This window comes from Salvelinus fontinalis, chromosome 2, assembly GCF_029448725.1.
Source record: "Salvelinus fontinalis isolate EN_2023a chromosome 2, ASM2944872v1, whole genome shotgun sequence".
In the NCBI taxonomy this organism is placed as follows: domain Eukaryota; kingdom Metazoa; phylum Chordata; class Actinopteri; order Salmoniformes; family Salmonidae; genus Salvelinus; species Salvelinus fontinalis.
The window spans coordinates 10,609,087-10,681,175 of NC_074666.1; the positions used below are offsets into that span (position 1 = coordinate 10,609,087).

Consider the following 72,089-nt stretch of genomic DNA (forward strand, 5'->3'; position numbering starts at 1 on the left):
CAGCCATTACAATGAGCCTGTCCTCCTATAGCTCCTCCCACCAGCCTCCACTGGTAGAAAGAGTTTTCTGCAGCCTACAGGCTGGACATCAAGTGTATGAAAATGTAAGGAGTTGTACACACATGCAGGTTTCTCCCATCAAATAGCCTAACCTAAATGGCGCCCAATCAAGTAAAAAATGCCCTGACATGTTAACAAAGAACATACCCGAGCTGACAATGTAAAAATCTGTCGTTCTGCCTCTGAACAAGGCGGTTAACACACTGTCCCCCAGGCGTCGTTGACGTGGATGCCGATTAAGGCAGCCACTCGCACCTCTCTGATTCAGACACATTTCAGTTGAATACATTCAGTTGTACAACTGACTAGGTATCCCCCTTTCCCTTTCCTAAAAACAGGACAGGTCAAAGTAAAATGGACAATATGGAATGGGCAATCAGGCTACTCACAACTGCTGTCCAGGAATTTCCCACCATGGGCTAAATTGTCATTATCAGTGATTTCAAGTTTGCATCCGTCAATTTTTGACTCCTGATAAAGTTGGGTAGCTGAAAGACACATGCATTAGTCACAGGAATCAGGACTAATAAAGCCAATGCAACTGCGTGTTTTACAAACGGACGGCCTACCATTAATCAAATTCCATCCGAGGGTCTACACTGTAGGCTACACCACAGTTAGCACGGATCGACGCCCACGTCTTTTGGACAAATGTTTTTGGTACAGTCTGGACTTGATTTCCACGGACTTTAATTTTTGGTCAGGTTCGGACCAAATAGGAACCAATCATAGACGTCTATGTTTGGTTCAGATTTGGTCCGGTCTGGATCAGCCTTGATATGGCAAAAATATAGACGTCTATAAATGGCACACGTTCACAATCCATGTCTCAATTGTCTCAAGGCTTAAAAATCCTTCTATAATCTGTCTTTTCTCCATCATCTACACTGATTGAAGTGGATTTAACAGGTGACATCAATAAGGGATCATAGCTTTCACCTGGATTCACCTGGTCAGTCTATGTAATGGAAAGAACTGGTGTTGCTAATATTTTGTACACTCATAGTATAGAATCACGTTACATAGCCATGTAGTTCAAAAAAGACATCTTAGAAAATGGTGTATTCTTTTCACGTACAGTATGTGTCAGTCCTCAGCATACTGGTTATTAATGCACTAACAGTTACTGAAAACTAGAGCCACAGCAAGCCCGGACCCAGTACATATATGATGGGTTACACTACACCTGTGTTACTTAACATGCTTTTCATCTTCTCAGAAATCCAGCTTATTTTTATTTGTTTACCATTATTTCAAATCAAATCAAATTGTATTTGTCACATACACATGGTTAGCAGATGTTAATGTGAGTGTAGCGAAATGCTTGTGCTTCTAGTTCCGACAATGCAGTAATAACCAACGAGTAATCTAACCTAACAATTCCACAACTACTACCTTATACACACGAGTGTAAAGGGATAAAGAATATGTACATAAAGATATATGAATGAGTGATGGTACAGAACGGCATAGGCAAGATGCAGTAGATGGTATAGAGTACAGTATATACATATGAGATGAGTAATGTAGGGTATATAAACATAAAGTGGCATAGTTTAAAGTGGCTAGTGATACATGTATTACATAAAGATGGCAAGATGCAGTAGATGATATAGAGTACAGTATATACATATACATATGAGATGAGTAATGTAGGGTATGTAAACATTATATTAAGTGGCATTGTTTAAAGTGGCTAGTGATACATTTTTACATAAATGTCCATCAATTCCCATTATTAAAGTGGCTGGAGTTGAGTCAGTATGTTGGCAGCGGCCACTAAATGTTATTGGTGGCTGTTTAACAGTCTGATGGCCTTGAGATAGAAGCTGTTTTTCAGTCTCTGGGTCCCTGCTTTGATGCACCTGTACTGACCTCGCCTTCTGGATGATAGCGGGGTGAACAGGCAGTGGCTCGGGTGGTTGTTGTCCTTGATGATCTTTATGGCCTTCCTGTGACATCGGGTGGTGTAGGTGTCCTGGAGGGCAGGTAGTTTGCCCCCGGTGATGCGTTGGGCAGACCTCACTACCCTCTGGAGAGCCTTACGGTTGTGGGCGGAGCAGTTGCCGTACCAGGTGGTGATACAGCCCGACAGGATGCTCTCGATTGTGCATCTGTAGAAGTTTGTGAGTGCTTTTGGTGACAAGCCGATTTTCTTCAGCCTCCTTAGGTTGAAGAGGCGCTGCTGCGCCTTCTTCACAACGCTGTCTGTGTGTGTGGACCAATTCAGTTTGTCCGTGATGTGTACACCGAGGAACTTAAAACTTACTACCCTCTCCACTACTGTCCCGTCGATGTGGACAGGGGGGTGCTCCCTCTGCTGTTTCCTGAAGTCCACAATCATCTCCTTTGTTTTGTTGACGTTGACGTATTTAACTAGGCAAGTCAGTTAAGAACAAATTCTTATTTACAATTTACAATGAGATGCAGTGCAAAAGACCGCTGCACCACTCGGGAGCCCTTGTATCTTTCACTCATTTATGGAATAGTAAATTAACACAAATTTGACCAACTGGGGAAATTTAGCCAGTCTCCACAAGGAAAAGGGTTATTTCTAAGGGGGTTAAGGTTAGTGTTAGGGGTTAAAAGTTAAGTTTAGGGTTACAGTTAGGAGTTAAGGTTAGGTTAGGGTTAAGAGTTAGGTTTAGGTTAAGAGTTAGGGTTTAGGGAAAATAGGATTTTGAATGGGAATCAATTGTGTGTCCCCACAAGGTTAGTAAAACTAGACTGTGTGTGTGTGTCTTTCATCCTAAACCACCTGTTATTTCATAATAAACAATGAAACATAGAAATAAAGTTATGTAAAGTATTTCATGTTCAGTTTGTGTCAGCTAAACCCAGTCCATGCATCTCTGAGGGTTATTCACACCTGAGCAGACTGGATGAATGCTTGTTAAATATCCCCATCTACAGGCTGTTAGGAAGTACAACACTTAACAGGTGCCTAAACCGTGTGTGTGTGTGTGTGTGTGTGTGTGTGTTAGAGAGAGCGAGAGAGAGCGAGAGCGAGAGAGAGAGAACAAGAAAGATGTGGATAGTGGATGCGTTTGAGCGGATGAGTTTTGTCATTTCGGTGACCATGTTGGTCAAAAACTGTGTTGCATTATGGGGATAAAAATTGTTCCGACTTGAACATTCATGTCAACTGTGTGAACTGGCTTCTCACAACTTCATCCTGCAGCCATCGCCTGCATTGTGGGAGGCTCTATCGTCAACTAATCATTAGGCTGTTTTTGTTTGACCCGCGACTGAAACAGGAACAAACTTGTCCATGATTCATATATACTGTGTATACAGTAAACTGTATGCAAATGAATGTCATATTTGAGACCTCTCACCAATTATAATTTAAAAAAGGCAAATTGATAATTAGAAAACCCTTTTGCAATTATGTTAGCACAGCTGAAAACTGTTCTTCTGATTAAAGAAGCAATAAAACTGGCCTTTAGACTAGTTTAGTATCTGGAGCATCAGCATTTGTGGGTTCGATTACAGGCTCAAAATGGCTAGAAACAAATAACTTTCTTCTGAAACTCGTCAGTCTATTCTTGTTCTGAGAAATGAAGGCTATTCCATGCGAGAAATTGCCAAGAAACTGAAGATCTCGTACAACGCTGTGTACTACTCCCTTCACAGAGGAGAGCAAACTGGCTCTAACCAAAATAGAAAGAGGAGTGGGAGGTCCCGTTGCACAACTGTGCAAGAGGACAAGCACATTAGAGTGTCTAGTTTGAGAAACAGATGCCTCACAAGTCCTCAACTGGCAGCTTCATTAAATAGTACACGCAAAACACCAGTCTCAACATCAACAGTGAAGAGGTGACTCCCGGATGCTGGCCTTCTAGACAGAGTTGCAAAGAAAAAGCCATATCTCAGACTGACCAATAAACATTTAAGATTAAGATAGGCAAAAGAACACAGACACTGGACAGAGGAATGCCCCCAATGCAAAAAAAGATATACCTCTAGTTTAAAGTGACAGATAATATGGGGACTTTTTTATTTTGATAATTAAGTTTCCGGGGGGCGCGGACATCGACTCTAGTGTTTTTTTTATTTGAATTGCTCTTTGCTAAGAAGCATTTGTTTATTTCATTTTAATTGAAAACAATTACAAAACTGTATTTCATTGTTACCAATAAATTATTTGATATTGATATAAAAACGTCTGCATTGGATCTCTATCACGTTAGTAAAATAATTTACTAAAATGATATCATTAACTATTTTGCTCAATGTTATTTCCTTTATTTAAATTGAGTAACACCACGTGACACTTTTTATTTGAAGACACCAAATTATCAATGGAATCCTCAAATTAATGGGATACTAAAAGGTTGTCATTAGCTAATAATTTCCTTTAAAATAGACTCCTCCCCGATAAAAGCTGGTCACTGGAGAGAATGCTCAAGGTCCTTGTAAATCTTTGTAATGACTGATTTTTCCACGCAGTAACACCAATAACAAACCTAAGGACACACATTATACTAGTAGAAAATATGTATTTTAATAGCCTTTGTTTTTATTGATCAATAGAATACATTAAATACTTTTGTTCACTTTTTAGCATTCAAAATAATAGATATCTCTCAATACTGGGACAAGCCAATTTGCTTACCGTAAGTACTTTAAGAAAATGCTTAAACATAAAGTTATGCCGTATAAAGGACTTGCATTATGTTTTATCATTGATAAACAGTTCAATATAAACAAAAACATGTATGATGTGTAACTATTTGTCATTTTAAAATGTTTTTCATGGTTGCAAAGGCAAATTCCACCGCAATTCAAGAATGACCCAGCAATTCAGTCTGGGAACTGAACCAGCAACCAACCAATAACAGTGAAAGCGCACTACACCTGGGCTACCTGTACCATATTGGCAGAGTTGGGTAGGTTACAGTTACTCGTTACCTGTCCAAAATTGTTATTAGTAATGTAACTTTGGAAATAAAATAATATACCAACGAACATTATTGGACAAACCTTTTCAGGAACTTCAGTATCCCTTGGCGTTGGGTAGCAGCAGATTATTTCATCTTCTTTATCCTGTGCCCAAACTCAGTAACAATCTGATTACTTTTAGTTACTTTTGGATTACTTTCCCCAAAAGAGGCGTTAGAAGAAGACAAAAAGGATCCATCGAACACATTTGGTGTAACATCACAGTGGTCTCTGACTCGGGTGAAACAAACTTAAACTTCTGCCTTTTTTCAATGCTGAATTGAATGTAATTGAGAAAACAGAAAATGTATTTTTTAGGAAACATCCTTTCAGAATTTAAAAGTAATCCAAGAAGTAATCTAGTTTTTCAAAAGTATCTGTAATCTGATTACAATATTTTGCTGGTAAAGTAACTGATTACAGTTTTTTTGTATTCAGATTATTTCACTTTAATCATGTTTACATACTCTTTTACCCACTTTATATGTATATACTGTATTCTAGTCAAGGCTCATCCTATATACTGTAACTACTGCTGTACACAAGTGTTCTATTCATATACTGGCCGTTATGTCTATACACACCATCATATACATATATATATATATATATTTATATTCCGCATTGTTCATTCTAATATTTTGTATATTTCTTAATTTTGGGATTTGCGTGTATTGTTTTGTATTGTTAGGTATTACTGCACAGCTGGAGCTGGAACATAAGCATTTCGCTAGACTCGGGATAACAACTGCAAAATATGTGTATGCAACCATTTACTGTACTCCTTAACCCTATGTGGGGCACAGGACAGACTACTTTGATGTAAGGCTCCATACCTTGTAGCCTAGCCTAAAGGCTACTTTTGTTGCTCGTCTGAAAACGAAAGAGAAGATGTTTCTTACTGCTTTGACTCCATATAACACACACACACACATGTATGTGAATAGACGATATGTAGGATACATTTACATTTACATTTAAGTCATTTAGCAGACGCTCTTATCCAGAGCGACTTACAAATTGGTGCATTCACCTTATGACATCCAGTGGAACAGCCACTTTAGCCTAGGATTACTTCAAATAAATGTTTTGAGGATATCAGAGTGATTGCAAATCAAGTTATATATTTGAAAAACAGAGATATAAGCCACTATAAATAACTATAATCATGTACTTTGCTCTCATAATGTTCTAAATTAATATTTGAGTAGGCCTGTCTTACTGTGGTCCCTGGTTGGTTGTTGGTAGAACGTTTGCCTTGCGCGATCTTGCAAATTCTCTCTGTCCCAGCAGGCAATGCACACACTACGGAGAGCGTACGTAGTGATAACAGGCTAGGACAAGCTAGCAACGGAGGCTTTTGTGGTTTTCAAAACATTCCAGAAATAAAACCTATTGTTTATGCAAAAGAAGTCAAAGAAACAGCCTACGTGTCATCAGCAGGATTAGGTGAGTTTCCTATCGTTTCACGTGCACAGCGTATTTTATATGATAGGTTGCCGGAGTGCTTGGAGCTTTGAAACACGCTGCGTGGGATGGGATGGTCGGTGCGGGCGCTGGATCGGCCCTGCTGATGAGTAAGCATCACTTTGGACAGTATTACAGGATGGCTCGCTAAGAACTGCTTACATTCTCTTTCATATACATGTATGTGTTGTTTATGTTAAACATTTGTTTGGTCAAATATGTTTGGATAGGGCCTGTGTTTTCACTAGCGGCGGCATCCAAGAGCACGGTCAGGAATTTGGGAATGGAATCTTGAGTATTGGGGTGAGGTGTGCTGTGGGGAATGAGGATTCTCTTAACATTTTATACAAAGTTATTGTTAACTTCACCTGGGTTACAAGGCAATATTGCATTTCGCGTAGTGTTTGCTTGATGAACTTCGAGATATGTAGCGGCAAGTTTTTGCCTATAGTATGCCCTATACCGCTGCGCCCCCTCCTACTCTTGCACATGCTTTGTAACCTACTTTATTAGAGATCGTAAAGTTGATGTGTTTGTGCATTATTAGGTTCGACTTTTTAAAACATTTATTTAACCTTTATTTAACAAGGACTTCGACAAGACCATCTTATTTCTTGACATGAATATCTTGTTTACTTCGTGGCACTGTTTGCGGTAGTTCACAGTAGGTTACAGGGGTGTAGCAATATGCCCCCCTCCCTCGTCGCCTGATGTACTCTTGACTTTCGTTAAGGCTATAGCAGATAAGTCCCCCTTCTAACCTTTAACAATATTGCCCCCAGATAGGGAAAGGCTACCTGGAAACTTGAACACAGAGAACCTGCATAGCAGTTACATAATGGGGTCAGCTCCATGCTGAAATTCGTTATGTATAGGCAACTAGGCATTAGTGTGCTGTGAAATATAATTCTAGTGTAAACGTTTTATTGAAATACTGCTAATCTTAGAGGAGGAGCAATGAAGCCTCCCACTTCTTCCCAATCACCTCCGGTGTCATTAACACACAACACTGGGTCACCCCTCTGATCACCACCCCTCTAAACAGGAATAACACAAAGCCATGACATCACCCATCCTCTGTTCTGTAGAGGTCACGGAGGAATATTTTAATTTGTATATTTTGTTTAATGGGTTACAGGTAGTATTGTCTGGTTACTTGTCAGTGAAGACAGAGAGAGACGGAAAGTGGACAGACTGAATGTTTTTGTGGGTTTCCAAAAGCGATGTACCTTCCACATCGCTGGTGATGTGCCTTCCACATCACTGGTGATGCTGTCTGATGGGTAGTGTTTGGGTTTGTGAGGGCAGATGGGGCCATCATGCTTCTCTGACGTGAGGTAGACATTGAATGTCCTGTTTAAATCAAACCTATCTACTGGCGGTCAGAACAGACAAACACATTAGTATGTTGCTTATATCTGTGCAATCCTTTCTATGGGTGGGAGGGAAGACCCATAGGGTTGAGCTGGCCCTACCACTACCCAGCCAGAGGAGGCTGTATGTGGGGTAGAGGGGAGACCAGCAGGGGAGTAGAGGGTAAAGGTTTGGATGAAGAATATTATGCTTTGTCAGACATGAGTGATTGAAAACACACACGGTTATCAGTTATCTATCTCCCAGAGAAGGGTTGTGTGAGAATATGTATGGAAAGCAATCTATTATGTTACAGCAAGCAAAAAAGCTGTGTTTTGCATATTTTATTCTATAACTCTGTATGTGTGTGTATATTGAAACAAGCTAAATTGCTCCTTGCTTTTGCACCTCCACATTTGCCTGTCTGAGTGCACACACACACTATTTACTGTTTGTGCATGGTGGGTAATCCTACATCTGCTATGTGATATCACACATTGTAACGTACCTAGGAGCCAGCTCTGAGGCGCCGATTGGGTGTCTGTTTCCTGCACTACACCTATAGACCAGCATTAGGTAATGTACAGTTGAAGTCGGAAGTTTACATACACTTTGGTTGGAGTATTTAAAACTCGTTTTTCAACCACTCCATAAATTTCTTGTTAACAAACTATAGCTTTGGCAAGTCGGTTAGGACATCTATTTTGTGCATGACACAAGTCATTTTTCCAACAATTGTTTAGTCAGATTGTTTCACTTATAATTCACTGTATCACAATTCATGTGGGTCAGAAGTTTACATACACTAAGTTGAGTGTGCCTTTAAACAGCTTGGGAAATGCCAAAAAATGATGTCATGGCTTTAGAAGCTTCTGATAGGCTAATTCACATAATTTGAGTCAATTGGAGGTGTACCTGTGGATGTATTTCAAGGCCTATTTCCAAACGCCTGAAGGTACCACATTCATCTGTACAAACAATAGTATGCAATTATAAACACCATAGGACCACACAGCCGTCATACCGCTCAGGAAGGAGATGCGTTCTGTCTCCTAGAAATTAACGTACTTTGGTGCGAAAAGTGCAAATCAATCCCAGAACAACAGCAAAGGACCTTGTGAAGATGCTGGAGGAAACAGGTACAGAAGTATCTACACTGCTCAAAAAAATAAAGGGAACACTTAAACAACACAATGTAACTCCAAGTCAATCACACTTCTGTGAAATCAAACTGTCCACTTAGGAAGCAACACTGATTGACAATAAATTTCACATGCTGTTGTGCAAATGGAATAGACAAAAGGTGGAAATTATAGGCAATTAGCAAGACACCCCCCAAAACAGGAGTGATTCTGCAGGTGGTGACCACAGACCACTTCTCAGTTCCTATGCTTCCTGGCTGATGTTTTGGTCACTTTTGAATGCTGGCGGTGCTCTCACTCTAGTGGTAGCATGAGACGGAGTCTACAACCCACACAAGTGGCTCAGGTAGTGCAGTTCATCCAGGGTGGCACATCAATGCGAACTGTGGCAAAAAGGTTTGCTGTGTCTGTCAGCGTAGTGTCCAGAGCATGCAGGCGCTACCAGGAGACAGGCCAGTACATCAGGAGACGTGGAGGAGGCCGTAGGAGGGAAACAACCAAGCAGCAGGACCGGTACCTCCGCCTTTGTGCAAGGAGGTGCACTGCCAGAGCCCTGCAAAATGACCTCAATTTGGATGTTCCTGATGGCCAATTTAGATTGGCTGTTTTAGTGTCATTAGTGTGGTGTTATTTTGGTCTCTGCTGATATGAAGATGAAAGTCTCATATGAGTTCACATACTACTAGTTCAGCATACCACCCTGCATACCACTACTGGCTTGCTTCTGAAGCTAAGCAGGGTTGGTCCTGGTCAGGCCCTGGATGGGAGACCAGATGCTGCTGGAAGTGGTGTTGGAGGGCCAGTAGGAGGCACTCTTTCCTCTGGTCTAAAAAAAATATCCCAATGCCCCAGGGCAGTGATTGGGGACACTGCCCTGTGTAGGGTGCTGTCTTTCGGATGGGACGTTAAACGGGTGTCCTGACTCTCTGAGGTCATTAAAGATCCCATGGCACTTATTGTAAGAGTAGGGGTGTTAACCCCGGTGTCCTGGCTAAATTCCCAATCTGGCCCTCAAACCATCATGGTCACCTAATAATCCCCAGTTTACAATTGGCTCATTCATCCCCCTCCTCTCCCCTGTAACTATTCCCCAGGTCGTTGCTGCAAATGAGAACGTGTTCTCAGTCAACTTACCTGGTAAAATAACGGTAAAATAAATAAAATAAATAAAACTACACTGCATACAATCACTTACACACAGACTTCCCCATTTTGGCCTCCAGTTCCATACAAGAACAACGGTAGGTTTTCCTCAAACTATTGAGAAAAGAAGAACCTACTATAGTTAACAAGAAGGATATAAACTCAGCCGAACTCCCATTTCGCTGGTGTGACGGTAGTGTGTAACATGGGAGAAACCAGGAGCAACAGAAAATGTCGGCCGGGCAGGTGTAAACACCACACCGCCACCCTGGCCTAAAGGCTTCTGCATGTTTCGGTTCGGCTGGCGCCTAGCCCAACTCTGTCAGCTGAACCAAACGTATACTCCCTTAAAAGACCTTAGCTTGAAAAAAAAACAGTGGTACGGTTTGTCCGTCTTGAGATGTTGTAGCCTGTATATACTTCCTCAAAATAGTTGAAATGAATCTAAGATAATTCATGGCTGATTTCTTGAGTTTTGACATTTTTGCAATTTTAAACCGAACTAAGATGTTTGGTGCAGTATTTCTCAAGTGAAAACATTTGCATAAAAATTTGTAATCTATCGTTGAATGACGACAAACACTACTTAATGGAAGTACTGTTGAACGATGAAGAGGATTAGACTTCAGGTTAAAAAAAATTGTGTGCATGAACAGCTGAAGAAAAATTACAAATCCTCACCGGAGATCAAAATGAACAAAAATGTCAGTGGCGTCATAATATATGCACAAACTGTTTCAGATGTGAAGCATGGGGACACCTAAAGGAACACAGGGCAGGTTTTAACACCCCGACCTAACTGAACATACAGCAAAGGTCTGGAATTTCCAGGCTGGGATGCCATGGTAAAGTTCTGTGGGTGGGGCGCTGTTCAGAGAGAGTGAGTGTGGGGTTGTTTGGTGTTTCTGATGTGGGTGTTGGGTTGTGTGCGTGTGCAAGATCTACATGTTTACACTGAACTTGGATCATATAGGCGAAGCGCTGAGCCCCCCAAGGCAATAGGCAGTAGTGACATGTGCCAGCTCAAACCGGTTGCAACCAAATCATTCTGATCAACGGAGCAATGAACGGAGCAAAGTACAGAGCGATCCTTAATGAAGACCTGCTCAGGACCTCAGACTGGGGCAAAGGTTCACCTTCCAACAGGACACCGAACCTAAACACACATCCAAGACAATCCAGGAGTGGCTTCGGGACAAGTCTCTGAATGTCCTTGTGGCCCAGCCAGAGCCCAGACTTGAACCCAATCTAACATCTCTGGAGAGACCTGAAAATAGCTGTGCAGCAACGCTCCCCATCCAACCTGACAGAGCTTGAGAGGATCTGCAGAGAAGAATGGGAGAAACTCCCCAAATACAGGTTTGCCAAGCTTGTAGCCTCATACCCAAGAAGACTGGCGGCTGTAATTGCTGCCAAAGGTGCTTCAATAAAGTACTGAGTAAAGGTTCTGAATACTTATAAAATGTGATATCAGTTTATTTTTAATACATTTGCAAAACCTGTTTTTGCCTTTTCATTACGGGGTATTGTGTGTAGATTGAGGGGGGGTGGGGAACAATTGTAATACATTTTAGAAGAAAAATGTGGATAAAATCAAGGTCTGAATAGTTTCCGAATACACTGCATATGACATTTAGCAGACGCTTTTATCCAAAGCGACTTACTTACAATCATGCGTGCATACATTTTACATATGGGTGGTCCCGGGTATCGAACCCACAAGTGCCGTGCTCTACCAACTGAGCTACGGAGGACCACGGATGGAATTGGCATGTCCTATTGTAGTCCATGTTGATGGTTTTATACGTAGGGTGCGTTTGTAAAGTCATTCTGGCTATGTACTCTGATTTTCAGAGCACTCTCATCTGAGTATGCCAGAGCTCAGAATAGATTCATTATCAAATGTGCAATACCCTTTGAATATGACCGCTGTCAGTAAACGTCGCCAAAACGTCGGCCAGCAGCACAGTTAGTCATCAATGCTCTAAATAACATTAAAAACCTCCCGTCTAGCTCTGCTAGGGAGAGTAAAATGGTCAGAGTGAGGTGTTCTCTCATTTATGTCTGGAAGTAGCTAGTAAGCTAACCAACTTTCAGCCAGTTAGCTTGGGTGCTTGACTGTCATTGTGAGGTCAGAATGCTCAGATAAACCCAACGCTCCAAGAGCTGCTCTGAATTTAAAAACGGGACAATCTAACCAAGCTCTGGGCACACTGGCACAGTGTGAATTTAAGACACCCATAGGTGTTCTATATGTCACTTTGTTTCTTCCAGGGAGGGCAGCATTGGAAGTGTCACTGAAGTGTTGATTTCATAGTAACATCAGAATAGCATGGTTTTTATTGTGCAGTCCTTGTCTGATGACTGAGTCAGTCAGTATACCAAGTTACTTTGGACATTGTGACTCCATTTGGATTGATTGGGTTTATTTTGGGTATGATGAGGACAAGGCATTGGGCCTAGAGGAAAACAGAATACAGGTACCAAATTTTTCTTGGGTAAAGGAATCATTCCCAGTGTGTTAGTGATAGACATGTGATAGACGTGCGTATTTTGTTTGGCATGTTGAGTGACCCTGACCACTGACATGTGACCCCTGCCCTGTAGGGATGGAGTTCCCTGTGGACGTGTTGGGATCAGTGAGACATGAGGAGGAGGAGCAGGAGGCAGAGGGCTACATGACCCAGCTACGATACGTCAGCCCCGACAAGGCCGAGCGCTTTACCCTGCCCAGCCACAGAATGGTAGTCACACAAACACACCTACAGTACTACATACATGGTTTGTTTAGTTGACTCTAACCCCATGTCTCTCTGGCTCTCCCTCAGATCTGTATCAGTCTGTGTAACGTTGGTTTTGTTCCCATCTATGGAGGAGACCTGAAGCATAAGATTCTGGCCCTGTTCTCCCCAGAGGACCAGCTCACAGGTACATCCCTCCCTCAGCGCAGAACTAGTCTCTAGCCTCTTGTCTGTCCGTTGATACAGTCACAGTGTAAGCTGGTCGTTTCCACCACATAGATGGATGTAAGCTATTTTATTTAAAGCTACAAGCTTACACACATCAGATCAAAAAGTTTCGTTATAATGTCTTGGGGTTTATATTTTACAGAGACACGTTTGGAGTCTAACTAGATGTCATACTCATCTAACTCTAATTCTCAATGTCTCTCTCTCTCTCTCTCCAGCGGTAGCTTTGTTTCTGGCGGGTCAGTGGTGGTCTGTCGAGGACATCCTCAGAACCTCCGACCCCTCCAGAACTGGCCTCCTCAAGGTTCACAAACTGCAACACATACAACATGAGATGATTGTTGAGTTGACACATCGCGAAACATAAAGCTAGCACATTGAAACACACAAACACAAGGTGTCACAAACCGACTCTGTAGAGGTAGGATATTGGGTTTGTCTGTCTGGTGTGAGGAGAGGCTCAGTCTGACAGGATATGAGGGAGGACACACAGGATCCTACAACAACATGACTGAGAGCACACACACACACACTAACCTGGCATGTTTATCAACCCAATGAAATGCATAATGACATTGTTTTGAACAGAATCCCAAACTCTGCATGTGTGTGTTTCTGTCAGTTTGCCCAGCAAATGCTTCTGATTAGCATCGAACAATAGAGAAACACACAGCGTGCACATGTACAGACAGACACACACACAAATACATACTGGTAGGAAGTGTGTTATGGTGGTATAAAACTAGGAGCAGTGTTCAGGGCCATGATCCAAACCCACAGTTAAATGTCAGTTCTATTCTGTTTGACAGAGCTACAGAGCTGTAAAAACAGTCACTTCCAACATTTACGTGGGAGGTGAAAGACTACTTATGCCATGTACTGAGCCAAGGTACTTCTGATTCACATGTGTCCTACTAGAGTGCATGTCAATTGAGCAGAGAGGAAAGTGTGTTATGTGTGTTTCATGTAAAAACTTCAGAGGTGTGTGTTATCTTAACATTTCATTAAGTGACACTCTGTATCTGTGTGTGTGTCCCAGGTGAGGAGTCTTGGTGAGCGGATCGTCCTGTACATTCTGAACCGTATCGTGTACCGTGTGGGTGAGATGGACAAACCTGAGGTGCCCTTCCTGTGCCACGGACAGAACCACTTCGCCAAGCTCCTTTGGAAGGATGGACACGCCGTCGGCTTCTACTCTGTCAAACCCAAAGGTGAGCCGTCTTTGTCTGGTCAAACGGTCACTGTGAGCGGTCATCTTTGGTTTCAATCCATACTGCTCTTATTTGATAGGTGAAGTTAGCTGGAGATTTGGCACTGGGCAGTACCTTAACTTACACGTGACCCTTAACCTCCTCAAGATGATTACTATAATGACAGACTTTATACGTAGCATTAGTCAATCATGTCTCAATCAATTATAGCATACTTTTAAGACCTGAACTAACAGAAAATCTCTTCCTCTCTCCCCAGACAGCTTGTGTAATAGCTTTGTGACCCAACGCTACCAGCTGCCTGTCATGGACTCCATCTTTGTCAGGAAGTGTCATCGTGGAAACAGTCATGGTCTGCAGATGTTGGAGGATTTTGTGGACTCTTTCAAAGATGACCAGCTCGGCCTGAAGTACCCTCTCTCTCTAACCATGTATAAAGGTTAGTAGTAGTAGTCTCTATCTCTATCTATTCAATTCAAGGGGTTTTATTGGCATGGGAAACGTGTTAACATTGCCAAAGCAAGTGAAGTAGATAATATACAAAAGTGAAATGAACAGTAAACATTACACTCATAGAAGTTCCAAAAGAATAAAGACATTACAAATGTCATTTGTGTATGTATACAGTGTTGTAACGATGTACAACTGATTAAAGTACAAAATGGAAAATAAACAAACATAAATATGGGTTGTATTTACAATGGTGTTTGTTCTTCACTGGTTGCCCTTTTCTTGTCGCAACAGGTCACATCTTGCTGCTGTGATGGCACACTGTGGTATTTCACCCAGTAGATATGGGAGTTTATCAAAATCGGGTTTGTTTTCAAATTCTTTGTGGATCAGTTTCCACCTCATTTTGTGGGCAGTGTGCACATAGCCTGTCTTCTCTTGAGAGCCAGGTCTACCTACTGCGGCCTTTCTCAATAGCAAGGCTATGCTCATGTAACTGGTCTGAAATGGCTAGCTAGTTAGCAGGGTACGCGCTAATAGGGTTTCAAATGGTGATGTCACTCGCTCTGAGACCTTGAAAAAGTTTTTTATTTTGCTCTGCAAGGGCCGTGGCTTTTGTGGAGCGATGTGTAACGATGCTTCAAGGGTGACTGTTGTCTGTGTGCAGAGGGTCCCTGGTTCGAGCCCAGGTAGGGGCAAGGAGAGGGACGGAAGCTATACTGTTATATTCACCCATCCTGAATGCATATCAAACAAGATATGGAACACAAGGGACAACAAACTCTACTGAGTCACTACTGGCACAAGTGAACACCAGGATCTCATATTTTGTCTTTGCTATACAAGCCATCTGCAGGCAGATTCAGAGGATTCTAAGGTTGATCAGGCCTGAGAACCTCCTGGACAAATACGATGCCAAGTACATCATACAACACTCGTCCTCACATCACATTATCCCTTGACACCATTCTACACATCACTTAGATGGCTTTACATATCCATGAATATTCCCCAGAACAACAGAAGAAATAAAGAAAAACCTTTTTAAAACCGAGTTAGAAGAGACTGGGACTTCTTTCCTAGTTTGGTGGCTAAGCCCTCCATAGTGAATGGTCTCTGAGCCATTGTCTCAATAAGACGACTTCTAGATTTCACTACCCTGCCAGTGTGTGTTTTGACCACATCTTGCGAATCACGTGAACCTGGTTTTTGTAAGTCTTGGTCACTTGCTAAATCAGCTGGGGCAACTGAGTCAGGAATACCTGAAGGTTCTGTGTCAGGGACTACAGCTACACTGTCATAGTCAGGAATGCTAATGGAAGTCTCATTATCGAGAGATGCCTGAGCTTGACGTTTTTTGTTTGAATTGTCCCTGCAGCTGTACGCTGACTGTTCATGCTCCATCTCATCTCTGACTGTCTCCTGTCTCTCAGAAGATTCCTGACTTGCGGGGTCATCTACTCAACTGAGTATCCATGAACTGGTCATATCTCCAGAGCTTTCCTCTTCATCAAAGTCTGAAAGGTCCATTGACTGACCCTCACACTCTGGATCTACAGCTCCATCTGATTTGAGATTCACATGAATCATCCTTAGGTGTTTCTACCGGCAGAAAGCTGATGTCTAGAAGAAGGTTCCAATGTACCACCTTGGTGTTTCCTTTATCATCCACCAGCTTATGTATGTAGGTTTCTGTCAATGACCTTAGCTTCCCACTTGTCTGCAAGTTTTCTTTTTCTCCTTTTTTAGTGAGAAGCACCCTGTCTCCTTTTTTCAGGTGAGTGCCTCTGACATTTCTGTCATAATGTTTGGCCTGTTTCTGTTGTTCGTTAACTGTATGCTGTAGAGCGATGCTCGCTGCTTCATGGAGATGGACATCAGGGTTTTAACATAGCTACTATAGTCAACAACCACAGGATCCCTCAAAACTTGCTTGAACATTACATCAGCAGGGAGTCTCGGAACGCAACCAAACATGAGCTGGAATGGAGCATAGCCAGTGATCTCGTGTACAGTAGCATTGTAGGCAAAGGTTAGAGTTTGTATCTGCTGCGGCCATTTCTCTTTAGCTTTTAGAGGGACTGAGCGAAGCATATTTCCCAGAGTTTGATTGAACCTTTCTGTTCCCCCATTCCCCATGGGATGGTACGCAGTTGTGTGTGACTTGGTGACAGCAGAGAGCGTGAGAAGTTCTGTGATTAGCTCAATCTCAAAATTGGCCCCTTGATCCGTGTGAATCCGCTCAGCAAATCCATAAACACAAAATACGTTGTCCAATATCTTTCTGGCAACTTGCTTTGCCGTTTGATTTGAGCATGGAAAGGCGTGAGCTAACTTGGTGAAGTGATATGTCAGAACCAATACATCCACTGAGCGTTGCTTGTTGTACTCGGCACTCAAAATCGAGACGTACTAACTCCATAGGCGCGGAGGTTCTAATGCTTTCGAGGGGAGGTCGAGCAGACGGCTCAGGAGACTTAGCCAGGATGCATCTCCGACAGCACTTGACATACTCCTTCACATCATGCTCCATCTTGGGCCAGAAGAAACGCTGCCTTGCCAAATGAAGAGTTCTAGCTTGCACTTGGTGGCCAGCAAGGTCATGCACACCACTCAATGCTTTCTCCTTCATATTTTTGGTCAGCACATACTGATGTCTCTTTTGTTTGCTCAGGGGGTCCTTTGTCACCCTGTTGACCCGGATCACTGGATGTCGTCGAGCGATCACTGGATGTCGTCGAGCGATCACTGGATGTCGTCGAGCGATCACTGGATGTCGTCGAGCCCAGTGGCAAGATGAGGGACGGAAGCTATACTGTTACACTCACGGAGTCTATACATATGCAAAGCTTTCCTTAAGTTTGGGTCAGTCACGGGGGTCTGGTATTCTGCCACTGTGTACTCTCTGTTTAGGGCCAAATAGCATTCTAGTTTGCTCAGTTGTTTTGTAAATTCTTTACAATGTGTCAAGTAATTATCTTTTTGTTTTCTCATGATTTGGTGCGGTCTAATTGTGTTGCTGACCTGGGGCTCTGTGGGGTCTGTTTGTGTTTGTGAACAGAGCCCCAGGACCAGCTTGCTTAGCTTCTTATGGATAGGGGGCAGCATTTTCACGTTTGGATGAAAAGCGTGCCCATAGTAAACTGCCTCCTACTCAGTCCGATGCTAATAGTCCCAGATGTCGTATATGCATATTATTATTGGATAGAAAACACTGAAGTTTCTAAAACTGTTTGAATCATGTCTGTGACTATAACAGAACTTATTTGTCAGGCAAAACCCAGAGGACAAACCATCCATACTGTTTGTTAGAGGCGCGTGACCAGAAAGCATGCTACACATTGTATATATATACATATATCGACGGAATTAATCGAACAAAAGGACCATTTGTGATGTTTATGGGACATATTGGAGTGCCAACAGAAGAAGCTCATCAAAGGTAAGGCATGAATTATATCTTTATTTCTGTGTTTTGTGTCGCACCGGGAGGGTAGAAATATCATGGTCTGTGATTATTTGCTGGGGTGCTATCCTCAGATAATATTATTGTTTTCTTTCGCCGTAAAGCATTTTTTAAATCTGACATGTTGGCTGGATTCACAACAAGTGTAGCTTTAATTTGGTATATTGAATGTGTGACTTCCATGATTTCATGGAAGTTAAATGTTTATAGTAATTTATTTGAATTTGGCGCTCTGCATTTTCACTGGATGTTGGCCGGGTGGGACGCTACCGTCTCACATATCCCAGAGAGGTTAAGAGACTCTTCTCCAGGTTCATCTCTCTGTAGGTGATGGCTTTGTTATGGAAGGTTTGGGAATTGCTTCCTTTCAGGTGATTGTAGAACTGAACGGCTTTTTTCGGGATTTTGATCATTAGTGGGTATCGGCCTAATTCTGCTCTGCTTGCATTATTTGCTGTTTTACGTTGTACACAGAGGATAGTTTTGCAGAATTCTGCATGCAGAGTCTCAATTTGGTGTTTGTCCCATTTTGTGAATTCTTGGTTGGTGAGCGGACCCCAGACCTCACAACCATAAAGGGCAATGGGTTCTATAACTGATTCAGTATTTTTAGACCGATCCATATTGGTATGTCAAATGTTATGTGCCTATTGATGGCATAGAATGCCCTTCTTGCCTTGTCTCTCAGATCGTTCACAGCTTTGTGGAAGTTACCTGTACCGCTGATGTTTAGGCCAAGGTATGTACAGTGGGGCAAAAAAAGTATTTAGTCAGCCACAGTTGCAAAGAAATTCATTAAAAATCCTACAATGTGATTTTCTGGATTTTTTTTTTTTTTCATTTTGTCTGTCATAGTTGAAGTGTACCTAATGATGAAAATTACAGGCCTCTCATCTTTTTAAGTGGGAGAACTTGCACAATTGGTGGCTGACTAAATACTTTTTTTGCCCCACTGTATTTGGCTGCAAGAGGAGCCATTGCTCCTTCGCCCATGAGTATTTTTAGTTTTTCCTCTGGGTTTAATAAGTACAATTTGGAATAAATGTAGCAATTTCTGTGAATAAGGAATCTCTTGGTGAGGAATATTTATCACAGTAAAGGAGAAAGTGCATCTCTGTTTCTGTCTCCCCTGTTGTGCAGTGACCACATACACGCTCTTCTTTGGGTAGCCATGTCGTCTTATTTCTGCTGGTTTCTATTGCCAATTAGGGGTCACTCAGCCTGTACTTGGTAAGGGTCTGTCTCAGCTTCGTATCTCTGACAGAGTAGAGATAATCAGCCAATTCATATTCTCTGTTTTAGGGCCAGATAGCAATTTAGTCTGCTTTGGGATTTTTTCATTTTTCCAGTGTTGTAAATATGAGACCTTTGATTGGTTCATGATTTTGTTTCCTGGAATTCTTTATTTTGAAGCAGTGCTGGTGTCAGCTTGGTTGGTTAGGTCCAACACCAGCTGACTGAGAGGGCTCGTTTCTGGGCTCAGCTCTTGGGTTTGAAGTGCTTTTAAATTTTGACTTGAATTTAGATGTAGCCAAAATTATGATATTTTCTGTATTTTCATTATTACTGGAAAGCGGCCCAATTCTGCCCTACATGCATTAGTTGGTGTATTTCTCTGGACTTGTAGAATTTCAGACAGAATTCTGCATGTAGGGCTTCAATTGGATGTTCAAATTCTAATTGGGATGTTGATTTTGAATTATGTCATTTTTATTGCGTACAATGCTCTGCGGGCTTTTTCTTTTGAGTGCATTCACTGCCATATTAAAGTCTCCCGATGCAGATATGGTCAGACCAAGGTACGAGTACTTTTTAGTGTGTTCAATTATTGTGTTGTTCAGGGCAAATTTCTGTTTCTGACATCTGGGGTTTTTCTGGATTTTTTTATTTATTTTGTTTTTATTTACTGCCAGGGCCCAATTATGGCAATATTGCTCTAGAATGTTAAGGTTCTGTTGAAGACCTTCTTTGGTTGGTGATAGAAGTACCAAATCATCAGCAAATCGCAGGTATTTTACCTCTGTATCAAATAGTTAGTCCTGGGGCTGGAGAATGGTCCAACATGTCTGCTAAATCATTGATATACATTTTGGAAAGATTTGGACTCAAACTCCATCCTTGTCTCACACCTCGACGTTGTGAAAATAATTCTGTTCTTTGGTTTTTGATTTTTATTGCACACTTGTTTTCTGTGTACATACATTTTATTAAGTCATACACCTTACCACCAAGCCCACTTTGGAGAATTTTGTAGAATAGCCCTTCGTGCCAAATAGAATCAAATGCTTTTTTAAAGTCAATAAAGCAAGCAAAGACTTTGCCATATTTTTATTTTGGTGGACGTGTTTATTAATTTCTTTGTGTGTAAGGTGTGTATATATGTTCAGTAGTGCGGTGGTTGGGGAGAAAGCCAATTTGACATTTACTTATTACACTTTTTTTTCTTAACGGAAGGTTTAAATTCTTGAGTTCAAAATGCTACAGAAATCCTTTCCCAAGTTGCTGTTTACACGAATTTCCCTGTATTGGGGTCTGATTTGATTCCACTTTTGTGGATAGGGGAGATGAGCCCCTGGTTCCAGACATCAGGAAAGCAGCCAGAAGTTAGTACCATGTTGAACAATTTAAGCACAGTATTTTGCAACTCAGTTGTGCTGTTCTTCCATTTCATTTCTGCTATTATCTAGACCACAAGCCTTCTTTGATTTTATAGATTTGAGTTATTCATTTAGTTCTTGTTGGGTTATTGGGTAATCTAATGGATTTTGGTTGTTTTTAATGACTGATTGAAGGATGTTACATTTTTTTGAATTTCTAATTGGTTCTGTTAAGTCTTTTTGTGTGATGTTTTTGTATGGATTATCAAAATAAGTTTTCCAAATTCCTTCATCTTGTATGTTTAATTCTTGTGGCTTTGTCGTGCTTAAAATGTTCCACACGTCCCAGAACAGATTTTGGTCAATTGTGTTTTCAATTTGTGTCTTGTTGGTATAATGAAATTTATTGCGTTTCAGTGTAAATATTCATAGCGTAGCTCTGGGTTGTTTTTCTGCTTATGTTTTACATTTGTCTCAGGTGTTTTCTAATTGTTTTGCATTTGTTATCAAACCATTTTTCAGAAACATTTAGTTTTTTGTTTCTGATGTTGCATTTCTTTGGTTCTCTCAAAATTGCTTTTGATGCTGCTTTTTGGAATATGCAACTGATGTTTTGAGTAGTCGAATTGACACCGTCTTTATTGTGTTTTGGTATTGTGAGTTATTGGAGAACTGTATAGTCTCTCGTGCTCGCTCTGTGTGTGTGTGTGTGTAAAGGTTAGTAGTAGTTTGCTCTCTCTCTCTCTGCTCCTCTCTACTGTACTCTATAACTGTACAACTTTGCAGCTCCTAAATAAATAAATCGGTCAATCAAAGTGTACCATCTCTCCCTGACCTGCAGTGTGTGGCCAGTATCTGTGTCGGTACCCGGCTGACCAGGACCTGCTGTGGGTGGTAGAGGGAGTGGGAGGACCCTACCAGAGGGAGAGAGTGGCCAACAAGATCAAAACACTGAAAGGTACAGACACAGTAGCAGGAGATCTAACACCCAAGGGCCTGTCAAGGAGGATGTGATGTTTACAGTACCTTCAGATAGAAATGTGTTAAGTAGAACCAATATGATTGTCTGTCATGAAGAATAGGGAATCGCGATGGCAGCTCTATTCATTACATTCTGTGACCTAACTGATCCATCAGGACCTTAGCAGGATGATAGCAGTCCCGATTAGCTGTCCTGTGGGGACTTGGTGATGTCAGACACAGTGGCCAGACTCTCACATGACTGGTAGCTAATTGCCTTCTGATTGTTGTGCTGATTCCCATAAAGTGGTGCTCCCCGTGGTGACGGCTAATGGAGATCACCAAGCAGCCTCTCTGGACAGCGCAGACGTCAACATGGAAGAGGGCTCAGACAACTGTCTGGACATCACCGTACGTCTATGTCTTTCTCTCTCTCTGTATCTGCCCTCTCTCTCTCTCTCTCTCTCTCATCTATCCAACTTTGTTCTTGTTTGTCTTTCCATTTTTTTCTCTCGCCTTTGCATTCTGTTGGGTTTCCTCAGTCTCTCGCCTCCTGAACAGCTATGTGGATGTATTTGTTGTTTATAGTTTAATATCCTCAAACGTCCGATTTACGTTGTGTAGGGACAATATAATCAGGTAATGAGGATTTAAAATGGTCTTGTTTTCTAGGAGGATGTTTTGGTGCTGAATAAGCCCCTCAAGTTAATAGAAGGTAAGTAGCTCAGAAGTCTTGAGTCCTGAAATCAATAACTATGAGAAAGATGTTGGTGTTGCTGAGTACATAAAATGCTATCTTTTGTGTGAATACACATTGGAATGAAAATGGCTACTGTCTAGCCCTGGAGGGCACACCAGTGTCAACACATACCTGGAGTAGTGGACATAAAAAGCGTGGCAGAGAAGAGATGGAAGACTCTGAGGAGGAGAGCCAGCCTCTGAAGATGAACAGGTTAGACAAGGAGTCTCAGTGAAATAGAAACATCCATCAAAGTATTAATGAAATGTATGTATGAAAGCTTCCCATTGGCTGAAAATCATAACACCTCTGGTTTACTGTGTGTTCAGATTGGAGGAGGCAAAGCCCACCACCACAGCTGTAGAGGGAGAGGAGGAAGGAAGCGGGGGGGATGAGACAGAGTCTGGAGAAGCAGAGGCTGCTCTGTCCCCTATAGAGGAGGCCAAAGCTCAGGTGAGAGGATGACGGACGTGATTAGGATGAATACATCATTAGGAAACAACATTTAATTTAATTTAACAACAAGTTAATTTGGCTGTTCTGGGTTGCTTGCCTTCGTTGTTTTATGTTACTATGGTTGTTGTTAGCGAATAACCAGTCACTATCATAGCGTATTTCGCACTTGTTGGGCCAGGAATTGCACCCTATTCCTTATGGGCCCTGTCAAAAGTAGTGCACTTCCTAGTTAGTAGAGTGTCATTACATACAGAATGTGTGGTTAATCAGGAAAAGGAGGCGTTGACCATTGGTTGTGGCTTTTCTATCCTCAGGAGGCTGAGGTCAAAGGAGAACTGACTGATGACCAGGGAGAGGAGGAAGAGGTTGCCACACAGGAGCCTGATGCTGTGCTGGAGAACAGAACGACAGAGGAAGATGTGGAAATGGAGGAGGAGGATACGAAGGAGGAAGACTCCATTGAGGCTAAAGTATGTGTTTCAATGCCTCAGTTGGAATGTGTGAGATGGGGCCATTATTGGAGAAATGGGTTCACAGATGAGACAATAGGATCCTTTCATTGTTGGAAAGTTCCTGTTTGTACTGTGGACATGTTTCTACAGTATGTGTTAGAAAGGGAATTGAGGAATACGTTTTTCGCCGCTACTTTTTTCTCTCTTTGTCCTCTGCAGGACATCGTAGATGCAGCTCCTGTGGCACCAGAGGAATCAGCTGAGACGGAAGCTGTGGTGAAGGAGGCTCCTCTCCTGTTAGAAGAACCAGACTCTGCTACAGAGAAGGCCCCTTCGCCTGCAGAGCCCTCCCTCTCTGGGGAGGTGATTGAGGAGGCAGGGGGCGAACCTCCAGAGGAAGCCGCAGCTACACCCATGGAAGGAGCGTTAGAGGGAGAAAAGGAGGTGGCGGAGAAAGCGGTGAAGGAAGAGGAGAAATCCATGGAGGCGGCCATCACAGTGGACAGCAGTAGCCAGGAAACAGTGGTCCAGGTGGGGGTAGCAGACCTGTCCTACCAGCCTCCGGAGGAAGGAGAGAACCAGCCTCTCACAGAGGAAGAAGGAGAGGAGGCGGCAAGAGAAGAGGTCAAAGAGGACAAAAAGAAAGAGGTAGAAGAGATGGAGAACGTTACAACCACAGAGGATGAGAAAGAGGAGGGAGAGAGTGAGAGCTCAGACGAGGGTGGCGACGGTAAGGTCCTTTGGAGGAGAGGCAGTGGCCAAGCGGCGGCGCCTAAACATAAATCTAAGAGACTGAGCAGAGTGGTCATGGAGCCCGAGGAGCAGGGCACAGAGCAGCCGGAGGTCATGGAGGAAGAGGAGGAGAAAGCTAGAATGACAGAGGAAGAGGGGACTGTAGAGAAGAGCTTGGCTGAGGAAGAGGTGGAGGAAGAAGAGCACCCACCAGTGATTGACCAGAGAGCATTGAGGAAGAAGAGCCGACAGGTCCAGGCTCCAAAGAAAGCCAAAGGGAAACGACGCAGCAAGATCTAAACAAAGCAGCCGTTGCATATATAAAAACACACACAAAACACATGTTTAGAGGTGTGCAGTAAGGGATGTTTTCTACTTGGTTTTAGGGTTTGTAAGGCATCTAAAGTTAACATGTATTATCTCTGTACGATGTTTACTTTAGGTCGTTTTATGAAAGGTTTAAGTACATGAATACTCAATACTCGCTGTTGCAATAAGTCAATGTGAAGTCTTTTTAATGTTCAGATGGGATTTTATTCTTGTTTTTATTTCCTTGTTCTTTCAGTACTGACTGAGATTGTGTTTCACAGGTCTGATGTGGTAGTTTGAAGATGATTTTCATTCTCTAGCTCAGTTAAATGTTTTCCTATAGCCTGGTCCTACACTGAGTCTGTGGTTTTTACATTCATACTATTTACAGTATTGAAATAGTTTGGGTTGAAATGCATCTCTTAGTTTGGAGTGGTTGCAGGAGTCATAGAAGTTCTGTTCCAATGAAAGCCTAGTGGACCCAGTTGCTCTTGAAGACCAGGTTTTGCTACACCCCCTGTTTTATGACCAGTCACTTGTATTAAGGAATGAAATGTTCCAAAAATACCTGGGGTTTTCTCTGTGTTGTCTTGTCTCTTCAGATGCACTGAAATACTTTTTATTTAGGAAAAAGCTGTGCATGAACGTCAATTATAATATGTAAGTTGCACGGCACAGACGCACACATGCACATTGATATATAAACGTGTATACACACAAATATAGTATTTTGTGAATATACCCAGTAACTAATTTGAATAGGAAAAATAGATTTGGTTATTATTGTTCTTGCCCAAGTATAATTCAAGATTATAATTTAGACTTTATCTTATATCTAATAGCATGTTTAATTGCAAGTGTATTGATTTAAGGCTAAAATATGTATATTACAGTAAGTAGATGATAGCAGAATTGAAGTGAATGTGACTCTATATACCAGCGATATTTTTGTTATATACACTGTTGTATAATGGCACAACATTCAGTATTTAGAAACAAAAATTTGCTGCACAAGTTGAGCTATTTCCTCAACTAATTTGATGCGTCATTGACCGTGTCGCTTCACTGGTAAAGGGTACATTGAGCCAAAGATGTGAAGCAGAATCTGTCAGTGGGCTATTTATGTTCCATGGATATGGGTTAATATATAGACCCTACACCTGGGTCGTATTCATTAAGCACCAAACGAAAGAAGAAAACCTTAAACAGGGACGGACTACCTGAAACTGATTTGAGTTTTTCTTTGCAAAACGTTTTGCTGCGGTGGGTAGTAATGAATATGACCTGTGTTGAGGGATTGGATGGCATTCCCCAGTGTTTGAGATGGTTCTAGACAGTTGCATTGACAGTAAAGGTGCTTTCCTCTGTATGGAAGGAAACCTGTTATAGATTTGGCAGATCGTGTCAATGCAACTGTTGGATGTTATCCATAGAAATAGAACTACTCATTTACTTTAATGGGGATTCCCCTTTCTAAAAGGTATGTTTCTATGATGTAAACCTCCTTGATGTCAGAAGGACACTCTTTCCCAGATGGTGGATGAGTTGGGTGTCTACTACCCAATATCAGTAAAGCTGACACTATTTATCCATTGTTAGTCTATTGCATATATACCATATTTTTTAAAGGCAAAGTATTTCTCTGTTAGTATGACTGCTGTTTGTTAGCATTAGCTGTGTCCAGACAGGTCATGTAAAAGACTAAAAAGAAGCTACATCGTAAAACACCTGGTGGATCTCAATAGTCTACAGGGTTTTTGTCTCCTTAGCTCTCCTTCACCTGCACTGATCTGAAAACAACTAGAGAGAAGCTAAAGCAATATGGCAGAAACCTACCTGGGGATTTTCCACTTCCAGATCAGTGAAGGAGACAAGGACAGGATGCCACTGTATGCACCCCAATTGTTGATTGTGTAAAACCAGTTTCAACCACCACTACACTTGTGGCTTGATTCCTTTACGTATGTTGCTATCATCCACCTGTTAATACTCTGACCCCGGTCCCCCAAAATGTGAATAAAGGCTTAGTCTTAACTCAGATGTACGGAATGTTACACAGCCATGTTAGTTCTGGTTGTTTTCAGTTTGAATGTGTTCTGGATATAAGGCAACAGTGGAGGGAGCCAGAGGAGGAGTCATTGAGCTGCGTTTAGTTTAGTATGGCCTGTACTACTGTTTCAGATTCAGCTTGATCATAGAAGTCACCTCTTGGTGGTGCTCATATTCTGCCTTACTTGGCTGCTGTGGTTCCCACTGTCTTTTGTGTCTAGGGTGGTTTTATACAGACTGCCTAGATATCTCCATCATTGGGTTTGTGCTGACTTACCCCAGGGCTGTGTTTAGTGAGGTGCGATGTTACCGAAGGTTAAGATGGAAAGAGATTCTGTTAGCTGGGTACAAGACACTCCTGTCTGCAATGTTCAGAATGTGGCACCTTCCTGAACGTACCCTAATACTCTAAATCTTATTGACCTCATTCACAACCAATAGCCAGAATATGGCAGGCTTTAGTCTGTCTGTTCCAAATGGCAAATGATTCCCTGTATAGTTCACTATAACCTTTATTTAACGAGGCAAGTCAGTTAAGAACAAATCTTATTTAGAATTACGGCCTACCCCGGGCTTACCCTAACCCGGACGACACTGGGCTAATTGTGCACTGCCATATGGAACTCCCAATCACAGCTGGTTGTGATACAGCGTGGAATTGATCCAGGGTCTATAGTGATGCCTCTAGCACTGATATGCATTTCCTTAGACCGCTGCGCCAATAAAATAAATAAATAGTGCACTATAAAGGGAACTGGGTGCCATCTAGGATACACTTATGTTCGTTCTGTTTAATCTTTTTAGTGATCAGTTTGTGGTTGGAGAGATGGACAGTTTGTGTTGACACCAATGTAAGTCACATCTGCTATGGGAGTGGATTCATTTCAAGGACTGTTTCGGTTTAAAATCAATCAATTCAGGAGAAGAATCCTAAACTTTCCTATGATTTCAAAAGAAAGAAAAATGTGTGCCTTTTTTTTAATGATCCCTGCCTGAGTTAGGGACCTTGTTCTCCGTGTTGAGCTTTATCTTTAATAAGTAGGATTTCAAATCCCCTGAATTCACTGAGTTATAGTAGATTTAAACTAATTCCTGCATCTTGTCACTTCGACAATCTGCCTCTTGTGATGTTACTGGACATTTACTATTGGTTTGTTAGCTGTTTTAGTATGGACTACTTTTTCTTATTAATATCTTACTCAACGTCTTTCAACCTATGAATTCCTTGTAGTTAATAACCCATTTTTTTCTGGAATTACACTTTATTTATTTGGTGTGTATCTAGCAGCCTGAGAGGACTGACAGTAAACCCTCAGCTTACCTTTCCCCCTCCTTTTTATCCCTTTTTATTAGATCATTGGGACGGAATTAACAGAACGGAGTCAAACGTGGTTTTGATGTTTGACCCCGTCCCATTAATGCCATCTCAGCCATTACACTGAGCCCGTCCTCCTATAGCTCCTCCCACCACCGGCCATTGATTTGGTTATATCTGTATATCACGTAAACCTTGTAGAAAGGCACGTGCTCCAGATCTGCGGTGTGCCGCCGACGCTACAGGGACATCTCTCTAGGTGATCTCGACTCTTGCCTCTCCACACAGCCTGTCATATTCCCCGCTGGAGCACAGCCTTCTATCTGTCTGTGTGTGCTTGCCGTCAGATAAGCCCAGCAGAGCCTTATCGTCAGCTGTCTAGAGTGCAGCAACGAGAGGGATGTGTGTGTGTGTGTGTGTGCGAACCAGGCTGGAGGTCTTTTATGTAGCCGTTTGTCCTGTTTATGTGTTCCTGCCTCTCCTCTCCCTCTCTCCATTGATGGTGTGGCGTGTATAATTGATGGCACCATATTGCTGTGGTGTAGCTGGTTTAATGGGGCTTGACACAGAAAGGGAAAGCTGCATGCAGCCAGGGAGGGGACTTAACCCTTTCACCTACCGCTCTATACACACACACACACAGGCACCCATGATGGTAGTAACATCAATGTGTTAATTACTCATACTGTTATCAGTGGACAGATAAATAGAATATATTAGCTGTGTGATTCAACCACTGAGGCCCCCACTCTTTCTGACTCGAAGGGAACACCGATGGTTTTAGCAAGCCAGCGTTAGCTATTGCCCACCGTTTTGCTCGACTGAGTCGAAGTGTCTGACAAAGGTAAGTGACTGGCAGTGTTTCCCAACCAGCTGTGATGGTCTCAGCTGTAGTGCATGCTCTGACCAGAAGGGGCCAGTATGGTTCCAAGGTCCCACATCACAGCCAGTGGTTAGTTAGCTTGGCTTCCCTGAGGCATCCACTCTGGCATTCAATGTGTTTGTTTTGTGTGGATTTCTCTGGCCTAGGAGACAATATCAATGGATAGGAAGGGTTATCCCACCCCTCACGTGCGCACACACACAAGTGCATGCACCATTAATCAATTGAGGCAATACAATTATGCTATTGTGTGAGACAAGAAAACAGCATTGGAGAATGAGCGAGTCAACTGTAGGATCATTCATGTCTGTGTGCACATACTCCCTCTCTCTCTCCTAACTGTTCCCAGGTGACAGAGACCGGGGAGAGGCACTATTTTAAGAGCTGATATCACACCACTCTTTTTTTTCCCTCTGTCTCTTTCTGTGTGAGAGTTTTGGGGGGATGGGGGTGGATGTGAGGTTGGTGGAAAGATCATTTTTGCCTTCTCTCTCTACCAGCCTCGCTTGCTCTCTCCCTTTCCCTGGTACTGTTCTTGTTCTCTCACTCCTCCACTGTGCTGTTTATTCTTTGTCCACATCTTCTCTGTAGATTTATTGCCCATTTCTCTCTCGCTGTCTGCTCTCTCTCTCCTTCCATTCTCTAACGCCCTCCTTGCCAGGCAGCCAGTAGATTGGCTGTTTCCTGCACGCCCCAGTAGAGCTCTTATCAGCGAGTGAGTGCTGATTGTTGCGCCGTCTCTCATTGTGACTGGCAGTTCAGGCTTGCACGCTGAAATGGCTGATTTGGTCAATGTTTGTCAGCAGGACCTTATCTCCAAACCTTACATTAACTGTCTTGACAGTGTGTGCAGGCAGTCTCTCTCCATCTCCTGACCTCCTCTCCTTCCTACCCCCCACCCCCCACCTCTGTGTCTCTATCTTCATTTTTACTCTTTTTCTCTCTTTCTCTTTCCTACCCTCTCTGGCCCGCTCTCATCCAAACCCATCCCTCATCCTTCTCTCTGTTGTTTCTCTGGCCTTACGGAACGTCTTCGCCTCTACCCCCCCCCGCCCCAATATCTAAACAGTGACGCATACATGCTCTGAGAAAATGCTTTATAGAGTCTGTAGACTTACTGATAACTATCAATGATTTATGGGTAATATAGTAATGAATAAACTAATGCTAATCCGAAAGCCTTGGGCTAATGCAGTACTGAGCCTCGAATGACCCTTGTGTGATTTTGGGGTGACTCACTATGTATCCTAGTCAGCGAAATTGGAGCTCATTTGCAGCTTTCGATCGGTGAGCGTGGATACACGGCGGCTGGCGTGGTAAACACGCCATTTTAGACATTATTTATTTATTCTGTTTATTAGCAGGAAGCTGTTCGTTCCGTCTGCTGTCGGCAGCTGTGATGTAAACAGAGTTCATATGTACTGAGACCCCTGCTGCGTGGTGGGCTGTCAGGTTGCACACAGAGACCTCACTGAAGGTTTATTAACGTTTTGTTGTGGATTATTCTTTGTGTGGAAGGTAAAATAGTGAGTAGAATTTAAGCATCTGCCAATTAAAATATATTTCAAAAGATGTGTGCATGTTTGCTCCATGTTTCTCTTCAATTACCTGAGTGAGATTTGATCAATTCACCTTTTTCAGAAAACAGGCCTTGTGTGGGCTTTAATGACTTTCAGCTACACCCACAGACACACACATACACCCACAGACACACTTTCAGTTATGTTACTTTAATTACTACACCTGCAGTAGAGGGTAAACTTGTGGACCCTTTAAATTCCTGGGTTTCATGGTTCATTTCTATAATCCACTTCTTTATGACACACAAATTAACTACCACTAAAGTGTTCTGTCAGGATCTTATCCTCTTGCAGAATGCAGTGTACGGTATGGTTAGGAGCTGGTTTCACAGGCTCCTAACCAATTGTGCTATTGTGTGTTTTTTTTGCATTATTTGTAATTAATTAATTATTTTATATATAAGGTTTCTCCCACCATCTCTTATGACTGGAAAGAGAGTCTCAATATCAGAAGAGCGATTACTCACCTCATACTGGACAAAGATTTTTTTCTTTAACAAGTCTGACGTGAAGGATTTACTTCAGACACCCGTCAAGGCCCAAATCCCCATCATTCACGTGAAGAAGAGACAGAGATATAGGGGTCGTAGGTCGGGTGCCTTGTAAGAATCCGACGGTGAGTGGGTAACACGCTTCTACCTTCTGTCCTATTAGCCAACGTACAATGACTGGATAATAAACTGGATGAGCTCAGATCTAGACTATCCTACCAACAGAACATTAACTGTAATATCTTATGTTTCACCGAGTCGTGGCTGAATGACGACATGGATAACATACAGCTGGCTGGGTTTTCAGTGCGTCAGAAAGATAGAACAGCTGCCTCCAGTAAGTGGCGGTCTGTGTCTATTTGTCAATAACAGCTGGTGCACGGAATCTAATATTGAGGAAGTCTAAGGTTTTGATCGCCTGAGTATCTCATGATAAGCTGTAGACCACAGTATTTACCAAGAGAGTTCTCATCTATATTTTTCGTAGCTGTCTATTTACCACCACAAACCGAGGCTGGCACTAAGACCGTACTCAACGAGCTGTATAAGGCCATAAGCAAACAAGAAAATGTTCACCCAGAGGCTGCGCTCCTAATGGCCGAGGACTTTAATGCAGGATAACTTAAATCTGTTTTACTTAATTTATACATTACATGAGAACCAGAGAGAAAATACAAACTCTACACCACCGTTACTCCACACACAGAGACACGTACAAAGCTCTCCCTCGCCCTCCTTTTGGAAAATCTGACCATAATTCTATCCTCCTGATTCCGGATAACAAGCAAAAACTAAAACTGGAAGTACCAGTGACTCGCTCAATACGGAAGTGGTCAGTTACTGTTATTTTAATGTTGCTCTTTAATCAAGTTTTTTTTTATTTTTACTTCCATTTATTTTAGTAAATACTTTCTTGAAACTTATTTTTTTTAACTGCATTATTGGTTAGGGGCTTGTAAGTAAGCATTTCACTGTTGTGTTCGGTGCATGTGACAATTTGATTACGTACATGAGGAGGGTTATGTTCCTGTTCTGAGCTCCTGTCAGTGTGTAGGACAGTACATGAGGGTTATGTTCCTGTTCTGAGCTCCTGTCAGTGTGTAGGACAGTACATGAGGGTTATGTTCCTGTTCTGAGCTCCTGTCAGTGTGTAGGACAGTACATGAGGAGGGTAATGTTCCTGTTCTGAGCTCCTGTCAGTGTGTAGGACAGTACCTGAGGAGGGTAATGTTCCTGTTCTGAGCTCCTGTCAGTGTGTAGGACAGTACATGAAGAGGGTTATGTGTCAGCGCGCTGTGTGTGTCGGCTCAGTGCTCTACACACGGGGCAGCTCTTCTTACCCATTGTCTGGACTCATGTCCCTACACACACACACACATACACACACACACACATACACACACACACTGCTTGCTGGAGATATGCCAACAGAGCTCCCCATTGTGCCCACTCTGAATAGGACAGAGGGGACATATACACACAAGCCTGCCTGTCAGTCCAACCAGGCTGATCTACCAAATAGACATGCAGAAACACACCCAACACAGAGCCTCTGCTTTGGGAATCAATATGCAGTATCTTTTGATTATTTCATAAAACTTGTTTTCAGCATTTCACCTAAAAACATTTTTTTTTAAAGACAGACAGTAGATCAGGTAACTATTTTCCTCACAAACACAGAATAATAAACTGAAACTGTTGTGTTGGTCAACCCCTCAGCCTCTTTCCATGCTGCATCACTCTGGGGCAACAGGTGGTACTGTAGTACTAAGACCCATGCTACATCACTATGGGGCAACAGGTGGTACTATAGTACTAAGACCCATGCTACATCACTCTGGGGCAACAGGTGGTACTGTAGTACTAAGACCCATGCTACATCACTCTGGGGCAACAGGTGGTACTGTAGTACTAAGACCCATGCTGCATCACTATGGGGCAACAGGTGGTACTGTAGTACTAAGACCCATGCTACATCACTCTGGGGCAACAGGTGGTACTGTAGTACTAAGACCCATGCTGCATCACTATGGGGCAACAGGTGGTACTGTAGTACTAAGACCCATGCTACATCACTCTGGGGCAACAGGTGGTACTGTAGTACTAAGACCCATGCTGCATCACTATGGCGCAACAGGTGGTACTGTAGCACTAAGACCCATGCCTCATCAATGGCTTGCTATTTTCTATATAGTGCACTACTTTGGATGAGATCCTATGGGGGTATATAGTGCACTTTGTAGGTGTAACGGATGTGAAATGGCTAGCTAGTTAGCGGTGGTGCGCGCTAATAGACTTTCAATCGGTGACGTCACTTGCTCTGAGACCTTGAAGTAGTGGCCGCGGCTTTTGTGGAGCGATGGGTAACTGTTGTTTAATGTGTGCAGAGGGTCCCTGGTTTGCGCCCGGGTCGGGGCGAGGACTAAAGTTAAACTGTTACATAGGAGTGCCATTATAATCTACACTGGATAGGTGAAATGTGTTGTTTTACAGGTCAGCTGTAGTAGTACAGTACCCCTGAAGCAAATTTGGATTAAGTGCCTTGCTTAATGGCACAAATATAGATTTGTCACTTTGTCAGCTCAGGTATTTGAACCAGCAACCTCTCAATTACTGGCCCAACACTTTAACCACTAGGCTACCTGCCACCCTTAATTACAGACTCAGCCCCAGACCACACGCCTCAGATACAGGTTCTACAATCTACACTCTATGTGGATACTGTATAGCCCATAGACTCAGACTGTTTGCACATTCCTGCTGACTTTTTTCACATAACAGTCTAATTTGTATTTAGTATTTTATTAGGATCCCCAATTAGCCTCTGCCAAGGCAGCAGCAGCTACTCTTCCTGGGTTCCAAACAGGAAACAAAACATAACTAAAGTAATATACAGAATGTTGATATATACAAAACGTTTAGAACACCTGCTCTTTCCATGACACAGACTGACCAGGCGAATCCAGGTGAAAGCTTTGATCCCTTATTGATGTCCCCTGTTAAATCCACTTCAATCAGTGTAGATGAAGGGGAGGAGACATGTTAAAGAAGGTTTCTTAAGCCTTGAGACAATTGAGACATGGATTGTGTATGTGTGCCATTCAGAGGGTGAATGGGCAAGACAAAATATTTAAGTGCCTTTGAATGGGGTATGGTAGTAGGTGCCAGGTGCACCAGTTTCCATGCGTCAAGAACTGCAATGCTGCTGGGTTTTTAACGCTCAACAGTTTCCCATGTGTATCAAGAATGGTCCACCACCAAAAGGACATCCAGCCAACTTGACACAACTTTGGGGAGCATTGGAGTCAACATGGGCCAGCATCCCTGTGGAACGCTTTTGACATCTTGTAGAGTCCATGACCAGATGAATTAAGGCTGTTCTGAGGGCAAAGTGGGGTGCAACTCAATATTAGTTAGGTGTTCCTAATGTTTTGTACACTGTTTTCACATTCCTACATAACACTTCATAATACTACATCTCCTGCCTCTGCATCACACTTCAGAAACAGGAAATGGCTCCTGCTGTATGAGCCGTTCCAGCTTGCACAGGCCAAGGCTCGTGCAAGGCCACTTATCTACAACATACATCAAATATCTGTGTCTCTTCACAGTCCCTGTTGTACCATAAAGTGTTCTTTTATCTGTTTTTTTAATCTGGTTTTATTGCTATCTTGAGTTACCTGGTGTGGCAGAGAGTTCCATGTACTCATGGCTTTAATTAATACTGTCGTTTCCCAGCCTCTGTTCTGGACCTGGGGACTGTTCTGATTACATGTCTTGTGTGGTACTGATGAATGTCCGAACTGTGTTGCCAACTGCTTGAACAGACAGTTTGGTACCTTCAACACCTCTCACAAAGACCAACAGTGATGTAATCAATCTCTCTTCAACTTTGAGGAGTGCATCTAAGTGCAATACGTGCTGCTTTGTTCTGGACCAACTGCTATTTACCTACAATTGAAGTCGGAAGTTTACATGCACTTAGGTTGGAGTCAAAACTTGTTTTTAACCACTCCACAAATTTCTTGTTAACAAACTATAGTTTTGGTAAGTCGGTTAGGACATCTACTTTGTGCATGACATAAGTAATATTTCCCACAATTGTTTACAGACAGATTATTTCACTTATAACACACTGTATCACAATTCCAGTGGGTCAGAAGTTTACATACACTAAGTTGACTAAATTAAACAGCTTGGAAAATTCCAGAACATGATGTCATGGCTTTATAAGCTTCTGATAGGCTAATTGACATTTGAGTCAATTGGAGGTGTACCTGTGGATGTATTTCAAGGCCTACCTTCAAATTCAGTGCTTCTTTGCTTGACATCATGGGAAAATCAAAAGAAATCAGCCAAGACCTCAGAAAATAAATTGTAGACCTCCACAAGTCTGGTTCATCCTTGGGAGCAATTTCCAAACACCTGAAGGTACCACGTTCATCTGTACAAACAATAGCATGCAAGCATAAGCACCATGGGACCACACAGCCGTCATACCGCTCAGGAAGGAGACGCGTTCTGTCTCCTAGAGATGAATGTACTTTGGTGCGAAAAGTGCAAATCAATCCCAGAACAAAAGCAAAGGACCTTGTGAAGATGCTGGAAGAAACAGGTACAGAAGTATCTATATCCACAGTAAAACAAGTCCTATATCGACTTAACCTGAAAGGCCGCTCAGCAAGGAAGAAGCCACTGCTCCAAAACCGGCATAAAAAACTGAACGTTTTAATAGCTTGTTTAGGTTAAATTGAAAGACTAATTCATTCTAAATAATAGCGAGAAGGTCATTTGTGATACTGATTTTAAGGTAATTTGTGTAATGGATAATTATGCACGAGTTTATAGTTCTTTGACATATTTGAAATTTCAACCATTGAGAAGAAAGAAACGGCATAGCCTTGGATTAATGGTAGACTTATGTTAAGTATTTAGAACCTAATCTAAGCCAACAGGACAGGGATATATGGCAGCTGTGGTGATTCAGGATCATTGAGAGCATCGAGGTAACCTTAATCAAACTATGTAATAACATTTGAGATTGCCACCATAGACAAGTGATTTTTCTAAAATCCAGGAGTTCAGACAGGGAGACAGTGAGACATTTTAGTAAACATTTGGAAACAACCCATATTTGATACTGACTGTTATGAGAAAGAGTGACAGACAGATAGTAGGAAGGGCACACGGAGAAGTCCTCCCCGTACTGCTGAGACCTTGAGGGTTGGGGAGTAGCATGAGAAGAGAAGATAGGAGTGACACAGAATGAGAGCTTAGTTGGTTTCAGGGACTAAGGTCTTAGACACTGAACCATTGCCTAGAAATTATTCTGCACAACAGGCCGAAATAGTAGCATTGTCTAGGGCCTGCGAAATAAGAAAGGAGAGAAAGGTTACTATTTACACAGACAGGCACATAGGCATTTAAAACCATACAAAGCAGCACAGATAAATCTTAAAGAAGATAAGACACTTGCCAGATAATTGTTACAGGATAGCCATGGACGAACGCAGATGAAAGGGGCGATCCTACAAGATAATTTCTGACATAAGGATAATTTACTAATCTTACCTGTCATTGTTTAGATATGCGGCAATATTGATACATGGGCAGAGCCATGTATCAATAGGGGGGATAGGTTAGGACACTTTGTGGCCTATTGGATAATAAACAAACAAAAACAAAATTGTATTTTTATAATAGATAAATATAGCAAATGGGCAAAGAAGCGTTCCCAACGTACTTGGCGGACACGATTATGGTAACTAAAAAATTAGGTCAAGATATTATCCCTAGAGTGTTAAGGCTGTCGCTTTCCTCATCCTCAGATGAGGTGAGGAGAGAAGGATCTTCAGACCAAAATGCGGAGTCAGGGAAATATGCCATCTTTATTTTTATAACGAAAACCGATGACACGAAAACAAACACTTTCAAAACTTACAAAATAACAAAACGACGTAGAACGAAACCTGAACATAAACTCACATCACTAAACGTAAACTCACGGACAGGAACGTTACATCAAAACACACGAACAGCCAAACAGCTCCGAAAGTGAATAACATCGACAACGACGAAAGACATCACAGGAGACAATCACCCACAAACAAACAGTGAGAATGCCCTACCTAAATATGACTCTTGATTAGAGGAAAACGCAAACCACCTGCCTCTAATCAAGAGCCATACCAGGCAAACCAAAAACAACATAGAAACAGATAACATAGACTGCCCACCCAAAACTAACGCCCTGACCATAAACACATAAAACAACATAAAACAGGTCAGGACTGTTACATAGAGTTGGGTTACTAGTTTCTATTTCTTTAAATAATGGATGACAGTACAGGTACACATAGAAGTTGAAGATATACTAGCAGAACACATGAGGAGACTGTTTGTTAACCAAACCCGTATGTCCAAGACTTTGTGTCCAACAGGTGAATTACAGGAGAAGGTGATTCACTCAATCCAACCAGGAGACTGGGTGTGAATCCAGTCCCAGAGGAGAATAGACGGGAAGCAGCCCATTGGGAAGGCCCATACCAGGTTCTGTTAAAACCACCGCCTTTGCCATTAGAATAGCTGAGAGAGTCACTTGGGTCCACGTTACCCACTGCAAGGAGGTATGTACACATATAAACACTGCTGATCACACACAGAGTTAGGAGAAGAACCGAGCACCAACAGGGTCCGGGGGTTACCTCCTTATTGAAGGTTTCCTATCCCGACCGTTCATCACTGTGTGTGCTCCTAGAAGTGTGAGTATGGGGTGGTACCTAGCAGACCGACAAAGGGCAGTAGAGGGTTGGCGGTTTTTGGGAAGAGTAAGGGCCCTGAGCTGCATCATAGTCTTGGTAACCTTTCTGATACATCCAAATAACATGCATTATTATTATTAGGTTATTGAATGAATGATGATGATGCTGATGACAACAACAACGATGACGATGACGTAATGCTGCATGGCTTAAGTGTTGTATTGTTATCCTACAATAAACACATTACAAGCATCAGACATTACCAGCCCTGTTTCTTCATGAGAATAGTGTACCTACAAGAATCATCTCTCCACTCTCATCTGATTGAGTCACAGATCATTATTTTGGTTGCCTTCGTTTTTCTCCTTGTTTGCCGACTTGAGTGTGATTGGTCAAGATAATGAACCCCCCCCTTTCAAATCAAAATTATATCTTTCTAACTTAACTTTACTCCCATGCCTCTCTCTCTTTTTCTCTTTTTTCTTTCTCTTTTTTATTCACCCTTTTCTTTTACTCCCCACTACCCTCCCTATCCCCCTCTTTCCCTCTCTTTCACCCCTGCTCCCCTTCCTCCCTCTCGTTCCCCCCTGCTCCCCTCCCTCCCTCTCTTTCACCCCTGCTCTCTTCCCTCCCTCCCTCTCTTTTTTCTTCTCTTTCACCTTGCTCTCTTCCTTTCCTTCCTCTCCCCCTCTTTCCCTCTCTTTCACCCCTGCTCCCCTTCCTCCCTCTCGTTCCCCCCTGCTCCCCTTCCTCCCTCTCGTTCCCCCCTGCTCCCCTCCCTCCCTCTCTTTCACCCCACTCTCTTCCCTCCCCCTCACTTTCTCTCACCTTTCTCCTTTCTGTCCCCTTCTTGCTTTCTTTATTTTTCTCTCCCATCCCTCTCCTTCTCTTTTCCCCACGGTAGTGTGGTGATTGACACTTACAGATTGCCCTGCGTTGGAGGCTGTGTGTGTGTGTGTGTGTGTGTGTGTGTGTGTGTGTGTGTGTGTGTGTGTGTGTGTGTGTGTGTGTGTGTGTGTGTGTGTGTGTGTGTGTGTGTGTGTGTGTGTGTGTGTGTGTGTGTGACCCTCTCTCTCTCATCTCCAGCCGACACCGTTTTGTCATCTAATTACTGTGAATCCCTGGCCTGCTCCCCAGCGCTGCATTTATAATGGGCCTGCCAGCCTGCCTGGCTCCCCCAGCATAGACACACTCAGGCACACACACAGTCTATGCCTATGGGCTGCCCTTGTAAAACCCCATGTAGGCCTGTATGTCCAGGACTTTCATTGGAGGGAGTAGGGAGGAGGACCTCAAGGATGGGGAAAGTTTAAATGGGATCCTTGGACATCCCAACTCTGACTTCACCCCTTTGAACTAATAATTTTGAAAACGACCTATGTGTCATTGATATGAGTCAGAAACATTTATTCTAGTGTCAAAATTGACTACAAAGTGTAAATAGGATAATTTTGGTTATAAAGTCAGTCTCTTCCAAAACAGAGTTTGGAATCTGAAGGTTGGGTTTGGATTACAATTCATGCTCCCTTGCTCAGGAAATTGCTACTCTAATAAAAATGTGCTTCCATAAAGTTGTTCAACAATCTTGGGTAGATGGCAGGATATGGATTACATCAGACTAGCTTCTAACCATCCAGGGGTTGGAACCCAAATTATTTTCCAATTGTTTTGTTCTGAACATAAGCATATATTTTTTTGTTCTGTTCCACCATTCTGAGCAGCAAAATAAAGTTCTGAACCTGTTCAAACAAAACAAGTAACAGCTTATATTGTTCCTTTCTGTTCCTTTTTAAACCTCTGAAATATATGTTTTATATATTTAGATCAACATTAAATTACTTCTCCAATCAGTACAGATAGAGCAGCTTGCTATGGAGCGGGCAAGCTATTTACATGTATTGGGCAGACGAGTGTAGGGCGCAAGATGCGACTGACATTTTGTGGGTGGCGATAGAGCAAGAGAAGGTGGAGGAGGAGGAGGTTCTGCTTGAAGCGTTGTGGATCTTGTTGTTATGACATGCATTATCTGAATTAGGTCCACAGAATTGCATACGGAGGAGCGGCTTCTCTGAACTTCAGAGAGTTGGCTAACGTTGGACTAACGTTGGACCAGAGCTAGCTAACTAACAAGCGTGTATGTGCAGATCAACATCATTAAAATAAAAGCACGTCTTACTTTTTTTGTAGGGGGAGGCAGGTAGCCTAGTGGTTAGAGCGTTGGGCTAACAACTGAAAGGTTGCTAGATCGAATCCCCGAGCTGTCAAGGTAAAAATCTACCGTTCTGCCCCTGAACAAAGTAGTTAACCCACTGTTCCTAGGTAGTCATTGTAAACAAGAAATTGTTCTTCACTGACTTGCCTAGTAAAAAAGAAATCCAATGTGATAGCTATAGTATCCTTAACTAGCACTGATAGATTCATACATTTTTCTCTGATTAAATATCTTTCTCCCTAATTTCTGAATCACACTTGTAACATCAGAAGGCTACAGTAAACTATTGGTGGTTTAAAGACAACTGGGAACTAGGAAAAAAATGAGGTAAAATCATGATGTCAGTGAACAACAGGTTGGAAAGTCAGAGCTCTAGAAAGATGCCAGAGTTTCTGACTTGGAATTCTGAGTTGGATGACTGCTCAAAAATATTTTTTTGCAGTCGGAGCTAGTTTTTTCCACAAGTACCCAGTTGTCTTGAACACACGGAAGTTGGAGATTTCCGAGTTCCGAGTTGTTTTTAACACGGCATACACTTTGGAGGGGGAGGGACCGGTACCCTACGCACACACACTGTCAAAGATTTTCAGCTGGCAGACAGGCAGACACTGGACTAAGTTTCTGAGTGACAGAGTGAGGACTTTGCATAGGTGCTTTGTTGTGTTTTTTGTGGGACTGGAAAAAAATGCCCTTAAAGTAAAATAACATTATTAACCCTCTCCCACACATTTAAAATAACGGTTTTGTTCCGTTACAGAATAGATCACTTTCGTTCTCGGTTCTGCTTCTGTTCCTCGAAAACGTTTGTTATTTTACGGTTTTCGGTTCTGTTCCCTGAACTGGTTTTAACCAGGCCCCCAGTTTCCGGTCTGGAGCATGAAGTTGCTGGTCGGCTACTGCATAGCAATCTAGCTATGCCAAAAGCCCTGGTCTGCCCTAGAAAACCTATGTAAATTACGATCGCCATAACAGCCAAACCAAAACAATTTAGAGGGCCGTTTTGTATGGAGGACCAAACCTTTCTTATTAGAATTACATAAATAAATGCACACATAAATTATAGAAATACATGAATAAATAAATGCACACATAAATAGATACATAAATGGATAAATGAATGAACACAAAAATAGATAATGATTTAAATAATTAGTCCCACTTGCTTTAATTTTATACATTTATATGATTTATGCATTTATTTATTTATGCATTTCTTCCTCCAATATGATAATGAGGGGGTGTCAAGCAATCATATTGGTTGATCAATGCCATGGCGCATTGGTCGATTGTATTTGCCTGGGCTGCGTTCAGTATGGCAGAACATGTTCAAAGTTTATAGGCCATGTTTTATATTAGCAACCCCCCTAACAATAATATGTAGCGCATATAGCTATGTACCAATATGATATGTCACTTTTTTTGTTTGCACCAGGTGGCTGTGTTATGAGTGGGTTGCTTTTGACAATAGAGCTTGCCAGCTTGTAGTCCTAAAACCGGGAAATTAGATACCTCTGGTTTGTTCAGCCATCCCTATGTGAAAAACGAATGGCTTTGGAATAAACGCTGAAAATAAGATCTGAGGTTAACACAGGCTTAGGAGATCTTATACGTTTTGTTCTATGAGATAATAGCAGTCAGTTAACATGACCTTTACGAATTATGAAGCCTTTATGTGCTTTATGTGATGTTTTTATAACATAAATTCTTCAGAATTCACAAAAAGTTACGTTAGCTACTGAAGATTATCTCATAGAACAAAACTTATAAGATCTCTTAAGCCTGTGTTTATCACAGACCTTATTTTAGGCGTTTATCCAAAACCCCTACAAAAACGCCATTCATTTTCTCTATAGGCCTTGTGCAGCAAACCATGGCGGAGTTAGTGCCTACAAAAAGGAATTACTATTTCTCTCTGTAAGACACCAGACTACAGCCATATAGTTTTGAACCTAGAAGAAGACCAAGAGAAGGGAGTAGACAAGAAGGAGCTGACTGGGATGGGCGAGAGGAATGTCCAGTTGGCCAGAAAAGCTTGCTAAGCTAACGTTACTGAGTATCAAGCTAGCTAGCTTGGCTACAACTGATGGCATTGAATTAACTAGCTAGCTGGGTTTTACAGACAGATTCTCAGTTTTACACTTAGCTAGCTGGCTAGATAATAAACTAAAATGCAATTATTATAAACCGTTATTATCTAGCTAGCTACGGTAGGTAAACATCTGTCAGATGTAAAGCAAGCAGGATCGTGGCATGTGTCAGAAGCAATGCATGTTGGCTAGCTCACATTAGCTAGATCACTTATTAAGCAATAGAGTGGATACTTAACCTCTAAAAGTCTGAGCCACATTTATAAATGGCAAAACAGAGTTAAAAATGTATCATACGGAATAAGGTTTTGAAGTGTCTGTCCTAGGAGATATAAGAAAGCTCAGGAAATATTTCTCTATTATGGACACATATTTAACCCCTTTTTTTGTTGGTACAAAACTACCTCCATACTTCCATGAATGTTTTAAACCGGTACAGGGTTACTTTCAGACGAGACACTTGTGGGGTTCGTAGGGCAAAATGGGGAACACCATTGTGTTTGTGAGAATCTCATCTTTCCATAGTGGTCATATTGTGCCAAACCGCTACAGACGTTTTCGTGACAAGACCGTATTTCGGGATGTCTCATGGTCTGACAAACACTGCTTTAGCTCGACCATCTTCCACCGCAGATACGAAAGACCGACATAAGAGGATGCAGTGGATTGAGACTCAGCCCATGAAGATCTCTCAAGCTTAAACTGACAGATTTAAATCAAATCAAAGTTTATTTTTCACGTGCGCCGAATACAACAGGTGTAGACCTTACAGTGAAATGCTTACTTCCAGGCTTTAACCAATAGTGCAAAAAAAGGTGTTAGGTGAACAATAGGTAAGTAAAGAAATAAAACAACAGTAAAAAGACAGGCTATATACAGCAGCGTGGCTATAAAAGTAGCGAGGCTACATACAGACACCGGTTAGTCAGGCTGATTGAGGTAGTATGTACATGTAGACATGGTTAACGTGACTATGCATATATGATGAACAGAGAGTAGCAGTAGCGTAAAAGAGGGGTTAGCGGGTGTTGGGTGACGGGACACAATGCAGATAGCCCGGTTAGCCAATGTGTGGGAGCACTGGTTGGTCGGCCCAATTGAGGTAGTATGTACATGAATGTATAGTTAAAGTGACTATGCATATATGAGAAACAGAGAGTAGCAGCAGCGTAAAAAGAGGGGTTGGGGGGGCACACAATGCAAATATTCCAGGTAGCCATTTGATTACCGGTTCAGGAGTCTTATGGCTTGGGGGTAAAAACTGTTGAGAAGCCTTTTTGTCCTAGACTTGGCACTCCAGTACCGCTTGCCATGCGATAGTAGAGAGAACAGTCTATGACTGGGGTGGCTGGGGTCTTTGACAATTTTTAGGGCCTTCCTCTGACGCCGCCTGGTGTAGAGGTCCTGGATGGCAGGCAGCTTAGCCCCAGTGATGTACTGGGCCCTACGCACTACTCTCTGTCAGAGGCCGAGCAATTGCCGTACCAGGCAGGGATGCAAACAGTCAGGATGCTCTCGATGTTGCAGCTGTAGAACCGTTTGAGGATCTCAGGACCCATGCCAAATGTTTTTCGTTTCCTGAAGGGGATTAGGCTTTGTCGTGCCCTCTTCACAACTGTCTTGGTGTGTTTGGACCATTCTAGTTTGTTGTTGATGTGGACACCAAGGAACTTGAAGCTCTCAACCTGCTCCACTACAGCCCCGTCGATGAGAATGGGGGTGTGCTCGGTCCTGCTTTCCTGTAGTCCACAATCATCTCCTTAGTCTTGGTTACGTTGAGGGATAGGTTGTTATTCTGGCACCACACTGCCAGGTCTCTGACCTCCTCCCTATAGGCTGTCTCGTCATTGTCGGTGTTCAGACCTACCACTGTTGTGTCGTATGCAAACTTAATGATGGTGTTGGAGTCGTGCCTGGCCATGCAGTCGTGAATGAACAGGGAGTACAGGAGGGGACTGAGCACGCACCCCTGTGGAGCTCCAGTGTTGAGGATCAGCGTGGCAGATGTGTTGCTACCTACCCTCACCACCTGGGGGGCGGCCCGTCAGGAAGTCCAGGATCCAGTTGCAGAGGGAGGTGTTTAGTCCCAGGATCCTTAGCTTAGTGACGAGCTTTGAGGGGGATTTTTTATTTTTTTTACTTAGATTGACACACGGCTGCGTAAATAGACTCTTAAGGATTCATTAATATGGTTGTCATTTAGCTAGCTAGCTAGCTACCTTGGCTAATTTTCTTTAATAACATCCATCCATTTTTAAGCAGTCTAGCTGCAAAATTAGGTCCCAACTTATTAGGTAAGTTAGTTAGGGCTGCGTTCAGTCAATAGAACGTTAAATTGAACGGAAACGGTTCTGTACTGAACAGAATGGAGCAAACGTATCTCAAAGACGGTTCAAGAACATTTTGGAATAACATGGCGTTCAGTACCAACCATTCCGCAACGTAGCAAACGTTCAAGCGAACTGAACGCACTCCAGGTGTGGTGCTAAGTTGGAGCAAAATCCTGCAGTACCTGCGGCCCTCTAGAAACAGGGCTGCCCACCCGTCTAAGATAACCTCCCCAATGTCATTGTAATTGTACTGTTACGCAGGGTGGAGCAGGTGAACCCAAGTGCAGACTCAGACGAGGAGACAGGGATAAGGTAACCAAGGTATTTATTGAAAAGCGGGGGGGAGATGGGGTGCAGGCCAGCGGGAGCTCGGGCAGGTAGCAGGGAACCAGGAACTGAAGCTGCGGCAAGGGGAGCAGGGGCAGGGTAAGCAGGTCCAGAGCGAAATCCAAGGAAGCAGAAGAGCGGGGGTCCATGGCAGGGAAGCAGGACTGATGAGACGAGGGACTGGCGACAGGGACCAGAGTCAGAGCGGACAGAACTGCAGTGAAGAGAAAAGCAGTGTCAGGCTAGGGAAAACAGGCACCACTGGATAATAAGCTCTATGCTGGCACAAACGGCTTGAAATGCAGACTCCTGCGCAAAGGCTACAATCTAGCGGCATGGAAGTGGCAGGGCTGAGTATTTGTAGAGGTCTTGATTATTGACCAGGTTGCAGCTGGTGGGGATCTGCTCTGACTCCAGCACACCCGTCTCCACTCACACAATCAGATACACCCACACAGAGCGAGAGAGGGAGAGTGCACTGGGGCGGTGGTGGCAGGTTAGGGAGACACAGGGTGAGAAGTAGAGGACGTGGCAGGAGAAGATGTAACATGTACTCAGTGTAAGGGCAAAAATCCTAAAATCTTTTGAGTTCCTTTGTGTATATGGGCCCTGGCCTGTCCGCATTGCCTGTCAGCAATGCCACTCCACCTGAAATGCAACAACAACAAAACAAAATCTTAGGAAGTCAGTAACTTAGCTAACTAGCTAATGTAACACTAACGTAAAATGTGCACAAGCCCCCTAATCAGCCAAATTATATGAAAACAGCGCAACCTATTCGCAGTAAAATTAGGACGGGCATTTTTCTTGACAACTTTCAGTCAAAAATACATATATAACAGGCAGGGGAACAAAGTCGTTTGACAAAAACTGTTCAAATGGTAATTAGTTTTAGCAGTTGATGTTATTCTTCAATAACACAGACCCCAGAGCAAATCAGGAGGAGAAAAATATATTTATTCAAAGAGAACAAATCATAGTAGTTATGCTGGAAAATGGATGGTAGATGTTCATTCTTCCCTGTTCTCAGTGTTTTCTCCTCTGAACAAAGAGACTGGATGTAGTTTATACCCAAGCCTAGCCTGTGGTTGACCAATTAGAATTTCTTGCAATAAATGTGGACCAATGGCCAATGGCCAAATACCCAGTATCCCATTTCTGTCACGCCCTGACTTTAGTTATATTTGTTTTCTTTATTTTTTGGTTAGGTCAGGGTGTGACAAGGGTGGTTTGTTTAGTTTTTGTATTGTCTAGGGTTTTTGTCTTGTCTAGGGTTTTTGTTTGTCTATGGTGATTTTGTATGGTCTAGGGGTATGTAGGTTTATGGTGGCCTGAATTGGTTCCCAATCAGAGACAGCTGTTTCTCGTTGTCTCTGATTGGGGAGCCTATTTAGGTTGCCATTTTCCATGTTGGTTTTGTGGGTAGTTGTTTTCTGTTTTGTGTGAGTACCTGACAGAACTGTTGCGTTTTGTTCCACTTTTGTTTCAGTGTTCAGGTTATTAATAAACATCATGAACATGTACCACGCTGTGCTTTGGTTTACTCCTTCTTCCTCAGATGAACATAGTGACAATTTCAGGCTCAATGTATAGACAATTTGGACCAATGAGAATTTGCAACATGTAGCTATGAGTCCCAGACTGGGACCCCTACACAGATTCTAAACAGATGTTGAACTGAAAAACAACCCTTATCCCTGACCCATTAATCTTCAGTTCCCCATTACAGAAAAACAACTACTTCCATTGATTGTTAATTCCCTGCGTTGTGTATTTATCTTTAAATATTCTTACACTAGCTTGTCTTTTAAAGCTACCAATTATTTAGCTAGTTGTTATTTTCTAGAAACCTAGCATGAGTCCACTTAGCTAGCTAAGGTGAACTCTGTTGGCGGTAGTAAGGCAATAGTTCATGGCATTTACATTTATTTATTTTTTAACATTTTACTTTTATTTAACTAGGCAAGTCAGTTAAGAACAAATTCTTATTTTCAATGACAGCCTAGGAACAGTGGGGTAACTGCCTTGTTCAGATGCAGAACGACAGATTTGTCAATTTTATCAATCAGATAAATAGCTAGCAAATATATTCGTTAACCTATGTGTCCCTTGTAGCAGCAAGCTGACCCACACGGAAAAACAGGTAATCAGCCTACTCAGTGACTGACATCCAGAGAACACAACTGTGAAGAGTTTACACATATTAGCATGGTAGCTCTTATTGCAGGACTTTGATTGTGGTATATCACCTCCCCAGTCAGTCTATTGTTTGTATTGGACATTTATATTGCAATATACAGCCTTACCTAAGGATCTTGGGTCCATGAAATGGTGTATCAGCCTACTCAGTGACACCCACAGAACACAACTGTGAAAAGAGTACATCAATATTTGTGTTTTTTTATGGCGGTTTTGGAGCAGTGGCTTCTTCCTTGCTGTGCGGCCTTTCAGGTTATGTCGATATAGGACTCTTTTTACTGTGGATATAGATACTTTTGTACCTGTTTCCTCCAGCATCTTCACAAGGTCCTTTGCTTTTGTTCTGGTATTGATTTGCACTTTTCGCACCTTAGTACGTTCATCTCTAGGAGACAGAACGCGTCTCCTTCCTGAGCGGTATGACGGCTGCGTGGTCCAATGCTGTTTATACTTAAGTACTATTGTTTGTACAGATGAACATCTCTCTGTTTGTCTTATATGCATAGTCACTTTAACTATACATTCATGTACATACTACCTAAATTGGCCCGAACAACCAGTGCTCCCGCACATTGGCTAACCGGGCTATCTGCATTGTGTCCCACCACCCGCCAACCCCTCTTTTACGCTTCTGCTACTCTCTGTTCATCATATATGCATAGTCACTTTAACGATACCTACATGTACATACTACCTCAATAAGCCTGACTAACAGGTGTCTGTATATAGCCTTGCTACTCTTTTTTCAAATGTCTTTTTACTGTTGTTTTATTTCTTTTTTCCCGCACCATTGGTTAGAGCCTGTAAGTAAGCATTTCACTGTAAGGTCTACTACACCTGTTGTATTCGGCCCACGTGACAAATAAACTTTGATTTGATTTGAACATGGTACCTTCAGGTGTTTGGAAATTGCTCCCAAGGATGAACCAGACTTGTGGAGGTCTACACATTTATTTCTGAGGTCTTGGCGGATTTCTTTTGATTTTCACATGATGTCAAGCAAAGAGGCACTGAATTTGAAGGTAGGCCTTGAAATACATCCACAGGTACACCTCCAATATACTCAACTGATGTCAATTAGCATATCAAATGCTTCTTAAGCCATTACATAGTTTTCTGGAATTTTCCAAGCTGTCCTCTTGAAGCTAGAGGGCAGTATTTTTATGTTTGGAAAAATAACGTTCCCAAAGTAAACTGCCTATTTCTCAGGCCCAGATGCTCGAATATGCATATAATTGGCAGATTAGGATAGAAACACTCTAAAGTTTCCAAAACTGTCAAAATATTCTCTGTGAGTATAAAAGAACTGATAAAAGAACACACCCTGTTCCATTGCCTGCCTTTCCTCCATTTAAAGGGATATCAACCAGATTCCTTTTCCTATGGCTTCCACAGGGTGTGAACAGTCTTTAGACATAGTTTCAAGCTTTTATTCTGAAAAATGAGCGAAATTTATCACATCGCGTCAGTGGACTGCCAGATGTCCTTCGATTAGTTCATGCGCGCAACAGTGGTAGCTCAACATTTTTTCTCTCTCTTGTACTGAATCATTCACCGTCCGGTTGAAATATTATCAATTATTTATGTTAAAAACAACCTGAGGATTGATTATAAAAAACGTTTGACATGTTTCTACAAACTTTACGGATACTATTTGGAATTTTCGTCTGCCCGTCATGACCTGCACGAGCCTATGGATTACTCAACAAAACGCGCCAACCAAATGGAGGTTTTTGGATATAAAAATATTCTTTAGCGAACAAAACAAACATTTATTGTGTAGTAACTGGGAGTCTCGTGAGTGCAAACATCCAAAGATCATCAAAGGTAAGCGATTAATTTGATTGTTTTTCTGACTTTCATGACCAAGCTACTTCGCTGCTAGCTGTTTGTAATGTTTTGTCTACTGATCGATGTCCTCACACAAACGCTTGGTTTGCTTTCGCTGTAAAGCTTCTTTTCAAAATCTGACACAACAGGTGGATTAACCTGTTGAGGATGGGGGCGCTGTTGAGACTATTTATGCTAATTGGGTAATTTTTGAAACGGCTTCCCACAAAATCCTTGATCGTACAATATGCATATTATTATTATTATTGGATAGAAAACAGTCTATAGTTTCTATAGGAGTTGAAATTTTGTCTCTAAGTGGAACAGAGCCCATTCTACAGCAATTTCCCTGACATGGAGTCAGATTTCAGAAATGTTGGCCACTGTTCTGAAGTCAGTTAAAAGGGCACTGTTATTGCTATGACTATACGGACACTTCTTACGTCTTCCCCTGGATGCCTTTACGTGATGACGATTCCAATGGGGTCGATTGCGCGTTCACAGGCCCTATAAATTAAAAAACCCTGTAGCTAGCAAGTCTTTTCTTGGTGCGTAACGCGCGTGGAGGACACCGACCCGCTCCTGTTCCAAGCGTTAGTTTAGCCTGTTATATTTCTCCGGTCATCTTTTCACTCGTTATAGGAGTTAAAAACATCATAAGGTAGTTAATTTAAAGCGTTTTATAGCAATTTATATCCGTTTAGTGCGATTTTGGGACATTTATTTTTGAAACGATGTGAATAGCTGGGCACGCTTTTCAGTTCATCCCGAACGCAGTTGGCATTTCCACATGGCAAGAGGACAGCTTTCCACCAAAAGACGATTACTCCCAAGAAAGGATCCTTTGCCCAAGATACTGATGGAAGAACAACTCAAAGTAGGACATTTTTATTATGATAAATCGTGTTTCTGTCGAAACATTTTAGTGGCTTAGGACGCCATGTTTTTTGACGTAGCTTCGCTTGGCGCAAACTGTATTGAAAAGTAAGGATAAATTAAAAAATGTAATTCCGCAATTGTATTAAGAATTAAATTGTCTATCAATCCCTGTCCACCCTATATTTTTTAGTCACGTTTATGAGTATTTATGTATAAGAGTAGATCACCTGCTAAGAGTAGATCGCCTGCTGGAGGTCATTTTGCAGGGTGCTGGCAGTGCAACTCCTTGCACAAAGACGGAGGTAGCGGTCCTGCTGCTGGGTTGTTGCCCTCCTACGGCCTCCTCCACGTCTCCTGATGTACTGGCCTGTCTCCTGGTAGCGCCTCCATGCTCTGGACACTACGCTGACAGACACAGCAAACCTTTTTGCCACAGCTCGCCTTGATGTGCCATCCTGGATGAACTGCACTACCTGAGCCACTTGTGTGGGTTGTAGACTCCGTCTCATGCTACCACTAGAGTGAGAGCACCGCCAGCATTCAAAAGTGACCAAAACATCAGCCAGGAAGCATAGGAACTGAGAAGTGGTCTGTGATCACCACCTGCAGAATCACTCCTTTTTTGGGGGTGTCTTGCTAATTGCCTATAATTTCCACCTTTTATCTATTCCATTTGCACAACAGCATGTGAAATTTATTGTCAATCAGTGTTGCTTCCTAAGTGGACAGTTTGATTTCACAGAAGTGTGATTGACTTGGAGTTACATTGTGTTGTTTAAGTGTTCCCTTTATTTTTTTGAGCAGTGTATTTTTGTACGCATTAATTCAGCCATGGTTCGTTGGACAAAGCCTATTGGGAAAATTAATGGCGTTTTTGTTGGGGTTTTCGATAAATGCCTAAAATTGGTATCTGGTAAACACAGGCTTAGGAGATCTTATATGTTTTGTTCTATGAGAATCTTCATCAACTAATGTCACTTTTTGTGAACTTTGAAGAATTTATATAATAATAAAACCCACAAAAAGAACATAAAGGCTTCATAATTAATAAAAGGTAATGTTAATATGGCTGAGATCCCGCTAACGGGATCAACTTGACAACAGCCAGTGAAAGTGCAGGGCGCCAAATTCAAACAACAGAAATCTCATAATGAAAATTCCTCAAACATACAAATATTTTACACCATTTTAAAGATACACTTGTTGTTAATCCCACCACAGTGTCCGATTTCAAAAAGGCTTTACGACGAAAGCACACCAAACGATTATGTTAGGTCAGTACCTAGTCACAGAAAATCACAGCCATTTTTCCAGCCAAAGAGAGGAGTCACAAAAAGCAGAAATAGAGATAAAATTAATCACCAACCTTTGATGACCTTCATCAAATGACACTCATAGGACTTTATGTTACACAATACATGTATGTTTTGTTCAATAAAGTTCATATTTATATCCAAAAATCTTAGTTTACATTGGCACGTTATGTTCAGTAATGTTTTGCCTCCAAAACATCCGGTGATTTTGCAGAGCCACATCAATTTACAGAAATACTCATAATAAACATTGATAAAAGATACAAGTATTATACATGGAACTTTAGATAAACTTCTCCTTAATGCAACCGCTGTGTCAGATTTCAAAAAAACTTTACGGGAAAAGCACACCATGCTATAATCTGAGTACAGCGCTCAGAGACCAAAACAAGCCATACAGATATCCGCCATGTTGTGGAGTCAACAGAAGTCAGAAAAGCATTATAAATATACACTTACCTTTGATGATCTTCATCAGAATGCACTCCCAGGAATCCCAGTTCCACAATAAATGTTTGTCTTGTTCGATAATGTCCATAATTTATGTCCAAATAACTCCTTTTTGTTCGCGCGTTTAGTTCCAAAATCCAAATTGATGACGCGCAGGCCAGACGAAAAGTAAAAAAATTCCATTACAGTTCATAGAAACATGTCAAACGATGTATAGAATCAATCTTTAGGATGTTTTTAACATAAATCTTCAATAATGTTTCAACCGGAGAATTCCTTTGTCTGTAGAAATGCGATGGAACGCAGCTAACTCTCACGGGGGCGCGCCTGAGTGAGCTTGTCGCACTCTGCCAGAGCCCTGACTCAAACAGCTCCCATTCCCCCCTCCTTCACAATAGAAGCATCAAGCAAGGTTCTAAGGACTGTTAACATCTAGTGGAAGCTGTAGGAAGTGCAATATGCCCCCATAGGCACTGTATATTGAGTAGGCAAACCTACAAACCTCAGACTTCCCACTTCTTGATTGGATTTTTTCTCAGGTTTTGGCCTGCCATGTGAGTTCTGTTATACTTACAGACATCATTCAAACAGTTTTAGAAACTCCAGAGTGTTTTCAATCCAAATCTACTAATAATATGCATATCTTAGCTTCTGGGACTGAGTAGCAGGCAGTTTCCTCTGGGAACCTTATCTATCCAAGCTACTCAATACTGCCCCCAGCCATAAGAAGTTAACTGACTGCTATTATCTCAATGAACAAAACTTATAATATCTCCCAAGCCTATGTTAACCTCAGACCTTATTTTCAACATTTATTTGCCATAGGAATACGTGGGTGACGTCAGTGCTATCACTATGTACTGGTTTTAATGTGTATTGTTCCAACCCTGTAAACGTCAAACCTGAGACTGGTGTGTTGTTGGTAAGTAGCTACGTTTTCTTTATAGCTAGCTACATGTCATTATTTGACAGGTTATGCCGCTAGGCTATGATACTGTGATGTAACTCGCTGAATACATAGCCTTTCCCTAATGTGTAATGTGAGAGGAAGATTTGCATTGAACCTGAACTCATGTTGATCCGTGCAAGCTAACGTTAGCTAGCTAGTTAATAATCAACCAAACCTGACAACATGTTTGACGCATGTTGCCACCTTGCTTTTAATAATGTTTTAATTCGAACTGGCTTGATACTGTAAGATCCCTGTTAAATAATCAAGCAAACTAGCTAGCTAGCTAGCGTTTGAGGGCTTCAGCACACCCCAAAAAATATGCTCACAAGCAACAACATTATTGTGTATTTAATAGTGCAAAAATAATGATGACAGATCCCCAGACAAGGAACCAGTGGCCTGATACTAGTCCCGTTTCAGAGTAATGTAGGACATAACCACCATTGATAATGCAATCAGTGTTTGTGTCTTGTACATGTCCCTTGTGAATTAGCTGTTAACTGTTGGCTTCCATGACTGTATGATGTCAGTCTTTCTTTCTCTCCTTCCCTCTATTTCTCTGATAGGAGCTGGGTCAGATCTGTAAGTCAGGCTCCTTCATGTTAACTTTTCTGCCTAAGTCAGCCAACTGTCTTTCCTATACATTGCCTTTGTTAATACTGTAAGTGCTGTTGTTTTTCTAAGGCCTGATCAGCCCTGGGTATCAATAGTGTTATCTATGTAAGACAAACATATATAAAACATATAAAAATCCACTTCTAACACCGGTATCTGTGACGAGGGGGGTCTGGAGCTGATCTACTGGCACTGGAAAACACCTTAGAAGAGATTAAAGGCGATTACTAATAAGTATAAACAGAATTTACAGATAGACAATAACCTGAATATATGGACAAGACAACACCACCCTTTCAATACATGTGTCAATCATCAACTTAACCTCTTTTTTTCTCCTTTTTCTTTACAGATGAAGGACAGGAGAGGCTTTGGTCATGGAGTCCTCTGACTGAAAGACGGGTTGATACTGATGTCTGAACTGGGAAAGACCTTGCACTCAGCATAACATTTATACAAGCCACATATAACTTTTTTGACTTGCCACCTGACTGCACATGTCCATAACCTGGAATACATCAAATCAATAAAATGTTATTTGTCACATACACGTGTTTAGCAGATGTTATTGCGGGTGTAGCGAAATGCTTGTGTTTCAAACTCCAACAGTGCAGTAATATCTAACGATTTCACAACAATACACACAAATCTAGAGTAAAGGAATGGAATTAAGAAAATATAAATATTTGGGAAAGCAGTGTCAGAGATGGAAGGGAATAACTCACCCAATAGAGGCAGAACCTCACCCAGAGAGCTGTACATGTCAGTGTGTTAGACAGAACCTCACCCAGAGAGCTGTACATGTCAGTGTGTTAGACAGATAGAACCTCACCCAGAGAGCTGTACATGTCAGTGTGTTAGACAGACAGAACCTCACCCAGAGAGCTGTACATGTCAGTGTGTTAGACAGAACCTCACCCAGAGAGATGTACATGTCAGTGTGTTAGACAGACAGAACCTCACCCAGAGAGCTGTACATGTCAATGTGTTAGACAGACAGAACCTCACCCAGAGAGCTGTACATGTCAGTGTGGTTAGACAGACAGAACCTCACCCAGAGAGATGTACATGTCAGTGTGTTAGACAGACAGAACCTCACCCAGAGAGATGTACATGTCAGTGTGTTAGACAGACAGAACCTCACCCAGAGAGCTGTACATGTCAGTGTGTTAGACAGACAGAACCTCACCCAGAGAGCTGTACATGTCAATGTGTTAGACAGACAGAACCTCACCCAGAGAGCTGTACATGTCAGTGTGTTAGACAGAACCTCACCCAGAGAGCTGTACATGTCAGTGTGTTAGACATACAGAACCTCACTCAGAGAGCTGTACATGTCAGTGTGTTAGACAGACAGAACCTCACCCAGAGAGCTGTACATGTCAGTGTGGTTAGACAGATAGAACCTCAACCAAAGAGCTGTACATGTCAGTGTGTTAGACAGACAGAACCTCACCCAGAGAGCTGTACATGTCAGTGTTAGACAGAACCTCACCCAGAGAGCCGTACATGTCAGTGTGTTAGACAGACAGAACCTCACCCAGAGAGCTGTACATGTCAGTGTGTTAGACAGAACCTCACCCAGAGAGCTGTACATGTCAGTGTGTTAGACAGACAGAACCTCACCCAGAGAGCTGTACATGTCAGTGTGGTTAGACAGACAGAACCTCACCCAGAGAGCTGTACATGTCAGTGTGTTAGACAGACAGAACATCACCCAGAGAGCTGTATATGTCAGTGTGTTAGACAGAACCTCACCCAGAGAGCTGTACATGTCAGTGTGTTAGACAGAACCTCACCCAGAGAGCTGTACATGTCAGTGTGTTAGACAGACAGAACCTCCCCCAAAGAGCTGTACATGTCAGTGTGTTATACAGAACCTCACCCAGAGAGCTGTACATGTCAGTGTGTTAGACAGACAGAACCTCACCCAGAGAGCTGTACATGTCAGTGTGTTAGACAGAACCTCACCCAGAGAGCTGTACATGTCAGTGTGTTAGACAGACAGAACCTCACCCAGAGAGCTGTACATGTCAGTGTGTTAGACAGAACCTCACCCAGAGAGATGTACATGTCAGTGTGTTAGACAGAACCTCAACCAGAGAGATGTACATGTCAGTGTGTTAGACAGAACCTCACCCAGAGAGCTGTACATGTCAGTGTGTTAGACAGACATAACCTCACCCAGAGAGCTGTACATGTCAGTGTGTTAGACAGACATAACCTCACCCAGAGAGCTGTACATGTCAGTGTGTTAGACAGACAGAACCTCACCCAGAGAGCTGTACATGTCAGTGTGTTAGACAGATAGAACCTCACCCAGAGAGCTGTACATGTCAGTGTGTTAGACAGACAGAACCTCACCCAGAGAGATGTACATATCAGTGTGTTAGACAGACAGAACCTCACCCAGAGAGCTGTACATGTCAGTGTGTTAGACAGACAGAACCTCACCCAGAGAGCTGTACATGTCAGTGTGTTAGACAGAACCTCACCCAGAGAGCTGTACATGTCAGTGTGTTAGACAGAACCTCACCCAGAGAGATGTACATGTCAGTGTGTTAGAAAGACAGAACCTCACCCAGAGAGATGTACATGTCAGTGTGTTAGACAGACAGAACCTCACCCAGAGAGCTGTACATGTCAGTGTGTTAGACATACAGAACCTCACCCAGAGAGCTGTACATGTCAGTGTGTTTGACAGAACCTCACCCAGATAGCTGTACATGTCAGTGTGTTAGACAGACAGAACCTCACCCAGAGAGCTGTACATGTCAGTGTGTTAGACAGACAGAACCTCACCCAGAGAGATGTACATGTCAGTGTGTTAGACAGACAGAACCTCACCCAGAGAGCTGTACATGTCAGTGTGTTAGAAAGACATAACCTCACCCAGAGAGCTGTACATGTCAGTGTGTTAGACAGACATAACCTCACCCAGAGAGGTGTACATGTCAGTGTGTTAGACAGACAGAACCTCACCCAGAGAGCTGTACATGTCAGTGTGTTAGACAGATAGAACCTCACCCAGAGAGCTGTACATGTCAGTGTGTTAGACAGACAGAACCTCACCCAGAGAGATGTACATGTCAGTGTGTTAGACAGACAGAACCTCACCCAGAGAGCTGTACATGTCAGTGTGTTAGACAGACAGAACCTCACCCAGAGAGCTGTACATGTCAGTGTGTTAGACAGAACCTCACCCAGAGAGCTGTACATGTCAGTGTGTTAGACAGAACCCTACCCAGAGAGATGTACATGTCAGTGTGTTAGAAAGACAGAACCTCACCCAGAGAGCTGTACATGTCAGTGTGTTAGACATACAGAACCTCACCCAGAGAGCTGTACATGTCAGTGTGTTAGACATACAGAACCTCACCCAGAGAGCTGTACATGTCAGTGTGTTTGACAGAACCTCACCCAGATAGCTGTACATGTCAGTGTGTTAGACATACAGAACCTCACCCAGAGAGCTGTACATGTCAGTGTGTTAGACAGACAGAACCTCACCCAGAGAGATGTACATGTCAGTGTGTTAGACAGACGGAACCTCACCCAGAGAGCTGTACATGTCAGTGTGTTAGAAAGACAGAACCTCAGCCAGAGAGCTGTACATGTCAGTGTGTTAGACAGAACCTCACCCAGAGAGCTGTACATGTCAGTGTGTTTGACAGAACCTCACCGAGATAGCTGTACATGTCAGTGTGTTAGACAGACAGAACCTCACCCAGAGAGCTGTACATGTCAGTGTGTTAGACAGAACCTCACCCAGAGAGCTGTACATGTCAGTGTGTTAGACAGACAGAACCTCACCCAGAGAGCTGTACATGTCAGTGTGTTAGACAGACAGAACCTCACCCAGAGAGCTGTACATGTCAGTGTGTTAGACAGATAGAACCTCTCCCAGAGAGCTGTACATGTCAGTGTGTTAGACAGACAGAACCTCACCCAGAGAGATGTACATGTCAGTGTGTTAGACAGACAGAACCTCACCCAGAGAGCTGTACATGTCAGTGTGTTAGACAGACAGAACCTCACCCAGAGAGATGTACATGTCAGTGTGTTAGACAGACAGAACCTCACCCAGAGAGCTGTACATGTCAGTGTGTTAGACAGACAGAACCTCACCCAGAGAGCTGTACATGTCAGTGTGTTAGACAGAACCTCACCCAGAGAGCTGTACATGTCAGTGTGTTAGACATAACCTCACCCAGAGAGATGTACATGTCAGTGTGTTAGAAAGACAGAACCTCACCCAGAGAGCTGTACATGTCAGTGTGTTAGACATACAGAACCTCACCCAGAGAGCTGTACATGTCAGTGTGTTAGACATACAGAACCTCACCCAGAGAGCTGTACATGTCAGTGTGTTAGACATACAGAACCTCACCCAGAGAGCTGTACATGTCAGTGTGTTAGACATACAGAACCTCACCCAGAGAGCTGTACATGTCAGTGTGTTTGACAGAACCTCACCCAGATAGCTGTACATGTCAGTGTGTTAGACATACAGAACCTCACCCAGAGAGCTGTACATGTCAGTGTGTTAGACAGACAGAACCTCACCCAGAGAGATGTACATGTCAGTGTGTTAGACAGACGGAACCTCACCCAGAGAGCTGTACATGTCAGTGTGTTAGAAAGACAGAACCTCAGCCAGAGAGCTGTACATGTCAGTGTGTTAGACAGAACCTCACCCAGAGAGCTGTACATGTCAGTGTGTTTGACAGAACCTCACCGAGATAGCTGTACATGTCAGTGTGTTAGACAGACAGAACCTCACCCAGAGAGCTGTACATGTCAGTGTGTTAGACAGAACCTCACCCAGAGAGCTGTACATGTCAGTGTGTTAGACAGACAGAACCTCACCCAGAGAGCTGTACATGTCAGTGTGTTAGACAGACAGAACCTCACCCAGAGAGCTGTACATGTCAGTGTGTTAGACAGATAGAACCTCACCCAGAGAGCTGTACATGTCAGTGTGTTAGACAGACAGAACCTCACCCAGAGAGATGTACATGTCAGTGTGTTAGACAGACAGAACCTCACCCAGAGAGCTGTACATGTCAGTGTGTTAGACAGACAGAACCTCACCCAGAGAGATGTACATGTCAGTGTGTTAGACAGACAGAACCTCACCCAGAGAGCTGTACATGTCAGTGTGTTAGACAGACAGAACCTCACCCAGAGAGCTGTACATGTCAGTGTGTTAGACAGAACCTCACCCAGAGAGCTGTACATGTCAGTGTGTTAGACATAACCTCACCCAGAGAGATGTACATGTCAGTGTGTTAGAAAGACAGAACCTCACCCAGAGAGCTGTACATGTCAGTGTGTTAGACATACAGAACCTCACCCAGAGAGCTGTACATGTCAGTGTGTTAGACATACAGAACCTCACCCAGAGAGCTGTACATGTCAGTGTGTTTGACAGAACCTCACCCAGATAGCTGTACATGTCAGTGTGTTAGACAGACAGAACCTCACCCAGAGAGCTGTACATGTCAGTGTGTTAGACAGACAGAACCTCACCCAGAGAGATGTACATGTCAGTGTGTTAGACAGACAGAACCTCACCCAGAGAGCTGTACATGTCAGTGTGTTAGAAAGACATAACCTCACCCAGAGAGCTGTACATGTCAGTGTGTTAGACAGACATAACCTCACCCAGAGAGCTGTACATGTCAGTGTGTTAGACAGACAGAACCTCACCCAGAGAGCTGTACATGTCAGTGTGTTAGACAGATAGAACCTCACCCAGAGAGCTGTACATGTCAGTGTGTTAGACAGACAGAACCTCACCCAGAGAGATGTACATGTCAGTGTGTTAGACAGACAGAATCTCACCGAGAGAGCTGTACATGTCAGTGTGTTAGACAGACAGAACCTCACCCAGAGAGCTGTACATGTCAGTGTGTTAGACAGAACCTCACCCAGAGAGCTGTACATGTCAGTGTGTTAGACAGAACCCTACCCAGAGAGATGTACATGTCAGTGTGTTAGAAAGACAGAACCTCACCCAGAGAGCTGTACATGTCAGTGTGTTAGACATACAGAACCTCACCCAGAGAGCTGTACATGTCAGTGTGTTAGACATACAGAACCTCACCCAGAGAGCTGTACATGTCAGTGTGTTTGACAGAACCTCACCCAGATAGCTGTACATGTCAGTGTGTTAGACATACAGAACCTCACCCAGAGAGCTGTACATGTCAGTGTGTTAGACAGACAGAACCTCACCCAGAGAGATGTACATGTCAGTGTGTTAGACAGACGGAACCTCACCCAGAGAGCTGTACATGTCAGTGTGTTAGAAAGACAGAACCTCAGCCAGAGAGCTGTACATGTCAGTGTGTTAGACAGAACCTCACCCAGAGAGCTGTACATGTCAGTGTGTTTGACAGAACCTCACCGAGATAGCTGTACATGTCAGTGTGTTAGACAGACAGAACCTCACCCAGAGAGCTGTACATGTCAGTGTGTTAGACAGAACCTCACCCAGAGAGCTGTACATGTCAGTGTGTTAGACAGACAGAACCTCACCCAGAGAGCTGTACATGTCAGTGTGTTAGACAGACAGAACCTCACCCAGAGAGCTGTACATGTCAGTGTGTTAGACAGATAGAACCTCACCCAGAGAGCTGTACATGTCAGTGTGTTAGACAGACAGAACCTCACCCAGAGAGCTGTACATGTCAGTGTGTTAGACAGACAGAACCTCACCCAGAGAGCTGTACATGTCAGTGTGTTAGACAGACAGAACCTCACCCAGAGAGCTGTACATGTCAGTGTGTTAGAAAGACAGAACCTCAGCCAGAGAGCTGTACATGTCAGTGTGTTAGACAGAACCTCACCCAGAGAGCTGTACATGTCAGTGTGTTTGACAGAACCTCACCGAGATAGCTGTACATGTCAGTGTGTTAGACAGACAGAACCTCACCCAGATAGCTGTACATGTCAGTGTGTTAGACAGAACCTCACCCAGAGAGCTGTACATGTCAGTGTGTTAGACAGACAGAACCTCACCCAGAGAGCTGTACATGTCAGTGTGTTAGACAGACAGAACCTCACCCAGAGAGCTGTACATGTCAGTTTGTTAGACAGATAGAACCTCACCCAGAGAGCTGTACATGTCAGTGTGTTAGACAGACAGAACCTCACCCAGAGAGATGTACATGTCAGTGTGTTAGACAGACAGAACCTCACCCAGAGAGCTGTACATGTCAGTGTGTTAGACAGACAGAACCTCACCCAGAGAGATGTACATGTCAGTATGTTAGACAGACAGAACCTCACCCAGAGAGCTGTACATGTCAGTGTGTTAGACAGACAGAACCTCACCCAGAGAGCTGTACATGTCAGTGTGTTAGACAGAACCTCACCCAGAGAGCTGTACATGTCAGTGTGTTAGACATAACCTCACCCAGAGAGATGTACATGTCAGTGTGTTAGAAAGACAGAACCTCACCCAGAGAGCTGTACATGTCAGTGTGTTAGACATACAGAACCTCACCCAGAGAGCTGTACATGTCAGTGTGTTAGACATACAGAACCTCACCCAGAGAGCTGTACATGTCAGTGTGTTTGACAGAACCTCACCCAGATAGCTGTACATGTCAGTGTGTTAGACAGACAGAACCTCACCCAGAGAGCTGTACATGTCAGTGTGTTAGACAGACAGAACCTCACCCAGAGAGATGTACATGTCAGTGTGTTAGACAGACAGAACCTCACCCAGAGAGCTGTACATGTCAGTGTGTTAGAAAGACATAACCTCACCCAGAGAGCTGTACATGTCAGTGTGTTAGACAGACATAACCTCACCCAGAGAGCTGTACATGTCAGTGTGTTAGACAGACAGAACCTCACCCAGAGAGCTATACATGTCAGTGTGTTAGACAGATAGAACCTCACCCAGAGAGCTGTACATGTCAGTGTGTTAGACAGACAGAACCTCACCCAGAGAGATGTACATGTCAGTGTGTTAGACAGACAGAATCTCACCGAGAGAGCTGTACATGTCAGTGTGTTAGACAGACAGAACCTCACCCAGAGAGCTGTACATGTCAGTGTGTTAGACAGAACCTCACCCAGAGAGCTGTACATGTCAGTGTGTTAGACAGAACCCTACCCAGAGAGATGTACATGTCAGTGTGTTAGAAAGACAGAACCTCACCCAGAGAGCTGTACATGTCAGTGTGTTAGACATACAGAACCTCACCCAGAGAGCTGTACATGTCAGTGTGTTAGACATACAGAACCTCACCCAGAGAGCTGTACATGTCAGTGTGTTTGACAGAACCTCACCCAGATAGCTGTACATGTCAGTGTGTTAGACATACAGAACCTCACCCAGAGAGCTGTACATGTCAGTGTGTTAGACAGACAGAACCTCACCCAGAGAGATGTACATGTCAGTGTGTTAGACAGACGGAACCTCACCCAGAGAGCTGTACATGTCAGTGTGTTAGAAAGACAGAACCTCACCCAGAGAGCTGTACATGTCAGTGTGTTAGACAGAACCTCACCCAGAGAGCTGTACATGTCAGTGTGTTTGACAGAACCTCACCGAGATAGCTGTACATGTCAGTGTGTTAGACAGACAGAACCTCACCCAGAGAGCTGTACATGTCAGTGTGTTAGACAGAACCTCACCCAGAGAGCTGTACATGTCAGTGTGTTAGACAGACAGAACCTCACCCAGAGAGCTGTACATGTCAGTGTGTTAGACAGACAGAACCTCACCCAGAGAGCTGTACATGTCAGTGTGTTAGACAGATAGAACCTCACCCAGAGAGCTGTACATGTCAGTGTGTTAGACAGACAGAACCTCACCCAGAGAGATGTACATGTCAGTGTGTTAGACAGACAGAACCTCACCCAGAGAGCTGTACATGTCAGTGTGTTAGACAGACAGAACCTCACCCAGAGAGCTGTACATGTCAGTGTGTTAGACAGAACCTCACCCAGAGAGCTGTACATGTCAGTGTGTTAGACAGACAGAACCTCACCCAGAGAGATGTACATGTCAGTGTGATAGAGAGACAGAACCTCACCCAGAGAGCTGTACATGTCAGTGTGTTAGACAGAAAGAACCTCACCCAGAGAGCTGTACATGTCAGTGTGTTAGACAGATAGAACCTCACCCAGAGAGCTGTACATGTCAGTGTGTTAGACAGACAGAACCTCACCCAGAGAGATGTACATGTCAGTGTGTTAGACAGACAGAACCTCACCCAGAGAGCTGTACATGTCAGTGTGTTAGACAGATAGAACCTCACCCAGATAGCTGTACATGTCAGTGTGTTAGACAGACAGAACCTCACCCAGAGAGATGTACATGTCAGTGTGTGAGACAGAACCTCACCGGAGAGCTGTACATGTCAGTGTGTGAGACATAACCTCACCAGAGAGCTGTACATGTCAATGTGTTAGACAGACAGAACCTCACCCAGAGAGCTGTACATGTCAGTGTGTTAGACAGAACCACACCCAGAGAGCTGTACATGTCAGTGTGTTAGACAGACAGAACCTCGCCCAGAGAGATGTACATGTCAGTGTGTTAGACAGACAGAACCTCACCCAGAGAGCTGTACATGTCAGTGTGTTTGACAGACAGAACCTCACCCAGAGAGCTATACATGTCAGTGTGTTAGACAGACAGAACCTCACCCAGAGAGCTTTACATGTCAGTGTGTTAGACAGAACCTCACCCAGAGAGATGTACATGTCAGTGTGTTAGACAGACAGAACCTCGCCCAGAGAGATGTACATGTCAGTGTGTTAGACAGACAGAACCTCACCCAGAGAGCTGTACATGTCAGTGTGTTAGACAGAACCACACCCAGAGAGCTGTACATGTCAGTGTGTTAGACAGACAGAACCTCACCCAGAGAGATCTACATGTCAGTGTGTTAGACAGACATAACCTCACCCAGAGAGCTGTACATGTCAGTGTGTTAGACAGAACCTCACCCAGAGAGCTGTACAAGTCAGTGTGTTAGACAGAACCTCACCCAGAGAGCTGTACATGTCAGTGTGTTAGACAGTCAGAACATCACCCAGAGAGATGTACATGTCAGTGTGTTAGACAGACAGAACCTCACCCTGAGAGCTGTACATGTCAGTGTGTTAGACATACAGAACCTCACCCAGAGAGCTGTACATGTCAGTGTGTTAGACATACAGAACCTCACCCAGAGAGCTGTACATGTCAGTGTGTTTGACAGAACCTCACCGAGATAGCTGTACATGTCAGTGTGTTAGACATACAGAACCTCACCCAGAGAGCTGTACATGTCAGTGTGTTAGACAGACAGAACCTCACCCAGAGAGCTGTACATGTCAGTGTGTTAGACAGACAGAACCTCACCCAGAGAGCTGTACATGTCAGTGTGTTAGACAGATAGAACCTCACCCAGAGAGCTGTACATGTCAGTGTGTTAGACAGATAGAACGTCACCCAGAGAGCTGTACATGTCAGTGTGTTAGACAGACAGAACCTCACCCAGAGAGCTGTACATGTCAGTGTGTTAGACAGACAGAACCTCACCCAGAGAGCTGTACATGTCAGTGTGTTAGACAGACAGAACCTCACCCAGAGAGCTGTACATGTCAGTGTGTTAGACAGACAGAACCTCACCCAGAGAGATGTACATGTCAGTGTGTTAGACAGACAGAACCTCACCCAGAGAGCTGTACATGTCAGTGTGTTAGACAGACAGAACCTCACCCAGAGAGCTGTACATGTCAGTGTGTTAGAGAGAACCTCACCCAGAGAGCTGTACATGTCAGTGTGTTAGACAGAGAGAACCTCACCCAGAGAGCTGTACATGTCAGTGTGTTAGACAGACAGAACCTCACCCAGAGAGCTGTACATGTCAGTGTGTTAGACAGATAGAACCTCACCAGAGAGCTGTAAATGTCAGTGTGTGAGACAGAACCTCACCAGAGAGCTGTACATGTCAGTGTGTTAGACAGACAGAACCTCACCCAGAGAGGTGTACATGTCAGTGTGTTAGACAGACAGAACCTCACCCAGAGAGCTGTACATGTCAGTGTGTTAGACAGACAGAACCTCGCCCAGAGAGATGTACATGTCAGTGTGTTAAACAGACAGAACCTCACCCAGAGAGCTGTACATGTCAGTGTGTTTGACAGACAGAACCTCACCCAGAGAGCTATACATGTCAGTGTGTTAGACAGACAGAACCTCACCCAGAGAGCTGTACATGTCAGTGTGTTAGACAGAACCTCACCCAGAGAGCTGTACATGTCAGTGTGTTAGACAGACAGAACCTCACCCAGAGAGATGTACATGTCAGTGTGTTAGACAGAACCTCACCCAGAGAGCTGTACATGTCAGTGTGTTTGACAGAACCTCACCGAGATAGCTGTACATGTCAGTGTGTTAGACAGACAGAACCTCACCCAGATAGCTGTACATGTCAGTGTGTTAGACAGAACCTCACCCAGAGAGCTGTACATGTCAGTGTGTTAGACAGACAGAACCTCACCCAGAGAGCTGTACATGTCAGTGTGTTAGACAGACAGAACCTCACCCAGAGAGCTGTACATGTCAGTTTGTTAGACAGATAGAACCTCACCCAGAGAGCTGTACATGTCAGTGTGTTAGACAGACAGAACCTCACCCAGAGAGATGTACATGTCAGTGTGTTAGACAGACAGAACCTCACCCAGAGAGCTGTACATGTCAGTGTGTTAGACAGACAGAACCTCACCCAGAGAGATGTACATGTCAGTGTGTTAGACAGACAGAACCTCACCCAGAGAGCTGTACATGTCAGTGTGTTAGACAGACAGAACCTCACCCAGAGAGCTGTACATGTCAGTGTGTTAGACAGAACCTCACCCAGAGAGCTGTACATGTCAGTGTGTTAGACATAACCTCACCCAGAGAGATGTACATGTCAGTGTGTTAGAAAGACAGAACCTCACCCAGAGAGCTGTACATGTCAGTGTGTTAGACATACAGAACCTCACCCAGAGAGCTGTACATGTCAGTGTGTTAGACATACAGAACCTCACCCAGAGAGCTGTACATGTCAGTGTGTTTGACAGAACCTCACCCAGATAGCTGTACATGTCAGTGTGTTAGACAGACAGAACCTCACCCAGAGAGCTGTACATGTCAGTGTGTTAGACAGACAGAACCTCACCCAGAGAGATGTACATGTCAGTGTGTTAGACAGACAGAACCTCACCCAGAGAGCTGTACATGTCAGTGTGTTAGAAAGACATAACCTCACCCAGAGAGCTGTACATGTCAGTGTGTTAGACAGACATAACCTCACCCAGAGAGCTGTACATGTCAGTGTGTTAGACAGACAGAACCTCACCCAGAGAGCTATACATGTCAGTGTGTTAGACAGATAGAACCTCACCCAGAGAGCTGTACATGTCAGTGTGTTAGACAGACAGAACCTCACCCAGAGAGATGTACATGTCAGTGTGTTAGACAGACAGAATCTCACCGAGAGAGCTGTACATGTCAGTGTGTTAGACAGACAGAACCTCACCCAGAGAGCTGTACATGTCAGTGTGTTAGACAGAACCTCACCCAGAGAGCTGTACATGTCAGTGTGTTAGACAGAACCCTACCCAGAGAGATGTACATGTCAGTGTGTTAGAAAGACAGAACCTCACCCAGAGAGCTGTACATGTCAGTGTGTTAGACATACAGAACCTCACCCAGAGAGCTGTACATGTCAGTGTGTTAGACATACAGAACCTCACCCAGAGAGCTGTACATGTCAGTGTGTTTGACAGAACCTCACCCAGATAGCTGTACATGTCAGTGTGTTAGACATACAGAACCTCACCCAGAGAGCTGTACATGTCAGTGTGTTAGACAGACAGAACCTCACCCAGAGAGATGTACATGTCAGTGTGTTAGACAGACGGAACCTCACCCAGAGAGCTGTACATGTCAGTGTGTTAGAAAGACAGAACCTCACCCAGAGAGCTGTACATGTCAGTGTGTTAGACAGAACCTCACCCAGAGAGCTGTACATGTCAGTGTGTTTGACAGAACCTCACCGAGATAGCTGTACATGTCAGTGTGTTAGACAGACAGAACCTCACCCAGAGAGCTGTACATGTCAGTGTGTTAGACAGAACCTCACCCAGAGAGCTGTACATGTCAGTGTGTTAGACAGACAGAACCTCACCCAGAGAGCTGTACATGTCAGTGTGTTAGACAGACAGAACCTCACCCAGAGAGCTGTACATGTCAGTGTGTTAGACAGATAGAACCTCACCCAGAGAGCTGTACATGTCAGTGTGTTAGACAGACAGAACCTCACCCAGAGAGATGTACATGTCAGTGTGTTAGACAGACAGAACCTCACCCAGAGAGCTGTACATGTCAGTGTGTTAGACAGACAGAACCTCACCCAGAGAGCTGTACATGTCAGTGTGTTAGACAGAACCTCACCCAGAGAGCTGTACATGTCAGTGTGTTAGACAGACAGAACCTCACCCAGAGAGATGTACATGTCAGTGTGATAGAGAGACAGAACCTCACCCAGAGAGCTGTACATGTCAGTGTGTTAGACAGAAAGAACCTCACCCAGAGAGCTGTACATGTCAGTGTGTTAGACAGATAGAACCTCACCCAGAGAGCTGTACATGTCAGTGTGTTAGACAGACAGAACCTCACCCAGAGAGATGTACATGTCAGTGTGTTAGACAGACAGAACCTCACCCAGAGAGCTGTACATGTCAGTGTGTTAGACAGATAGAACCTCACCCAGATAGCTGTACATGTCAGTGTGTTAGACAGACAGAACCTCACCCAGAGAGATGTACATGTCAGTGTGTGAGACAGAACCTCACCGGAGAGCTGTACATGTCAGTGTGTGAGACATAACCTCACCAGAGAGCTGTACATGTCAATGTGTTAGACAGACAGAACCTCACCCAGAGAGCTGTACATGTCAGTGTGTTAGACAGAACCACACCCAGAGAGCTGTACATGTCAGTGTGTTAGACAGACAGAACCTCGCCCAGAGAGATGTACATGTCAGTGTGTTAGACAGACAGAACCTCACCCAGAGAGCTGTACATGTCAGTGTGTTTGACAGACAGAACCTCACCCAGAGAGCTATACATGTCAGTGTGTTAGACAGACAGAACCTCACCCAGAGAGCTTTACATGTCAGTGTGTTAGACAGAACCTCACCCAGAGAGATGTACATGTCAGTGTGTTAGACAGACAGAACCTCGCCCAGAGAGATGTACATGTCAGTGTGTTAGACAGACAGAACCTCACCCAGAGAGCTGTACATGTCAGTGTGTTAGACAGAACCACACCCAGAGAGCTGTACATGTCAGTGTGTTAGACAGACAGAACCTCACCCAGAGAGATCTACATGTCAGTGTGTTAGACAGACATAACCTCACCCAGAGAGCTGTACATGTCAGTGTGTTAGACAGAACCTCACCCAGAGAGCTGTACAAGTCAGTGTGTTAGACAGAACCTCACCCAGAGAGCTGTACATGTCAGTGTGTTAGACAGTCAGAACATCACCCAGAGAGATGTACATGTCAGTGTGTTAGACAGACAGAACCTCACCCTGAGAGCTGTACATGTCAGTGTGTTAGACATACAGAACCTCACCCAGAGAGCTGTACATGTCAGTGTGTTAGACATACAGAACCTCACCCAGAGAGCTGTACATGTCAGTGTGTTTGACAGAACCTCACCGAGATAGCTGTACATGTCAGTGTGTTAGACATACAGAACCTCACCCAGAGAGCTGTACATGTCAGTGTGTTAGACAGACAGAACCTCACCCAGAGAGCTGTACATGTCAGTGTGTTAGACAGACAGAACCTCACCCAGAGAGCTGTACATGTCAGTGTGTTAGACAGATAGAACCTCACCCAGAGAGCTGTACATGTCAGTGTGTTAGACAGATAGAACCTCACCCAGAGAGCTGTACATGTCAGTGTGTTAGACAGACAGAACCTCACCCAGAGAGCTGTACATGTCAGTGTGTTAGACAGACAGAACCTCACCCAGAGAGCTGTACATGTCAGTGTGTTAGACAGACAGAACCTCACCCAGAGAGCTGTACATGTCAGTGTGTTAGACAGACAGAACCTCACCCAGAGAGATGTACATGTCAGTGTGTTAGACAGACAGAACCTCACCCAGAGAGCTGTACATGTCAGTGTGTTAGACAGACAGAACCTCACCCAGAGAGCTGTACATGTCAGTGTGTTAGAGAGAACCTCACCCAGAGAGCTGTACATGTCAGTGTGTTAGACAGAGAGAACCTCACCCAGAGAGCTGTACATGTCAGTGTGTTAGACAGACAGAACCTCACCCAGAGAGCTGTACATGTCAGTGTGTTAGACAGATAGAACCTCACCCAGAGAGCTGTACATGTCAGTGTGTTAGACAGATAGAACCTCACCCAGAGAGCTGTACATGTCAGTGTGTTAGACAGACAGAAACTCACCCAGAGAGATGTACATGTCAGTGTGTTAGACAGACAGAACCTCACCCAGAGAGCTGTACATGTCAGTGTGTTAGACAGATAGAACCTCACCCAGATAGCTGTACATGTCAGTGTGTTAGACAGACAGAACCTCACCCAGAGAGATGTACATGTCAGTGTGTGAGACAGAACCTCACCAGAGAGCTGTAAATGTCAGTGTGTGAGACAGAACCTCACCAGAGAGCTGTACATGTCAGTGTGTTAGACAGACAGAACCTCACCCAGAGAGGTGTACATGTCAGTGTGTTAGACAGACAGAACCTCACCCAGAGAGCTGTACATGTCAGTGTGTTAGACAGACAGAACCTCGCCCAGAGAGATGTACATGTCAGTGTGTTAAACAGACAGAACCTCACCCAGAGAGCTGTACATGTCAGTGTGTTTGACAGACAGAACCTCACCCAGAGAGCTATACATGTCAGTGTGTTAGACAGACAGAACCTCACCCAGAGAGCTGTACATGTCAGTGTGTTAGACAGAACCTCACCCAGAGAGCTGTACATGTCAGTGTGTTAGACAGACAGAACCTCACCCAGAGAGATGTACATGTCAGTGTGTTAGACAGACAGAACCTCACCCAGAGAGATGTACATGTCAGTGTGTTAGACAGACAGAACCTCACCCAGAGAGCTGTACATGTCAGTGTGTTAGACAGAACCTCACCCAGAGAGCTGTACATGCCAGTGTGGTTAGACAGACAGAACCTCACCCAGAGAGCTGTACATGTCAGTGTGTTAGACAGACAGAACCTCACCCAGAGAGCTGTACATGTCAATGTGTTAGACAGACAGAACCTCACCCAGAGAGCTGTACATGTCAGTGTGTTAGACAGAACCTCACCCAGAGAGCTGTACATGTCAGTGTGTTAAACAGACAGAACCTCACCCAGAGAGCTGTACATGTCAGTGTGTTTGACAGACAGAACCTCACCCAGAGAGCTATACATGTCAGTGTGTTAGACAGACAGAACCTCACCCAGAGAGCTGTACATGTCAGTGTGTTAGACAGAACCTCACCCAGAGAGCTGTACATGTCAGTGTGTTAGACAGACAGAACCTCACCCAGAGAGATGTACATGTCAGTGTGTTAGACAGACAGAACCTCACCCAGAGAGATGTACATGTCAGTGTGTTAGACAGACAGAACCTCACCCAGAGAGCTGTACATGTCAGTGTGTTAGACAGAACCTCACCCAGAGAGCTGTACATGCCAGTGTGGTTAGACAGACAGAACCTCACCCAGAGAGCTGTACATGTCAGTGTGTTAGACAGATAGAACCTCACCCAGAGAGCTGTACATGTCAGTGTGTTAGACAGACAGAACCTCACCCAGAGAGATGTACATGTCAGTGTGTTAGACAGACAGAACCTCACCCAGAGAGCTGTACATGTCAGTGTGTTAGACAGACAGAACCTCACCCAGAGAGATGTACATGTCAGTGTGTTAGACAGACAGAACCTCACCCAGAGAGCTGTACATGTCAGTGTGTTAGACAGACAGAACCTCACCCAGAGAGCTGTACATGTCAGTGTGTTAGACAGAACCTCACCCAGAGAGCTGTACATGTCAGTGTGTTAGACATAACCTCACCCAGAGAGATGTACATGTCAGTGTGTTAGAAAGACAGAACCTCACCCAGAGAGCTGTACATGTCAGTGTGTTAGACATACAGAACCTCACCCAGAGAGCTGTACATGTCAGTGTGTTAGACATACAGAACCTCACCCAGAGAGCTGTACATGTCAGTGTGTTTGACAGAACCTCACCCAGATAGCTGTACATGTCAGTGTGTTAGACAGACAGAACCTCACCCAGAGAGCTGTACATGTCAGTGTGTTAGACAGACAGAACCTCACCCAGAGAGATGTACATGTCAGTGTGTTAGACAGACAGAACCTCACCCAGAGAGCTGTACATGTCAGTGTGTTAGAAAGACATAACCTCACCCAGAGAGCTGTACATGTCAGTGTGTTAGACAGACATAACCTCACCCAGAGAGCTGTACATGTCAGTGTGTTAGACAGACAGAACCTCACCCAGAGAGCTGTACATGTCAGTGTGTTAGACAGATAGAACCTCACCCAGAGAGCTGTACATGTCAGTGTGTTAGACAGACAGAACCTCACCCAGAGAGATGTACATGTCAGTGTGTTAGACAGACAGAATCTCACCGAGAGAGCTGTACATGTCAGTGTGTTAGACAGACAGAACCTCACCCAGAGAGCTGTACATGTCAGTGTGTTAGACAGAACCTCACCCAGAGAGCTGTACATGTCAGTGTGTTAGACAGAACCCTACCCAGAGAGATGTACATGTCAGTGTGTTAGAAAGACAGAACATCACCCAGAGAGCTGTACATGTCAGTGTGTTAGACATACAGAACCTCACCCAGAGAGCTGTACATGTCAGTGTGTTAGACATACAGAACCTCACCCAGAGAGCTGTACATGTCAGTGTGTTTGACAGAACCTCACCCAGATAGCTGTACATGTCAGTGTGTTAGACATACAGAACCTCACCCAGAGAGCTGTACATGTCAGTGTGTTAGACAGACAGAACCTCACCCAGAGAGATGTACATGTCAGTGTGTTAGACAGACGGAACCTCACCCAGAGAGCTGTACATGTCAGTGTGTTAGAAAGACAGAACCTCAGCCAGAGAGCTGTACATGTCAGTGTGTTAGACAGAACCTCACCCAGAGAGCTGTACATGTCAGTGTGTTTGACAGAACCTCACCGAGATAGCTGTACATGTCAGTGTGTTAGACAGACAGAACCTCACCCAGAGAGCTGTACATGTCAGTGTGTTAGACAGAACCTCACCCAGAGAGCTGTACATGTCAGTGTGTTAGACAGACAGAACCTCACCCAGAGAGCTGTACATGTCAGTGTGTTAGACAGACAGAACCTCACCCAGAGAGCTGTACATGTCAGTGTGTTAGACAGATAGAACCTCACCCAGAGAGCTGTACATGTCAGTGTGTTAGACAGACAGAACCTCACCCAGAGAGCTGTACATGTCAGTGTGTTAGACAGACAGAACCTCACCCAGAGAGCTGTACATGTCAGTGTGTTAGACAGACAGAACCTCACCCAGAGAGCTGTACATGTCAGTGTGTTAGAAAGACAGAACCTCAGCCAGAGAGCTGTACATGTCAGTGTGTTAGACAGAACCTCACCCAGAGAGCTGTACATGTCAGTGTGTTTGACAGAACCTCACCGAGATAGCTGTACATGTCAGTGTGTTAGACAGACAGAACCTCACCCAGATAGCTGTACATGTCAGTGTGTTAGACAGAACCTCACCCAGAGAGCTGTACATGTCAGTGTGTTAGACAGACAGAACCTCACCCAGAGAGCTGTACATGTCAGTGTGTTAGACAGACAGAACCTCACCCAGAGAGCTGTACATGTCAGTTTGTTAGACAGATAGAACCTCACCCAGAGAGCTGTACATGTCAGTGTGTTAGACAGACAGAACCTCACCCAGAGAGATGTACATGTCAGTGTGTTAGACAGACAGAACCTCACCCAGAGAGCTGTACATGTCAGTGTGTTAGACAGACAGAACCTCACCCAGAGAGATGTACATGTCAGTGTGTTAGACAGACAGAACCTCACCCAGAGAGCTGTACATGTCAGTGTGTTAGACAGACAGAACCTCACCCAGAGAGCTGTACATGTCAGTGTGTTAGACAGAACCTCACCCAGAGAGCTGTACATGTCAGTGTGTTAGACATAACCTCACCCAGAGAGATGTACATGTCAGTGTGTTAGAAAGACAGAACCTCACCCAGAGAGCTGTACATGTCAGTGTGTTAGACATACAGAACCTCACCC

At 43.5% G+C, this 72,089-nt stretch overlaps 1 protein-coding gene across 1 annotated transcript; it reads left to right on the plus strand.

The window, feature by feature from the left end:
- The first annotated feature begins 6,283 nt into the window (after positions 1-6,283).
- fam169ab (family with sequence similarity 169 member Ab) lies at positions 6,284-26,499 on the plus strand. Its single transcript, XM_055863350.1, has 13 exons — positions 6,284-6,453; positions 12,717-12,853; positions 12,938-13,037; positions 13,297-13,382; positions 14,118-14,289; positions 14,549-14,728; positions 21,644-21,760; positions 22,070-22,173; positions 22,435-22,477; positions 22,603-22,714; positions 22,831-22,954; positions 23,272-23,427; positions 23,629-26,499. The coding sequence occupies exons 2-13, from the start codon at positions 12,719-12,721 to the stop codon at positions 24,439-24,441; spliced, it is 2,142 nt and encodes a 713-aa protein (XP_055719325.1). The 5' UTR covers positions 6,284-6,453; positions 12,717-12,718; the 3' UTR covers positions 24,442-26,499.
- Positions 26,500-72,089: the final 45,590 nt, after the last annotated feature.

Bases quoted from the DNA above. Each gene is read 5' to 3' on its own strand.
- fam169ab (XM_055863350.1), top strand. From the start codon at position 12,719: ATGGAGTTCCCTGTGGACGTGTTGGGATCAGTGAGACATGAGGAGGAG. The intron at 13,038-13,296 runs GTACATCCCTCC...CTCTCTCTCCAG, and splicing joins CCCAGAGGACCAGCTCACAG to CGGTAGCTTTGTTTCTGGCG. The intron at 22,174-22,434 runs GTACGTCTATGT...CTTGTTTTCTAG, and splicing joins ACAACTGTCTGGACATCACC to GAGGATGTTTTGGTGCTGAA.